Genomic DNA, 72,089 nt, shown 5'->3' with positions numbered 1-72,089 from the left:
GGGCTGAACGTCTTCCAGAGGCGAGGGACTGAAACACCAAGTCGCCTCTGGACGCACGGCACGCTTTCGTTCAAATCTGGACTAAAATGAAAAACTCCTGACTGACTGAATAATGCTGACCAGGTCTGCATTTCATCACTACTCATTTCAATTTTCTTCATCTTATTTTGTGCGTTTTATCAAGACTTTTACGGACTACGAAAAAAGCACCGTCCTCCACCAAAAAACGACTCCGCAGGTCGTTTGTTCAAGCAGCTTATTACAGTGGTTCTCAACCCAGTCCTCAAGGAACCCCTATCCTGCAGATTTTCATTGTAACCCTGCATAGGCGGCCCTGCTTGTACTTACTCGACCAATCATCTCGCAGCACTTAATTATGCAAGGTGTGCAACGTCTGACAAAATTCCTTGCTGATTGGTTGAATAACTACAAACAGGTACCTATTCAGGGTTGCAAAGGAAATATGCAGGATAGGGGGGGTCCTTGAGGACTGGGTTGAGAAACACTGGCTTATTATGAGCTATAGTTATGTTTTAAAGTTCAGCGACCTCTAGCGGTGGTGTAAATAACGACAATCTGGCGTCTCGGGTGCCTCGTCATCGTATGACCTTTGACCTTCGTTACCAATCAAAATGCGGTGAGCCAAGAGATGGGGGAGTGCAGGAACTATTTATATATACGCGTGTAAACTGTTGGTTTCTTCACAACTCTTCCCAAGCTGTGTTTGCTTACTTTTACACCTTCACTTTGCATGAACAGCAATAGAGTCCCCACGTCCTCACACGAGTCCTTCCTAATTAGCAGCGTTGGAACAAACAATCTAAGTGGCCGTACGGGTAGAAGACTTGTTGGTTCACACGTTAACTCTCTCGGGGTGATTTGATCCTGAGCCACGATTTAATCTAAAAAAAACCCATTACTGCTGGCTGGAACGAGGCCAACACGATATCCTTTCAGTCCTCCTACACATGGAGTATAACGGGTTGTGGTTCTGAGAAATAGGGGAAACACCTACCCACTGTGGGTAACACCACTAAAGGGCCTGGTACTCTGCAGTAACGGAAGATGTCCCACACAGTCCTCGGGCTGATTAATAGTTTTGACATAACAACCGGTTTTAAACGCCGAAGTGTTTTCTGGAGGGAAGACAAGCTCAATAATATTCTGTTGGTGTAATGGACGGAGGGAAAACACAGCTTACCCTGTCGGTTACTGGATCCGTTACACTGAAACCTTAACGCAGTACAGTAAAGGTCGACCTCCTCCAGTCTTACTGTACTGACACTGTATTTGGATAAAAAGTCCTTTTACGCAATAGCCACATACTATATCTTAGGTTACTTCTTCTTCTTTCGGCTTGTCCCCTGTTTCTCGGGGGTCGCCACAGTGGATTTATAGTTTCCATCGGTACCCTGCGAGGGCACAGCACCAATGGCGGTCATTGTTAACCTGGGCCTCGACCAATCTGGTATGGTCTTGTCAAGGTGCATAATCTTCTTCTTCTCCTTTCGGCTTGTTCCCTGTTTCCCAGCGGTCGCCACAGCGGAATCGACAGTTTCCATCGGTACCCTGTGAGGGCACAACACCGATGGCGGTCTTGTCAAGCTGCATAATGACTTTGCAAAATTTTACATCGGATGCCCTTCCTGACACAACCACTAACCCTATGGACGGGAGCACATGTGAAGCGCTGGATGCCATCCCAGTATTCATGGACTTGCACCCATGCCTGTCACCTGTGTCTTATGTTACTAAAAGTAACTTAAAGCAACAATTCACAATATCGTCATTTAGTTTGAACTGTCCCTGACGCAGATGTGGCGGCACGGTGGCGCAGTTGCCTCACAGCAAGAAGGTCCTGGCTGTGTTTGAGCCGTGGGGTAGTCTTGGGGGTCGTCCCGGGTCGTCCTCTGTGTGGAGTTGGCATGTTCTCCCCGTGTCTGTGTGGGTTTCCTCCGGGTGCTCCGGTTTCCTCCCACAGTCCAAACACATGTAGGTCAGGTGGATCAGCCATACTAAATTGTCCCTAGGTATGAATGTGTGTGTGTGTGTGTGTGTGTGTATGTCAGGCCCGTGATGGTCTGGCGGCCTGTCCGGGGTGTCTCTCTGCCCGCCGCCCAATGACTGCTGGGATAGGCTCCACCCCACCCCACCCCACCCCCGCGAACCTGAGAACAGGATAAGCAGTTCAGATAATGGATGGATGGATGGATGATGTAGATGTTGGTAAGGTGATTTGCAGCCATGCCCGAGCTGCAGATCAGCTATAACCAATTCTACCACAGGGGGCGCTGTGTGGCTGAAATGGCTCTAGTTGATACACGAGGGCCAAAGATGTTACAAAGAAAACTGAGCCTTTTCTCATCCCTCGATGTCATATATTGACAATGTGGACAAAGCATTGGTACGTTATACAAAATATACCCTTTGACGTGTGTATAAGATGCAGCCAATTAACCACCACCAAACATGTATGTACTTAACATCAGGAGCTATCGGGGCGGGGGGGGGGGGGTGGCATGTGCTTCTACATAAACAAAGGTGGGTGTACGGATGTCACAGTGTTGAAGAAACCATGCAGCCCTCACTTAGAGGCCTTCTTCATTGACTGTAAACCGTTCTATTCACCGCAGGGGTTTTCTTCTATACCCCGCCCCAGGCCTGAGGTAAAGAGGCGTTAAAACACCTGGCTGATCAAATCACAAACATCCTCTTCTTCTTCTTTCAGCTTGTTCCCTGTTTCTCTGGGGTCGCCACAGTGGATTTTACCGTTTCCATCAGTACCCTGTGAGGGCACAGCACCAATGGCGGCCGTTGTTAACCTGGGCCTCGACCGATCCGGTTTGGAGCCTCGACCGATCCGGTAAAGTCTTGTCAATCCGCATAATGTTGTGACAAAACGTTACGTGGGCTGCCCTTCCTGACAAAACCACTAACCCTATGGACGGGGGCACAGGTAAAGTGCTGGATGCCGTCCCAGTTTTCGTAATATTCTAAGCTGGAGTACAGTGATATGAAACCTTTCTAGACACCACCCTTCTTTCACTCATTCACCGATGGCCTCCATTTATAAAGACTGAGCAGAGTATAATAAATTGCGTTGATCACCGAGTAGCCTTGATGAGTGCTAGCTGAATGAAACGGTGTCATGTTGAGTCAGTCGGTTATTGAACAACTATTTTATTTCCCCTCTAAAATCACCCCCATCATCGCTAAAAACATGAAATCCTTTCCAAACGGAGCAAATGAAGTTAGAAGCTGCATACATCTGGTGAATTTATGCAACTCCTGTTTTGTTTCAATATCGCAAAATAAAATAACTCAACACAATGTAGACCCCCCTCATATTATTCAGCCCTACATCAAACCAAGATTCAATGAGAGCGGGCAAAAACTATGTCTAGAATAAAATGCCCAGGATACACTTCAAACAATATTCAAAGTAAATGCAGAGAAAATACCAAAAGGGCAACCAGGACTGGAGGTGTGTGTCCAATGGCTCTTGGGCAATCAAATTACTTAATTATCCCTCAAAAATATCACTCAAATTATCAAATTACAAACATGATATTTTGTAATATCGTGAAAATATTTATAAATGAAATATTTACAAACATGAAGCGCAAATATCCAGACTCTCTTCTCATTATCCTTGGGGATTTTAATGGAGCAAAGCTCAGCCACAAACTGCCAAAATACAGACAGCCTGTTAAATGTCCCACCAGGCACAAAATCTCTCTGGATCATTGCTACACAATATTAAAGGACGCCTGTCACTCTGTCCCCCGTGCAGCCCTGGGCCTCTCTGATCACTGTCTGATTCATCTTATCCCAACCTACAGGCACAAACTAAAATCTGCAAATCTGTTAAAACTGTGAGGAAATGGACCAGTGAGTCAAAACTGGAGCTCCGGGTCTGCCCCGACTGCCCTGACTGGAGTGTTTTTGAGGCTGCATCTACAGACCTGGACGAACTTACTGACACTGTGACATCATACATCAGCTTGTGCGAGGACATGTGTCTTCCCACCAAAACCTTCTGTACCTTTAACAACAATGAGCCCTGGCTCACAGCGAAACTCGGGCAGCTTCGTCAGGCCAACGAGGAAGCCTACGGGAGTAGAGACAGGATCCGGTACAACAAAGCCAGAAATACACTCACAAAGGAGATCAGAGTGGTAAAAAGGTGCTACTCTGAAAAGTTGAGAAACAGGTTTTCTGCCAACGACCCATCATCAGTCTGGAGAGGTTTGAGAGACAGTACCAAATACAGCAGATCATCCCCCCCCCCACACACACTGCAGGGAACCATAAACTAGCAGATGACCGAAATGGGTTTTACTGCAGGTTTGAAAACCCAACTTTCACACCCCCTCACCCTCTCCAGCCACAACACACAACCACCTGCACTCCCTGCCAGCCACTCTCCCCTCCTCGCCGAACCCCCACCCACACTCAGGATCCGTGTTGAGGACGTGTGCCGGCTCTTCCAGAGACGGAAGACCAGGAAGGCACCAGGCCCAGATGGCGCGTCACCCTCCTGTCTTAAAGTCTGTGCTGACCAGCTGGAACCCATTTTCACACTGAACTTCAACAGATCCCTGGAGCTGTGTGAAGTCCCCCCCTGCTTCAAGAGCTCCACTATCATCCCGGTCCCCAAGAAACTCCATATCACAGGAGATAAACTGACTTGTTGTACCTTTAAAGGAACATAGAAACATGTCGTTGTGCAGAGAGGTCTCATGGGGAGAAGGGTGAGTTACACCACATGAAGTACACAACTGACTGACTGACTGACTGACTGTTGAGTGTATGAATGGGAAAAGAAATACTGAAGTCGCCACCCGTTCCCTCTCCAAACCACAAAGAATGTCCGAACCCTCGTCCTGAGGGGTTCCCCGTTCACGCTGTACCAGGTACGGTTTGTAAAGGAGTTTGGTTTTTTTTCCATGTCTTGTGCTGTTGAAGTGGTGGAAATCGTGTCACTCTACGCTGCTGCACACTTGAGTTTCCCAACAGAGAGAGAACGACATGTCACGCCAACCTCGTGACCACATCATGTCATCTAACCACCGACCCCGCAGGATGTGGTCAGTGTGTGTGTGTGTGCGGGGGGGGGGGGGGTAAGGGGTAATTATCCTGTACTGGTGTAGTAACACTGGGCATTCCTCTTACTCAACAGTTAAAACGTCACATCTGCCTCACTGGAGATGTTCAACTGACATCCCGAGGAGGAGCAAGTCACAATGCAAGAGGGATTATATCGTTTCACCTCAGAGTGATGGTGTTATACTGTTTTATGTTTTCATAGCGTTGTTCATATTGATGTGTCACACACGGTCATTCACAATGTCCTCTTTATTCACTCACCATCACACCACAGCAGACTGCTTTAACCAACCCCCACAACAAAGATGAGTGTGTGTGTGTGTGTGTGTGTGTGTGTCAAGTCAAGTCAATTTTATTTGTACAGCCCAATATCACAAATTATAAATTTACCTCAGTGGGCTTTACGACAAAACAACACCCTGTCCTTAGACCAAGGCTGGATTAGTACTCCCAGGGACCCCTGGGCAGTGAAGCTCATAGCCCCCCACCCACACACACACCACGCCCTCTCCACGCCACCCACCGCAGCCATTGATCCCCACCTTAATGATTTTGAGCTTCCAGTCAAGCTGGCATATCAAATCCACCAGACCATAATCACATACCTATTGGTCAGAGGCTGAATAACCAGTCCACCTGAGCAGGTAGGCCAACCAAATACTGCCATTTCATGCACAAATCACAAGACATGGAAACAATGGATTAAATCATCCCAAGGCAGTGTATGACTCTAGACCAGTGTTTCTCAACCCAGTCCTCAAGGAACCCCTATCCTGCAGATTTTCTTTGCAATCCTGAACAGGTACCTGTTTGTAGTTATTCAACCATTCAGCAATGAATGCCTGAGTTTGCACACCTTGCATGATTAAGTGCTATGAGATGACTGGTTGAGTAAGTACAAGCAGGGCTACCTATGCAGGGTTACAATGAAAATCTGCAGCATAGGGGTTCCTTGAGGACTGGGTTGAGAAACACTGCTCTAGACCAGTGGTTCTCAACCTTTTTGGGGTCCTGGACCCCCTGCGTATTTTTGATCTACCCTGAGGACCCCTCCACCTGATCTTGGGGGAGGGGGGTTGCAATTTGTAGAAACAGTAGAAACTGCATTTTAAATTGCATTATAGCATTTATTCACTCTTTGGGGCAAAAATAAGAGCTTTCAGTTGTAACTTAGATATAGTTAACAAAACAGAATTCTTATTCAGTAACTTTCAGATATATGTAACAAAACAGAATATGTATTCAGTAACTTTCAGATATATGTAACAAAACAGAATATGTATTCAGTAACTTTCAGATATATGTAACAAAACAGAATATGTATTCAGTAACTTTCAGATATATGTAACAAAACAGAATATGTATTCAGTAACTTTCAGATATATGTAACAACAGAATTCTTATGCAGTAACTTTTAACAATGCAAACGGGAGCGAGATCTCTTATTAAAATACAATAAATTACACTTGTGAAACAGATGTAATTAGAGAAAAAAGTCCTGTTACCCTTTATAGTTTAGGTAGATAAAGGTCTCAGTCACATTTGAGTAAAATAATCCTATTTCTATAAATGTCATAGGATCTTTTTTTTAAAGATATTTTATTTTCACGGACCCCTTGCAATTACACCACGGACCACTAGGGGTCCGCGGACCCCCGGTTGAGAAACACTGCTCTAGACTATGACGATATTTGTGTTCACTGAAAACCACCCGAGCACACAGTACACCAGTTATAACTGATGCATAATAATGTGGCTGACTAGGAACAGACTCACAAGGCCGTCCTAGGGTCATCACACAGCACAGCTGAATGCAGGTTTCAAAATAGGCTAAACTTCACACAGAACTGCAGAAGCCAACATATTGCAGCGAACTCGGGGGACAGCCGGGAACTGCCGCAGCCGGGACGCGAATCCGGGTCTCCCGCACCGCAGGCGACTACGTTTACCAGTCTCAACCTCCCGCTAGCGGGACATCCTCCGCCCCCTGCGAATAGAGGCTAGTTCCCATCGACGCAGAGAACGGAAATGGGAGTAGAGAACGGTCAACTGAGCATGCGCGAAATGCCTCTACCACGCCTCCTAGGATACTAGGAAGACCCACCCCTACTCTGCGTCTGATTGGCTAACTTTAACCCTAACCCCGCCCTAACCCAAACCTACCCAAAAACGGAGGCGACGAGTACTTGCGCATGCTCAGTTGACCGTTCTCTGCATCGATGGGAATTGGCCTCTACCCACTGCGAATGAGCGGGAAGTAACGTCGCTTTTCACTGTTTGGTCATCCCCGTCTTTGTCCGTTTCGTCTCACGTTTTTTCGTCGTTTTCCCTATATTGTTGTACCCCTAGCGGAGGAAGTGTACGTTTGGAAGTTCTTCTTCGCTGACTTTTTCTTTGCAAACTCTGTGATCAAGTCCTCAAAACCCAGCTGTGCGTTGCTGCAACTGACGGTAGACGCTTCCAGGCTAACGTTACCGCTAGCTAGCGGGACAACCTCCGCCCACTGCGAATAGAGGCTAGCTCCCATCGATGCAGAGAACGGAAATGGGAGTAGAGAACGGTCAACTGAGCATGCGCGAAATGCCTCTACCATGCTTCCTAGGATACTAGGAAGACCCGCCCCTACTCTGCGTCTGATTGGCTAACTTTAACCCTAACCCTAACCTACCCAAACAACGGAGGCGACGAGTACTTGCGCATGCTCAGTTGACCGTTCTCTGCATCGATGGCCTCAAGTGCATTTTTTTTATTACATTATCAGGGTTATTCCATTATCGGGGCTTTATTACATTATCAGGCTCTGCACGCCTCACTGACAGAGGGTCAGGTAAAAATGAATTCCACTGTTTTTCACCTTGACGTGGCTTAAGAAAAACTGATCTTGGATCTGCGCAATGTGAGCCACCTGCTCCCTGTGTCCGTCAGCCAGTCTAGTATACAGCGTATTGCCGCTTGCTCACTAGTCACCACTTGCCACATCGCACCGATATAACCATCAATCATTATGAGACTTCATTATCTTGGAAACAACCTTTATTTCATTCTGACTGGATAATTATCAAGAGAACGGCTCAAGCTCTGTGCCATATATCTGTGGAGCCCGGCATAAAAAACAAACGCATACATTTTTTTCCTCCCATCGCGGGGGGCCCTTTTACACATAGGGCCCCCCCCCAGGTGGCCCCTAAGGCAGATCTGGCGTAGCCTTAGAGCCCCCTCATCGGATAAAGAACGACTCCCTAAAAAAAAACCCAAACCCTTTAACAGGGAGAAACACTAGGAGGACGCCTCAGGGAGGGCAGCAGAGGAGGAGCTCTCCCCCAAGACGGACGGTGTGCAGCGGATGTTGTGTTTGCACGATTTACACGACACAGCGCTGAATGAGGATAACACAATTATACTGGAATTACAGGATTTATGACGAATAAGATGAGGAGGGTGCCAAGCCGTGTCCAGGCGCCAGCGGAGCAGCCCAGGACCCGAGCCAGCGACCACCGTCGCCATGTTAGCGAAACAAATCTTATGTAATGCCTCATCTCCCTTTTCAGCTCACTCCCCCACTTCTCTGTTCGCCTCCTTTGTCTTTCAGTCTGTGTGTGTGTGTGTGTGTGTGTGTGTGTGTGTGTGTGTGTGTGTGTGTGTGTGTGTGTGTGTGTGTGTGTGTGTGTGTGTGTGTGTTGATGAAAACTGATCATATGATTCTGCAGGAGAAGCTAGACCAGATACAAAACCTAGACAGCACTCAAGGTTAACTGGCCATCACGTGTGTGTGCACACGCACAAACACACACACGCACGCACACACACACACACACACACACACACAAAGACTGAAAGACAAAGGAGGCGAACAGAGAAATGGGGGAGTGAGAGATGCGATATTATCATGATAGCTAAATAGATAAAAAGACAGGAATGAGAAAGACTTCTATCATAAAGAGATGGACAAGAGAAGACAAGACAAGACATGAGAAGAGAAGTGAAGATGAGATGAGATGAGATGAGAAGACGAGGTGAGAAGAGAAGACAAGACATGAGAGGAGATGAGAAGTGAAGAGAAGAGAAGAGAAGAGAAGACGAGATGAGAAGAGAAGAAGAGATGAGAAGAGAAGACGAGATGATAGGAAATGAGAAGAGAAGACATGAGAGGAGATGAGAAGTGAAGAGAAGACGAGAAGAGAAGACAAGACATGAGAGGAGATGAGAAGTGAAGAGAAGACGAGATGAGAAGAGAAGACGAGGTGAGAAGAGAAGACGAGATGATAGGAGATGAGAAGAGAAGACATGAGAGGAGATGAGAAGTGAAGAGAAGACAAGAAGAGAAGAGAAGACATGAGAGGAGATGAGAAGTGAAGAGAAGACGAGATGAGAAGAGAAGAAGAGAGGAGATGAGAAGTGAGGAGACGACGAGATGAGAAGAAGAGAAGAGAAGACGAGGTGAGAAGAGAAGACGAGGTGAGAAGAGAAGACAAGACATGAGAGGAGATGAGAAATGAAGAGAAGACGAGATGAGAAGAGAAGAGAAGACGAGGTGAGAAGAGAAGACAAGACATGAGGAGATGAGAAGTGAAGAGAAGATGAGATGAGAAGAAGAGATGAGAAGAGAAGACGAGATGAGAAGTGAAGAGAAGACATGAGAGGAGATGAGAAGTGAAGACAAGACATGAGAGGAGATGAGAAGTGAAGAGAAGACGAGATGAGAAGAAGAGATGAGAAGAGAAGACGAGATGAGAAGTGAAGAGAAGACATGAGAGGAGATGAGAAGTGAAGACAAGACATGAGAGGAGATGAGAAGTGAAGAGAAGACGAGATGAGAAGAGAAGAAGAGATGAGAAGAGAAGACGAGGTGAGAAGAGAAGAGAAGACAAGACATGAGAGGAGATGAGAAGTGAAGAGAAGACATGAGAGGAGATGAGAAGAGAAGAGGGATTTTTTTTTAAGAAGAATAAGTGCTGAAGATGTAAAATGGACCCTACCTCGTCTCCTCTCTGTGGAAGACAACAGGAGGAGAGAGGAAGAAGAGTTTTTAGGAACTGAAAAATTAAACATGAAATGGAAAAATACTGTTTGGAACCTGGGGCTCTAATCCTCTGCCGCCCCCTGCTGGAGACTCATAGATAGATAGATAGATGGATGGATGGATGGATGGATGGATGGATGGATGGATGGATGGATGGATGGATGGATGGATGGATAGATAGATAGATAGATAGATAGATAGATAGATAGATAGATAGATAGATAGATAGATAGATAGATAGATAGATAGATAGATAGATAGATAGATAGATAGATAGATAGATAGATAGATAGATAGATAGATAGATAGTCACTTTGGAAAAAATCGTCTGCTAAATGAAATTGTGAATTGTAAGTGTGCAGACACGGGGAGCTCGTGCTGTCCGTGGAGCAAGGCCTCCACAGGCAGACATGGCCTCCCAGAGACAGACCGCTGCCATCAGACACATATAGACTACCCACAGACGACCCACACCCCAACAGATTTAGAAAACAGGACTAAAAACTAAACACAAAAACTTCCATATCTGCTAGGTGAAAACAGCGGTGTGCAAACACAGCAGCAAAACTTGTGAGCTGTTGTGACCAGAGAAGGGCGGCCAAATGAATATAACCACCTGAAGACTGTCAATCACCTGTCAATCACCTGTCATTCATCTGTGTTTTCCTGCACTGACCATTTGCACTGTATCCGTCTCTGTACAGAGGCACACTGTTCATAAAAAACATCTCTCATCTCATCTCATCTCATCTCATCTCATCTCATCTCATCATCAACAAGGTAAGTAGGGCACTCCAGACGTCCCTCTCCCCAGCAATGCCCAGGATCCCCCAGGGGGATCCCCCAAGGCGTTCCCAGGCCAGAATGGACATATATAGCCCCCCTCCGGCAAGTTCTGGGTCTACCCCGGGGTCTCCTCCCCGTACGACATGCCTTGAAAACCTCCACAGGAAGGCACCCAGGAGGCATCCTAATCAGATGCCCGAACCACCTCAAATGGCTCCTTTCGACGTGAAGGAGCAGTGGCTCTACTCCGAGCTCCCACCGGATGTCCGAGCTCCTCACCCTATCTCTAAGGCTGAGCCCAGACACCCTACAGAGGAAACTCATTTCAGCCGCTTGTATCCACGATCTCACCCTTTCGGTCACTACCCAAAGCTCGTGACCATAGGTGAGGGTTGGAACGAAGACTGACTGGTAAATTGAGAGCTTTGCCTTCTGGCTCAGCTCCCTCTTCACCACAACGGTCCAGTACAACGCCCACATTACTGCTGATGCTGCACCAATCCACCTGTCAATCTCCCGCTCCATCCTACCCTCATTCGTGATCAAGACCCCGAGATACTTGAACTCCTTCACTTGGGGCAACAACTCATCCCCAACCTGGAGGGAGCAATCCACCATTTTCCGGTAGAGAATCGTGGCCTCAGACTTGGAGGTGCTGACTCTCATCCCGGCCATTACACGCTAAGAATGCTGTCAGTCAGTCATGGTGTGCTGGTTTTAATATCATCTACCTCAGTGAATGACCAGAGTTTGTGTGTAACTACATACCGGGTCATCCAAAGGAGTTGAATCAAGTGCAACTGGACTTGGTATATATCCGTGAAGACGTTTCGCCTCTCATCCAAGAGGCTTCATCAGTTCGTGCCTTTCTGACTAGACCAAGCTAGTCAGAAAGTACAGTAGACTGTACAGTAGATCCTGAATCCTCAGCTGTAAAGCCTAAATAAATAAATAAATAAATCGACCTTTCAGTCCTCAAATGGAGGTGAACAGTCTCGTCTTGGAAACATGACGAACACGACGAATATTCAAAACCATGCTGGACATATACTGCTCCACATGTAAGATTGTTGGGTTTTCTTTCTTTGTTTGTTTGTTTTTGTTTTGTTTTTGCAAATTCTATCTGAAAGGTTGAGATTTCCTCGCTCTCGAGGACTGGGCAGTTAAAGGTCATTACATATTATGGACAGCAGATGGCGCCAATTATCTGTATCTATACACGCGCAACACGTTTACTGCTCAACGGACGTGTTGAGACGTGATTATGGGATTTTTCCACCGAAAGGGTTAAATGGTGTTAGAAATACCACCAGGCTATAGTTTCATTTCATTTTTGTTTTATTTAGATATTTAATTCATTTCTTCATTCAAGTGATAATTCATTCAAAATGTTCTACTACTACTTCCGGCTGTTCCCGTTAGGGGGCGCCACAGCGGATCATCTGTTTCCACCTCTTCCTGTCCTCTGCATCTTCCTCTGTCACACCAGCCACCTGCATGTCCTCTCTCACCACATCCATAAACCTCCTCTTTGGCCTTCCTCTTCTCCTCTTCCCTGGCAGCTCCATATTCAGCATCCTTCTCCCAATATACCCAGCATCTCTCCTCCACACATGTCCAAACCATCTCAATCTTGCCTCTCTTACTTTGTCTCCAAACTGTCAAACCTGAGCGGTCCCTCTAATATACTCGTTCCTAATCCTGTCCTTCTTCGTTACTCCCAATTAAAATCTTAGCATCTTCAACTCTGCCACCTCCAGCTCCACCTCCTGTCTTTTCATCAGTGCCACTGTCTCCAAACCATACAACATAGCTGGTCTCACAACCATCTTGTAAACCTTCCCTTTAACTCTTGCTGGTACCCTTCTGTCACACATCACTCCTGACACTCGTCTCCACCCACTCCACCCTGCCTGCACTCTCTTCTTCACCTCTCTTCTGCACTCCCCGTTACTTTGAACAGTTGACCCCAAGTATTTAAACTCATCCACATTCGTCACCTCCACTCCTTGCATCCCCACCATTCCGCTGTCCTCCCTCTCATTCACGCATATGTATTCTGTCTTGCTCCTACTGACTTTCATTCCTCTTCTCTCCAGGCTCTCCTCAAACTGCACCCCACTTTCGGCAGAGATCACAATGTCATCCACAAACATCATAGTCCGCGGAGACTCCTGCCTGATCTCGCCCATCAACCTGTCCATCACCGCTGCGAACAAGACAAGGCTCAGAGCCGATCCTTGATGTAATCCCACCTCCACCTTGAACCCATCTGTCATTCCAACCGCACACTTCACCATTGTCACACTTCCCTAATACGTATCCTGCACCACTCCTACATGCTTCCTCATACAGTACCACACTTCCTCTCTCGGCACCCTGTCGTATGCTTTCTGTATATCCACAAAGACACAATGTAACTCTTTCTGGCCTTCTCTATACTTCTCAATCAACATTCTCAAAGCAAACATCACATCTATGGTGCTCTTTCATGGCATGAGACCATACTGCTGCTCGCTGATCATCACCGCTCCTCTTAACCTAGCTTCTATTACTCTTTCCCACATCTTCTTGCTGTGGCTGATCAATTTTATACCTCTGTAGTTGTTACAGTTCTGCACATCACCCTCGTTCTTGAAAATCGGTACCAGTAGGCTTCTCCTCCACTCCTCAGGCATCCTCTCACTTTCCAAGATTGTGTTAAACAATCTAGTTAAAAACTCCACTGCCATCTCTCCTAAACACCTCCATGCCTCCACAGGTATGTCGTCAGGACCAACTGCCTTTCCACTCTTCATCCTCTTCATAGCTGCCCTCACTTCCTCCTTGCTAATCCACTGAACTTCCTGATTCACTATCACCGCATCATCCAACCTTCTCTCTCTCTCATTTTCTTCATTCATCAGCCCCTCAAAGTACTCCTTCCACCCTCTCAACACACTCTCCTCACTTTTCTTCACATTTCAATTTCTATCCTTAATCGCCCTAACCTGCTGCACATCCTCTGCAGCTTGGTCCCTCTGTCTAGCCAATCGGTACAAGTCCTTTTCTCCTTCCTTAGTGTCTCTAACCTGTCATACAACTCACCATACACCCTTTACTTTGCCTTTGCCATCTCTCTCTTTGCTTTACGCTGCATCTCCTTGTACTCCTGTCTACTTTCTTCATCTCTCTGACTATCTTTGCCAACCTCTTCCTCTGTATACCTTGCAGTACTTCCTCATTCCACCACCGAGTCTCCTTGTCTTCCTTCTTCTGTCCTGATGACAGAACAAGTACCTTCCTAGCTGTCTCCCTCACTATTTCTGCAGTGGTTGCCCAGCCATCCGGCAACTCTTCACTACCACCCAGTGCCTGTCTTAACTCCCCCCTGAACTCCACACAAGTCCTCCTTCTTCAACTTCCACCATTTGATCCTTGCCTTGGCTTTCACTCTGTTCCTGTTCTTGGTCTCCAAAGTTATCCTACAGACCACCATCCGATGCTACCTAGCTACATTCTCCCCTGTCACCACCCTGCAGTCCCCAATGTCTTTCAGATCACGCCTCCTGCATAAGATATAGTCCAACTGTGTGCACTTTCCTCCACTCTTATATGTCAAATCAAATCAAATCAAATCAAATCAAATCAAATTTATTTGTATAGCCCAATATCACAAATTACAAATTTGCCTCAGTGGGCTTAACAGCAACACAACATCCTGTCCTTAGACCCTCTCATCGGATAAGGAACAACTCCCTAAAAAAACCCTTTAACAGGGAGAAAAAATAGGAAGAAAGCTCAGGGAGAGCAACAGAGGAGGGATCTCTCTCCCAAGACGGACAGCGTGCAATGGATGTTGTGTTCACGCCATTTACGTAATACAACATTGAAAGAGGATAACAGAATTATAATGGACATAACATTTATGAAGAACATGATGCACAGGATGCCAAGCAGTGTCCACATGCCAACGGAGCAGTCCAGGTCCCAGGCCACGCGACCAGCATCATCGTGTAAAAAAAAGAAAAACTTATGTGAGGAGAGGAAGGGCAGGCAGCATCCAAGTGACGACCACCATCACCACGGAGACCTGGGAGGAGAACCGACTGCACATGCACGCAAGAGACTCACATGACACCATTCAAACAAAGAAAAAGAGAACTAATTGTAAGCTAAGGCGAAAAGATGAGTTTTAAGTCTGGATTTAAAGGACTCAACAGACTCCGATTGTCTGATGGCAGCAGGCAGGTTATTCCACAACAATGGAGCCCGATAGGAAAAAGGCCCTGCTGCCACCAGCTGGCTTCTTTTTAACTTTGGGTCACACAGGAGCCCTGTATTTTGAGAACGAAGAGCTCGAGGTGGCATGTAAGGTTTAAGGAGATCAGACAGGTAGGATGGGGCAAGCCCATTTAGGATTTTATAAGTCAGCAGAAGCACCTTGTATTCTGATCTAACATGGATAGGAGGCCAATGAAGGGAGGCAAGAATTGGTGTAATATGGTCAAATTTCCTAGATTTAGTTAGGATTCTAGCAGCAGCAGCATTCTGAACCATCTGAAGACTTTTAGCACGAGAATGTGGCGGACCTGAAAACACAACATTCCAGTAATCAAGTCTGGATGAAACAAATGCATGTATTAGAGTCTCTGCATCAGCCATGGAGAGAAAAGACCGAATTTTAGTTATGTTACGTAAGTGAAAAAAGGCCGTCTTGGTGATTTCTTTAATGTCCTTATCAAAGGAAAGGCTGGGATCAAACGTAACACCAAGATTTTTGGCTGCCACACTTTGTGAAACCACAGAGTTGTCGATCGTTATCGTTACTTGATCAAATTGGTGTCTGTGTCTAGCAGGGCCAATGACCAGCATCTCAGTTTTATCTGAATTTAAAAGCAGAAGGTTAAGTGGCATCCAGTTTTTCACAGTAGCCAAGCAGGCCTCTAAGTTAGCGATTTGAGTATGATCATCACCCTGTGTCCCTCGCTCTTCTTGAAATACGTATTCACCACAGCCATTCCCATCCTTTTCATAAAACCCGCCACCATCTGTCTTTCCACATTTCTCTCCTTGACACCATACCTGCCCACCACCTCCTCATCACCTCCGTTTCCTTCACCAACATGCCCATCGAAGTCCGCCCCAATCACCGCCCTCTCCCCCTTGGGTACCCTCTCCACCACTTCATCAACCTCACTCCAGAATTCTTCTTTCTCCTCCGTCTCGCACCCAACTTGCGGAACAACTTCCAGAACAGCTTCAATGCTCCTTGTTATAGATTCTGCAAGTCTCAGAACTCTACGGGAGGGATGGGACGCCAGTCGTTCTGAAGGAGCTGGTCGTTGTTTGCAAGTGTTTGACAGACATTTTTAAAGTTCTGCGTCCTCCTTGAGCATCTTTTGGAAGTAAGCGTGTTTGCTTTCAAACCTCATGGTCCGCAACCTTATTAGAGGACCAAATGTGGGAATCAAAGAAGGATAGTGGATGCTTTGGTTTAAGCTCGTTAGCTGCAAAGAGTTGTGTGCTTGTATCCAGATAATCCTGAATCTGAATACTGAGGAAATTCAGATAAGTTTCCTCAGAATCAAGATAAGATCCTTCACTCTGTGTCAACGACTTCCTGTCGGCGCCTTCAAATTCTGCCAGAGATGAGAGATTTTGCATTGTTCCCTCCCTCTACAGACAGCATGCTTCTGCCGTGCATGGGGCATAAACTGTAGTTCTTTCTTGTTTTTGTCATCCAAAACTAAAACTCATCTGTGTGGATGTGCAGCAACATCACCGCCATTTAAATCCTTGTATAAAAGTCTGCGTTGACGCCATACCTGCCGTCACCTCGTCACCTGTTTCCTTCACCAACATGCCCGTTGAAGTCCTCTCCAATCACCACTCTCTCCTCCTTGGGTGCCCTCCCCACCACTTCATCCGACTCAGTCCAGAATTCCGTCTCTTCCATCTCACACCCAGCATGCAGGGCGTATGCGCCGATAACATTCATCAACACGCCTTTGATTTCCAGCTGCACGCTCTTGACATACTCCTCCTTCAGAATCCCCCCTCCCCCATTTCTCCTCCCATTCGCACCGTGGTAGAAGAGTTTGAACCCACCTCCGACGCTCCTGGCCTTACTCCCCTTCCACCTCCATCATATCATCCAGCTCTCTCCCTTTACCAGTCATAGTGCCAACATTCAAAGTACGGACTCTCACTTCCCCACCCCTACCCTTCCTCCTCTCCGACTGCCTCTGGACATGCCTTCTCCCTTGCCTTCTCCTTGCCCAGCTGTAGCATAGTTTCCACCGGCACCCTGCTGGCCAACAGTACCGGTGGCGGTCATTGGTAACCCGGGCCTCGACCGATCCAGTATGGAAATCTGATTTATAATCCGCATATTGGCACAGTGGTTAGCGTGGTCGCCTCACAGCAAGAAGGTCCTGGGTTCAAGCTCTGGGGTAGTCAAACCTTGGGGGGGTCGTCCTCTGTGTGGACTTTGCATGTTCTCCCCATGTCTACGTGGGTTTCCTCCGAGGCCTCTGGTTTCCTCCCACAGTCCAAAGACATGTAGGTCAGGTGAATCAGCCGTACTAAATTGTCCCTAGATACGAATGTGTGTGTGTGTGTGTGGGCCCTGTGATGGCCTGGCGGCCTGTCCAGGGTGTCTCCCCGCCTGCCGCCCAATGGCTGCTGGGATAGGCTCCACCATCCCCGCGACCCTGAGAGCAGGATAAGCCGTTCGGATAATGGCTGCATATTTGATTTGGCAAAGGGGTTTACGCCGGATGCCCTACCTGACGCAACCCTCTCCAGTTCTCCAGGCTTGGGAGCGGCACTAAGAATGCACTGGCTTGTGCATCCTCAGTGGCTGGTTTTTTTTTCCTTCATTCATTTCATTCATCTTTTTCTTCATTCAAAATGTGATTTCGATTTATTTATTTATTTTCATTTTCATTCAAATATCTTTATTTAAATTTTAATTTCGTGCCATAATTTCATATTCAATATTAAATTTCATGCCATAAGCAATCATCGGCTGTCAGTGACAACTGATGATTTTTTATGTATGGTCCAGTTCTGATGCTCACGTGCCCATTGTAGGCACCCTAGGTGGTGGACAGGGGTCATCATGGGAACTCTGACCGGTCTGCGGCTACACAGCCCCACACACAGCAAGCTGTGATGCACCGTGTGTTGTGACACCTGTCTGTCATAACCAGCATTCACCTTTTCAGCGGTTTGAGCCACAGTAGCTCTTCTGTGGGATCGGACCAGACGGGGCTAGCCTTCTCCCTCCCATGTGCATCGGTGAGCCTTGGGCGCCCTGTCGCCGGTTCACCGGTTGTCCTTCCTTAGACCACTTTTGGTAGGTACTGACCACTGCAAGACCTGCCGTTTTGGAGGTGCTCTGACCCGGTCGTCTAGCCGTCACAACTTGGCCCCTGTCAAAGTCGCTCACATCCTTACGGTTGCCCATCTTTCCTGCTTCCAACACGTCAACTTCAAGAACTGACTGTTCACTCGCTGCCTAATACATCCCACCCGTTGACAGGTGCCACTGTAACGAGATCCGTCCAACCAGAATCCGGACCGCTTACCCTGCTCTCAGGGTCGCGGGGATGCTGGAGCCTATCCCAGCAGTCAGCACAGGCCGACAGGCCGCCGCAGGGCCCCCAGCACATTCACATCCGGGGGACACCGTGGTAGGGGCCGATTCACCCGGCCTACACGTCTCTGGACTGTGGGAGGAAACCGGAGCCCCCGGAGGAACACGCAGACTCCACATAGAGGACGACCCGGGACGACCCCCCAAGGTTGGACTACCCCGGGGCTCGAACCCAGGACCTTCTTGCTGCACCACAGTGCTGCCATTGTAACGAGATAATCAGTGGTTTTAATGTTTTGGCTGATCAGCGTGCGTGTGTGCGTGCGCGTGTGCGCGTGTGTATAAAAGAACACCATAAACGTGTTTCCTGTCTTTTAATCTTGTTTCTATTTCTCATCTTATTTTACCAGCAGTGCCGCAGCGCTTTGTAACGGACGCGGCAGTGAGAGAAAGCGTGATTCCGGTTTCACCCGTTTTAAACACGAACCTGTGACATTCACCGCGCGTTACGTTGCCTTTCACTCTTCCTCCCCCTCCCCCCCTCCTCCGTGTTCCTCCTCCTCCCCCCCCCCTCCCCGTCGGCGGAAGCGGGATGTGATGTAAAGTCGCACCGAAGGGTTTTTTTCTTCCTCCTCGGAGTGTGCAGCTCTTCCTCCGATGCATTGTTGAAATCCTGCGAAAGACACATCGGGGCTTCGCGTCTTCTGGATTCTGTGATCTGGATCCGGTTGGGGACCGCAGACAGGTAAACACCGCGCGCGCGGGGCGCGTGCGTGTGCGTGTGTGTGTGTGTGTGTGTTAAGTCGCCGTTGTTGTTTTTAGAGAGAAACTGAAGTTTCGTGGAACAAAAAAAAAAGTTTCCCCTCATCGCTGTTCCCCCCCCCCTTCTTCGTCTTCTTCTTCTTCTTCTTCTTTTTCTTCTTTGTTGCGGAGGATCAGAACGTTCTCCGCCGGGACTCGTGTCAAAGCTGACGCTGCGTGACGGACGCGCGAGCGAGCGAGCCCGCGGGCCCGCGGGACCAGTGCGGTAGTTTTAATCAATAGTCAAACGGGCGAATCCGGCGGTTTCTGCGCGTCTTCCAGCGTCCCGGACGTGTTCGGGTCGTCGGCTCGGCGGACTCGGTTGGCTTTGTGGACTTCGACGGGAGTTTCTTCTCGTCCTCCGCCGGACCCTTGGCTCCGCATCAAGTCTCATGAGCGCTGCGTTATATAAGGTGGTAAATGCAATATCGTAACTTGTTGGGTTTGTCGGTGTGAGGGGGGGAGGGGGGGAGGAGATGGCGACCGCGCTAAATGAGGTTTAATGTCCAAACTTCAGCCGCGTCTTTCTCATCTGGACCAGCTCACAGAGCTGACGACAGGAAGGGAGTTTTAAAAGTAGTTGGGTTTTTTTGTTTGTTTTGTTTTTACAGTTACCAACATGTAGTTAAACCTTGCCAGAAGTTCTGGTTCTGGTTGACCAGAGGAACTGAACACCTGGAAGGGACCCTCATGGAGGACCGACTTGGAATCAGATTTACTGGCCCAAGTTTGTATTTGCAAGGAATTCGTCTTGTTTTGGCCCACATGGATCAATAGTGATCAGTACACAACAGGAGGGAGAGGCTGGTGGTGGGACAGGTTACCAGGGATGGGCGAGCTTACCCGGGAAGGGTCGGTGTGGCTGAAGGTTTTTGTTCCGACCAAGCAGTTAACATGATCCCTGAGGAACTTGACTAGGAGACACAGGGATCATGTTGATCCCTGAGGAACTTGACTAGGAGACACAGGTGTGTAGCTGCTTGGTTGGAACAAAAACCTTCACCCACGCCGGCCCTTCCCGGATAAGATTGCCCACCCCTGCAACCCCACTCCTGGGTGACCCCCCCTCACCTCCGGGGTTACGTATGGCAGAGGGATATGCAAATGAGACAAAATTGTGAACATGGCGACGACGGTGTCCAGATTTCCTTCACCAACGTCCCTTTAAAGTTTGCACTGAAGTGCCGTGCAGGACCACAGCTCAGGTCAGCCGATATTCCCTGTGAACCTGTAGGTTTACTGCCTAACCCAGGGGTGGGCGAGCTTACCCGGGAAGGGCCGGTGTGGGTGAAGGTTTTTGTTCCGACCAAGCAGTTACACACCTGTGTCTCCTAGTCAAGTTCCTCAGGAGACGCAGGGATCATGTTGATCCCTGAGGAACTTGACTAGGAGACACAGGGATCATGTTGATCCCTGTGTCTTCAGGGAACACTTTAAAGGGGCGTTGGTGAAGGAAATCAGGACACCGTCGTCGCCATGTTCACAATTTTGTCTCATTTGCATATCCCTCTGCCATACGTGACCCCGGAGGTGAGGGGGGTCACCCAGGAGTGGGGTTGCAGGGGTGGGCAATCTTATCCGGAAAGGGCCGGCGTGGGTGAAGGTTTTTGTTCCAACCAAGCAGTTACACACCTATGTCTCCTAGTCAAGTTCCTCAGGGATCAAGTGTGGAACTGCTTGGTTGGAACAAAAACCTTAACCCACACCGGCCCTTCCCGGGTAAGCTCGCCCACCCCTGGGTTAGGCAGTAAACCTTCAGGTTCACAGGGAATATTGGCTGACCTGAGCTGTGGTCCTGCACGGCACTTCAGGGAACACTTTAAAGGGACGTTGGTGAAGGAAATCGACACCGTCGTCGCCATGTTCACAATTTTGTGCCATTTGCATATCCCTCTGCCATAAGATTGCCCACCCCTGGGTGACCCCGGCGGTGAGGGGGGTCACCCAGGGGTGGGCAATCTTATCCGGAAAGGGCCGGCGTGGGAGTTACACACCTGGTCCCACTGATCCACCAGTAGGGGAACTTGATTAGGAGACATGGGTGTGTAACTGCTTGGTTGGAACAAAGACCCGCACCCACACCGGCCCTTTCTGCGCAAGATTGCCCACCCCTGGAGGCGGTTACGGAGTCTTTCTGGAAGGGCACCTGACATGTCAGGACCAACTAGACGACCCCCCCCCCCCGACTGCAAACCCACTTCCACCGTTTCTCTGAGAGAAGAGGTGAAGGAGAAAGATTGAAGAATTTAAAAAATAATACTTTTGTTTGGATGAGATTTCATTGAAAATGTGGGAGTGTGGATGTGATCCACAAAGAGGCAGTTGTAGGATTAGTTTTAGGACTGTGTGTTGGTGAGGATCTGGCAATATCACGATACAGGGGTTATGATTCAGTGTATCGCGATATATTGGGGTTCCATGGGCCTGTGCTCTTTGTGCTCGTGCTACTTCCTGTCTCAGTTTACGTTGTCGGGTCGGAGTGGAAGAGTCAGATGGCTGAAGATAGATGACGTCACTGGGGGTGACACGCAACACAACACGTTTGTCACGAACCTTTACACGTAAACAATTAAAAATTGCTACAGTGGTTTTGAGAATCGATACGGTATCGCGAAAGGTAATATCGCCATACTCGAGTGTGTTGATATTTTCTTAGCACCACCTACAGGTGAGATGAGGTGAGATAAGAAGGCGTTGGATAAATGAGATGCCATCGGTGGAGATAGGCTGGCTGGCTGGTGTGGTGGTTTGTGCAGGCAGCGGCTCGTGTCAGCAGATCTGTAAATAGCAGAGACCTGAATATGATCCCTGACACACAACTCAGGTTGGCTGAGACGTCAATACAAACAACACACACGCACACCCCCCTGCCGTGTGATAATGCTGCAAATCACAGCCAAACGAGGGCAGCGGTGCTGCACGGGGGTAATGAGCCAGATGTTGTTTGTTCTGGTTGGAAGTCGCTAAATGACAGATGAAGTGTTTTAGGTGAAGATCTTCTCTTTTTTCTTGCATTAGGAACTCAAACAGAAGTGAAACTTGGCACACCGTAGGGCTCAAACTCACAACGTAGTGCCGAAACAATCGGTTGATACATGGTTTGTCTGTCGACAGAAAATTAGCTGAAGATAATTTTGTCAGTTCCTGTTCCTGCGTTGTTCAGCTTCATATGTTCTGGGACACATCTGGGACCTCACAGAGGGAACGTCAGGGGTTCCTATGCAAAGCCGCAGCATCTGGAGACGTGTAGGAAAAGAATTTGGAAAATTGAATCCTAAAGCTTAGAAATTGCGGAAAATTATGGAAATATATTGTTGGGCAGGGTCAGTACACATTTTCGCGTGGTTTCAGGCCTTAAGTCATCTCAAATATTGCAATGTTTCATATCATGAAGAACAATTATCTCCGGAGTAACGCAGCGTGTTTAGTGTGGGCTGACTTTCAACATAGATGATACCGAACACCAAGCAAAACCCTCACATCTAGTGAGGAGATTTAAGATCTGGGAGAGGTGTTGAATTTTGAAAGACAGAATATGTCTGAGCTGCGGAAATAGGGCCCTGTGATGGCCTGGCGGCCTGTCCGGGGTGTCTCCCCGCCTGCCGCCCAGGGACTGCTGGGATAGGCTCCGGCATCCCCGCGACCCCGATTGGGATAAGCGGCTTGGATAATGGATGGATCATTTTGTTCCTGATGGTTAACAATTAAAATGACCACACATCAGCAGGAGAAGCTTTACAAATGATCAGGTTTGTTGGCTTCGGTCTGATTCACATCAGTCTTACAAAGCTGCTGAAGGTGTTTTTGGCCAGACAGTTTGCAGACGTGACTTTGGGCTCTGGGAACTTACGGTGGGCATATTATTAATCCATACCCGGATAGCATCCGGATGTGGGCCACTCCACTGATGGCCTTCTTCTGGCCCTGACAAAATGGATGCGAGCCTGACGCGGCACCACGTGTATCATAGCAAATATGCCAAATCAAATGTGGGCCTTTTTTGGCAAAGATGCGGTGCTCTCGGCAACATGTAAAAGCTCAGAAACGGCTTCTTTCCACAAGCTGTTGCCCACCTCAACCTGGCCACCCACTGAATGTCTGTAGGTATTTTTAAATATTTTGTACTCTTGCTCTTTTTTTTTTTTAACTTATTTCAGCTTTTGGTCTTCATGTGTGTATATCTTATACTGTGTTTGCTGTGTTTGTGTCTGTCTTGCGCTGTTTGGTGAAGCCACAGCCCTCATTTCATTTTTAAAATGGGGGTTTGCACATTGTTTTAATGACAATAAGTTGAGAGAAAAAAAACTGAATTGAATTGGATGTGACCCTTAAGTGGCCCGTGTGGTAAATGGTGACTATGACCTAAATATCACAACACAAATATGGGCCACCTTTGGCAAATATGTGGCACATGCAGCTTGGTTCTGACCCAGATCTGGCAAACAGGAGCCCAAGGGCCATCATCCACGCGGTATGTGGGCCGGACGAAAGTGTCGGTGTGGGACGGGTCCGGGCCACAGCCGTTTTGCTATCCGGGTAGTCACAGCCCCGAGGAAACCATGTTTTGCAAGTTTGGACGTGGGAATAAATGTTGTCATGCGTTCGTTGTTGGGACATGAACAGCTGTCAGCTTTAGACGAGGTGCCCGGTCGTACTGTATTTCTTAAATGACGTTGGGTCAGATGGGTGAACATCTTCTGTCATGGGTGTTTGCAGGTTGTTGAAGCAAAAATAGGATTTGATTGCAAAACCAAGTCACGTGATATTTTGCAGGTTGTGTGTCTGCCTTATAAACACTTGTTTAATTTGCTTGACCTGTATACGAGCCCAGCGAGGCTTGGATAGTTTCAATCCAGGGGGGGGGGGGCATCCGGGTAGCGTGGCGATCTATTTTGTTGCCTACCAACACGGGGATCGCCGGTTCGAGTCCCCGTGTTACCGCCGGCTTGGTCGGGCGTCCCTACAGACACAATTGGCCATGTCTGCGGGTGGGAAGCCAGATGTGGGTATGTGTCCTGGTCGCTGCACTAGCGCCTCCTCTGGTCGGTTGGGGCGACTGTTCCGGGGGAGGCTGGGGAGAATAGAGTGATCCTCCCACGCGCTACGTCCCCCCGGTGAAACTCCTCACTGTCAGGTGAAAAGAAGCGGCTGGTGACGCCACATGTATCGGAGGAGGCATGTGGTAGTCTGCAGCCCTCCCCGGTGTAACAGCCCAAGAGATACCCCCTGGCCAGACTATACCCGGGGTTAAAGTGGGCTAGCCTGTTTTATACCCCGGGTATATTATGGGCTAGGCCAGACTATACCTGGGTATAGTTTGGCAGGGAGGGGGGGGGCGGTAATCTGGCCTGCTACACCAGATCGGCAGAGGGGGTGGAGCAGCCGCCGGGACGGCTCAGAAGAGTGGGGTGATTGGCCGGATACAACTGGGGAGAAAGGGGGAGGGGGATGTGTCAGTCCAACTTAAGTCCAAAAGGGGAAGTCCTTGTTGTGTTATTTGAAATCTCAGCACATCAATTTAAATCTCTGTGTGTGTGTGTGTGTGTGTGTGTGTGTGTGTGTGTGTGTGTGTGTGTGTGTGTGTGTGTGTGTGTGTGTGTGTGTGTGTGCGCGCTCAGGCTTTGCATGCATGTGTCTGCATGTTGGAGAATACGTGCGTGTGCATGTACAATACTGACGTATGCGTGTGCGTGAACCTTCATATTGTTGTCACTGGATCTGTTGGTTTAATGAGGCACTCCCACGACATTCTTCAAAGGTGTGTGTGTGTGTGTGTGGCCTGTGGCTAGGCATTCCTCTTGCAGCAGTTTTCTGCTGCAGGTCTTTTATTCGGGTCTTGTATTCAGGGCAGGCAGGTGTGCAGGGAACAGGTAAGCGTCTCTCAGGCTGTGATCACATTGGGTGTGTTTTCGGCAGCGAGAGGCGTCTTTCTGTTATCACCTGAAGTTGAATAACATTTCAGCTCTGATCAGAAAAACGTCAGACGTCACCGCCCCGTTTTCTCTGCTGGCCAATCAGAGGAGCGAAAGGAATCAGGAATCAGAAACGCTTTCCCCCCAGCCCACAGCAGTGCAACACAAAGACAAAAACACATATCCAAACTACAATAAATTCAAGAACACATATACTAACTAACACATATATCTAAACTAACACATTTATCCAAAATAAGAAAAATAAAATAAAAAAAATCACTGTCCAAGGGAACGAACGCCAGCCAGGATGACTGTCGGAACTGCCGGTCTGCATGGGCCAGCAGTTAGCTTAGCCTGCCTCCGTGTTTCCTCTTCGGGTGCAGGGCTGTGGTGCCTGGGTCCACGGGACGGAGCAGACCAGGCTCCCCCAGCCGATCCGACGCCGGCTCTCCCAGCCAGACACCCTCAACATGACAACATCAAAAACACCACAGTCAACGCCAGATGAGGCCGCCGCCAGACCGCCCTTGGTGTAATCCGAACTGCCGGTCTGCATGTGCTAGCAATTAGCGTATCCTGCCCCGCGTCCGTGTCCTGTCAGACCGCCCTCGGTGTTACCTCCTCGGTCACAGCTCCAGGCAGCGCCGTGGTCCCTGGGCCCACAGGATACAGCAAACCAAGCTCTCCCAGCCGATACAGTGCCAGCTCTCCCAGCCATCAAACGAAGACAAAACTTTAAACGCAGACGTGGACAAAGACACTGCATGGATGGTACTGGGTGAGGCCACCGCAAACGTGAATTTGTGCCGCCATCTTCCCACACCAGTACTAAATGAGGCCTCTGCAAACATGAATTCGCGCTGCCATCTTCTCACACCGGAAGCGGAAAGGGCAGACCTTCTCACCTGAACTTCTCTCAACAAAGATGGAGGCGAAAGAGCTAAAGCTAGTGCTCTCCAGAAATTAATAGTAGTATTGGTGATAAAAAGAGATATGCTGACATAAATGATATACACAACTTCTACAACTTTATAAAGACTATTTATGGCCCTAGGAACTGCTCTATCACACCCTTAAAATCAGCAGACGAACTGACAGCCTTGAAAGACCAAAAGCAGATCCTGGCAAGGTGGGCTGAACATTTTGAAACCCTACTTAACCAGCACTCACCAACTGACCAATCCATAATGGAAGAGCTGCCGATTCATCCGCCCATCCCAGACCTTGACCGCTCGCCAAGTTTTCAAGAAGTACTTGTAGCCATCAACTCCCCCAAGAACAATAAGTCCCTTGGCAGTGATGGTATCTCAGCAGAACTCATAAAACAAGGAGGATACTTGCACACCAGAATGATCTGTCAGTACATCCTGCAGGTCTGGGGCCAGGAGAGTGTCCCTCAACAATGGAGGGATGCTGAAATTGTCATCCTGTACAAAAACAGGGGTGACAAGTCCATCTGTGGCAACAGTCATGGCATATCCCTCTAGCTGTGGCAGGCAAGGTCCTAGCAAAGGTCATGCTATGCAGGATGGTGAAGCACTTGAAAGAACATCTGCTACCAGAGTCACAGTGTGGTTTCAGGAAGAACAGGAGTATTGTGGATATGATTTTCACAGCAAGACAGCTACAAGAAAAGTGCTGCAAAAAACATCAGGACCTTTTCATGGCTTTTGTCGACCCCTCCAAAGCTTTTCACGTTGAATGGAGAGCAACTTGGGAAAATTCTGAGAAAGTTTGGCTGGCTGAGCAAATTTGTGAGCATTCTGTCACAGTTCCATGATGGGATGGTGGCAGGAATTGACACCCGTTAATGTCTGCACTGGAGTGAGGCAGGGGTGTGTGCTGGCACCGGTACTGTTCAACATTTTCCTCCTAAGTGTCACAAAGCTTTTTCATAAAGATCTGGAAGACTGTAGTGGGATGACAATAAACTTTAGGCTAGATGGAAACCTCTTCAACATTCGAAGGTTCCAGGCAACCACCAAGTTGTCAACATTGCAGGTCCTTGGGCTGTAGTACGCTGATGACTGCGCTCTTGTAGCTCACACACCAGAAGACCTGCAAACCATCCTTGCAGCAGTTGTGAATCCCTACAGCAGGCTGGGTATATCAGTCAACACCACCAAGATGGAGGTGTTATGCCAATGGAGATCCAGCTCCCCACCCCACTATGCTTGTCTACACTATAGAACACCAACCACTTTCAGTTGTTCCATCTTTCAAATACCTGGGCGGCATCCTATCTGAGGGCTGCAACACTGATCACAAAATTCACAAGAGAATCAAACGGGCCTCTGTAGCCTTTGGCAAACTTTGACAATGTAAGGTCTTCCAAAACAAACACCTCCACCTGCACACCAAAATTGAAGCTGCCTGAATCAAAACTCTCCTATACAGTTATGAAGCCTGGGTCACATACAGCTGCCACCGAAGGTTGCTGGAGTGGTTCCCCATAAGGTGTCTGCGGTGAATCATAGGGATCATGTGGCGTGACCGTGTTCCCCGTGCCGAGATTCTTGCTAGGACAAACTACAAGTGCATAGAAGCCAGCGGTCACTGAACACCAACTGCGCTGGCTTGGACATGTCATCAGGATGCCTCAAGAACGCCTGCCACGTCAAGTCCTGTATGGACAGCTTCATCTGGGCTGTCGGTCTACAGGGGGTCAGAAGAACCAATACAAAGACCAGCTAAAAACATTGCTGAAGAAGTGTTGTATCGACCCCTTGAGACTTGAGCAAGCTGCCATCAACCGTTCCAACTGGTGGGAGATCTGCTACAGAGGTATAGAACAGCTGGAAATGGAGAGGAATGTGAAGAAACTACAGAAAAGACTAAGGAGGCACACAACCATACCTGCTCCCACCAACTCAGACTTCATATGCCCAACATGCAATAAAACTTGTGTAGAATTCGTCTGCAGTCATCAAAGAACACACCATTAACGAGGAGGGATGTCATCATCGGACTCGATGGACTTCCAGCATGCAATCAGATAGCTTAGACAGCAAAACATCCCAGCTGGGAATTCGCAGGTCCAGATCCTGTTTTGAGATTATGACACTAATTCAACACACATTGCAGTTTTCCAAATATCAATAAATAATGACTATTGAGATTCAGTATTATGGGCTTTTAAGGCTCCATTCTCTCTTATCTGCAGTAAAATGTGAAATAGCAATAATCCAAAGAAAATATACAACAAAATGCATGTTCATTAAGCCCCATGTGTTAAAAAACCTTTAAACATGAGTGTGCTTCCCAGAGTAAAACTGTCAAACAATTCAAATTCAGACATTCACAGATGTGGAAGTCTTAACGTCAGACGGCTTCACAGCTTCTGTTCATTGTGTTTTACCACTGATTCAGTAGAAATGCCATGTTGACATCGCCATTTTGTGCTGAATGGACCCCTGCACCTCCCAAACTCTTATCTGACAGCAGTCAAGTGTCCTACTTGAGGATGAAACATCCGCGCAGCTCATTTGTCAGCTGGTCATCCGATCAGCCAGACCCATCACCTCCACATCTAACCATCCTATCAGGGAAATGCTCGGCCATCAAGGCTTTGTCCTGGTTTTAACAGATGACATCACATCACCCCAGTCCTGCCCACTGGCTCCCTGTCAGTTTCAGAATTGATCTTGAGATTTTACAGATCACTTGTAAAGCACAACTGGGCCTGGCCCCAAGCGGCATGTTGGAGATGTTGACCCCATATAGGTCCTCAGGTGGGGCCTTCTGTTCGTTCCCAAGTCGAGGCTTTAGTCTAAAGGTAACCCTGTTTTTACCCTCGGGGCCCCTCAGCTTTGGAATCGCCCGCCTCGCAGATCAGTGACTTCTTTCAAATCCCTTCTTTAAACTACTTTCATAGACTCACTTTTACATGATGTCGTCTTTTTATTGCTTTTATTCATTTAATTGTATTTCTGTTTACATTTTTATTGGGTTTTTTTTACTTCCTTTTCATTTGTTTTACCGTCTATCTTTCAACACCCTTCGTTTTCTCTCTACTGTGTTTTTGTGTTTTGTTTGTCCTCTTGTTTTAAGTTTATCTTGACTGTACCTTAACTTTGTCTTGTTTTTGTTTGGCCTCATGCTTGGCTCTCTGCCATTATACCGCTTTCTGAGTATTCTGCTTTTGCTGTGTCTGTCAAGCATTTTGTATACACTGTTTTTAAAGATGGGTGGCGCAGTGGTTAGCATGGTTGCCTCACAGCAAGAAGGTTCTGGGTTCGAGCCGAGCCCTGGAGTAGTCCAACCTGGGGGGGGGGGGTCGTCGTCCCGGTTCGTCCTCTGTGTTGGAGTTTGCATGTTCTCCCCGTGTCTGCGTGGGTTTCCTCCCACAGTCCAAAGACATGTAGGTCAGGTGAATCGGCCGTACTACATTGCCCCTAGGTACGAATATGTGTGTGTGTGTGTGTCGGCCCTGTGTGATGGCCTGGCGGCCTGTCCAGGGTGTCTCCCCGCCTGCCGCCTAATGACTGCCGGGCTAGGCTCCAGCATCCCCGCGGCCCTGAGAGCAGGATAAGCGGTTTGGATAATGGATGGATGAATCTTTACTGTTATTTATTATTTAGTATCAAGGTTCCAGCAGTCCAAGCTAGTCAAACTAGCGTGTCATCCAATCAAACAGCTAGCTAGTGACAGCTAGTAAGTCAGTCTCAACTAGCTGGTTAGCTTTGTCCCAGTTACACTGCTGACTGACTGTTGTTGTGCAGCGAGCTGGCATAACTAGCATAACTTGCATGCTGCGCTACGTTCAAATCCCTCATTCTGCTCTGTTCACTCACTGACCTCCTAACCTGTGTGTGTGTGTGTGTGTGTGTGTGTGTGTGTGTGTGTGTGTGTGTGTGTGTGTGTGTGTGTGTGTGTGTGTGTGTGTGTGTGTGTGTGTGTGTGTGTGTGTGTGAGGCATGCCGATTCCCGAGCTTGTAATTCCTGTGTGTGTATAACATTGACTTCGGGGGGGGGGGGGGCGAGAGAAAGAAGAGAGACAGAGAAGGGAGAAAGGGAGATAGATAGAGAGAAATGGGGGAGGGAGGGAGGGAGGGAGGGGAACCTGGGTTGCGTTGAATGTTTGGAATGTTGAGGCTTTTGGCTCATGTTTGGTCGATGAGAGAGAGAGAGAGAGAGAGAGAGAGAGAGAGAGAGAGGACAGATGACTATGCATCCTCTCTCTCACCCTCTCTCTCTCTCTCTCTCTCTCTCTCTCTCTCTCTAGATGTGTTTTTACAGGCATGTTCGTCTCGATCCTCCGACCAGCTGTCTGTTAAAATGCTAATTTTTCAGCAAGTTTTCCAACGGTTAATCTGTTATTAGACACTCACTCAATGGACTGTTGCTTCATCTCTCTCTCTCTCCCTCTCTCTCTCTCTCTCTCTCTCTCTCTCTCTCTCTCTCTCTCTCTCTCTCTCTCTCTCTCTCTCTCTGTCATGTGACCTTCCAATGGAGAAATGAGCCACAGTGTAGGAATCTGAGCAGGCCTCTGCAGGAGCCAGAACATTACATAAAGCAGTACACAAGAGAGCTCTCTCTCTCTTTCTCTGTCTCTCTCGCTCTCTCCCTCTCTCCCTCTCTCTCTCTCTCTCTCTCTCTCTCTCTCTCTCTGTCTCTCTCCCTCTCCCTCTGTCTTGCTCTCTCTCTCTGTCTCTGTCTCTGTCTCTCTCCCTCTGTCTTACTCTCTCTCTCTCTCTGTCTCTCTCTCTCTCCCTCTGTCTTGCTCTCTCTCTCTCTCTCTCTCTCTCTCTCTCTCTCTCTCTCTCTCTCTCTCTGTGTCTCTCTCTTTCTCTGTCTCTCTCGCTCTCTCCCTCTCTGTCTCTCTCTCCCTCTCCCTCTGTCTTGCTCTGTCTCTCTGTCTCTCTCTCTCTCTGTCTGTCTCTCTCTCTCTGTTTAAACATTTCTTTTCTCCGTTTCCTTCAGTTCTTCCTCTTGGCTCCTGTATGGGTCTTGTTATCTTGATGGAAGCCCTGTAAATTTTATTTTCATATTCTGTCTGTATGTAAATATTGCAAATAGGTGAGAAAAAAGTTTTAACGTGACTTTTATTTTTGTTTCACAAACATATTTTTTTGATATGCGTTCACATATATGCGGACCTATTGAGCTACATGCTAACGGCTAGCACCAAAACACACTGAGGGGAAAAAAGATGTTTAGTCAGGAAAGAGGCTGTCACTGTGCATGTTTGTGTGTGTTTGCTTATATTCGTCTTGCATAACAGCTTTGAGTGGGTGTGTGTTTGTGTCCAGCATTGATGAACTGCTGAGTTGAAAGGGAGCAAAACATTGTGTGATGATTCACGTACGCACACACACGCACACACAGAAACTTAAACACTTCCTTAACCGTTGCACAACTGTTGTCTTTCTACTGTATGCTGCGTTAGTACTGTACTGATTAGTTCTCCATGTGTGTACACTGCATCCAGTCCCACATATACTTCTAATAGTTTTCTACAGCCAAACAAGTATATTCTAAACACAAAGCCCTTGCAGCCTTTAACTCAACCGCCCAATGACTGCACCACTTGTGACTTCCATCAGTTGAAGACAATGAGCCAAATCTGTTTGTTCTTAGTGGTTCCTCTAGGGAGGAGCTGACGTATGGCAGTGTTTCACTAGCTATGCAATGTAGAACGGCACTGCAGTAAACCACACCCGATTCAGAAGGAAAGGAGGGGACATGAGGAAATCAACCAGCTGTGTGTGTGCGTGCGTGCATGCGTGTGTGTATGTGTTGTGCCTGGATGTGTGACTTGTTTGCATGCTGCAGTAAGTCAGGATTCAGAAAAGCGTCAGCAGTTATATCATGTCTAACTTACTTAATGTTCCCCTTATCCCATGTTCACTGGAGACAAAGAACTTCATTCTTTGTGGATTGTCACCTTTTTGTGGTGGAGAAGCTTGCGTAGTCCTGTGATCCCGAGAGCAATGCCGTCTGGAGCCATGCTGCTGGTAGAGTCACCCATGGTGGTAAGGTCAAGGGGGAGATCCCTGACACAGAGCAATCCAACCAAGACCTCAACAGTGGAACAGGCGGGGGATGATGGCTGACTTTAGGGAAGCATCATGACGGCTGGGAAGGTGGATGAAGGGTGCAGCAGAAATAGGCCCCCAGTTGCCACTGGATCCTGACCCAGATCTGTCAAGTACCGTGTGGTAGCTGTCTGTGCACCAGTCTCCCCATGTTAAACAAAGTCACGCACAGGCATTCTCCATAAAGGGAATCCACCCTAACATCCCGGATTAAGTCCTATGGCCAACGGCAAGTGGCGACGGGGAAGGACTGTGAGATCTGGGAGACCCTAGTCATGAGCCGGCACGTGAGGCAGTGGGTGCTAGATTCGGTCGCTAGGCTCTTGGAACGAGGTAGAAAGGAGCCCTTCGGAAGCTGCACCCACGACTGAGCAGCCCTCTTTAGGATCCACTCTGCTCACCCCACTCCACCCCGCGAAAGGGTAGAGAAGGTGCTCTAAAAATAGCGTCAAACCTCCTGACTGGATTACCATGTCCAGATGGATCACCACATGCGGTCAGAAACACAGAAATATGAACTTTGGAGCCTGGAATGTGCGCATGCTGCACACTGATGGATAGTGCAACCAGTGACAGACCAGAGAGGAGAACCGCAATCATCACTAAAGAACTGAAGAGATGCCGGATTGACATAGCTGCTCTTTCTGAAACCCAATAGGCAGATGAAGGACAACTGAAGGAGGAGAAGGGTGGCTACATTTTATTCCAGAAAGGAAAAGTTGCTGATGAGCCCAGAATCTATGGCGTTGGATTTGCCATCAGGAACCAGATCATCAGCCACCTATCTGAACTTCCTGTGGGGATCATTGAACGTCTCATGACCATCCATCTGGTGCTTGCCAACAACCACTTGGCAACAGCTGTGAGTCCATATGCCCTTACTTTAGACTCTGAAGAGGACGTAAAAAAGACCTTCGAAACAGCCCAGGCTTGGGTCCTGGGTTGTTCTGGTGCTGTCTGGACACTGCTTGGCATCCTCCTCATCATATTCTTCATATAATTCCATTATAATTCTGTTATCCTCTTTCAGTGTTGTATTCGGTAAATTGTGTAAACACAACATCCATCGCATGTTGTCCGTCTTGGGAGAGAGATCCCTCCTCTGATGCTCTCCCTGAGGTTTCTTCCTATTTTTTCTCCCTGTTAAAGGTTTTTTTTAAGGAGTCTCATCCATTGCACGTTGTCCGTCTTGGGAGAGAGATCCCTCCTCTGATGCTCTCCCTGAGGTTTCTCCCTATTTTTTCTCCGTGTTAAAGGTTTTTTTTTAAGGAGTCTTTCCTTATCCGATGCGAGGATCTAAGGACAGGCTGCATGAGTTGCTGTAGAGCCCCTTGAGGTAAATTTGTAATTTGTGACATTTGGCTATACAAATAATATTGACTTGAATTGACCTTCTACGACTGCTTAGACGAGACACTGTCAAGAACCCCCAAGGATGGGGGCAGCCAGGGGGTGTGGTGGTCTATTCCGTTGCCTACCAACATGGGGATTGGCATCTTGAATCCCCGTATTACTTCTGGCTTGGTCAGGCGTCCCTACAGAAACAATTGGCCGTGTCTGCTGGTGGGAAGCTGGATGTGGGTATGTGTCCTGGTCGCTGCACTAGCACCTCCTCTGGTCGGTCGGGGCGTCTGTTTGGGGGGGGGCCCTCCCACATACTACGTCCTGCTGGCGAAACTACTTACTGTCAGGTTAATAGAAGCGGCTGGCGACTCCCGATGTATCGGAGGAGGCATGTGGTAGTCTGTAGCCCTCCATGGATCGGCACAGGGGGTGGAGCAGCGATCGGGACGGCTCGGAAGAGTGGGGTAATTGGCTGGATACAATCGGGGAGGGGGGGGGGAATAAAAAAAAATCCCCAAGGATAAGATTATTCTCCTAGGAGACTTCAATACCAGGGTCAGCCGGGATCAACACCTCTGAAAGGGCACTATGGGAAAGGAAGGCATTGGGAACATCAACTCCAGTGGAGTTCTGCTTCTTAGCAAATGTGGTCAGTACGACCTCACCATCACTAACACTCTGTTTTGCCAGAATAACAAATTTAAGACATCTTGGAGACACCCCCACTGCGAGTGGCATTAGTGGCACCTCTTTGACTGTGTCATTGTACGAAACAGGGACTGCCATAACGTGAACATCACGAGGGCCATGGTTGATTCAGATGACTCCGGGACAGATCATCACCTCATCCGCTCCACGATGTCTGTCAAACTGAAGGGGAAGAGGAGGGTTCAAAGGAAGTAGATCCGGCCAAGACTGAACCTTTAAAGCCTGAATGAAACTGCCGCCCATCAGTGCCTTCAGGCCTCTCTTGGGGAAACCCTCCAACAGGAATATCCCGATGACATTGAGAAGCACTGGGCCTTGCTCAAATCCACCATCCTCGACTCCTGCAAACCTACCCTTGGGTACAAGTCCAGTAAACATCAGGACTGGTTTGATGAGAATGACACAAAGATAGAACAGCTCATCTTCAAGAAAAGGAAAGCCTTTTGTGCCTGGCAAAATGATGTAACCTGCAAGGCTAAAAGAGTGTCTCAGTCCAGAGCCAAGGCAGATGTCCAGAGATGGTTTAGGGAGCTTAAGAACTCTTGGTGGACAGAAAAGGCTCTGGAAATCCAGTGACTGGTAGACTTGGGCGACATCAGTAGCTTTTTCAGCACTACTAAGGCCGTTTATGGTCCAAGCCATCATAATTTAAACACCCTGCACTCAAAGGATGGGCATAAGCTGCTGAAGGACAATGAGTCCATTAATGCCTGATGGAAGGAACACTTCCAGGAACCCCTCAACCACAAAAGCACAGCTGAACCAGACATTGCCAGCCACATTCCCCAGAGTCCCATCAGAGAAGACATTGGGGAACCTCTCACCATGACAGAGGTTCAGGATGCCATCAGGAGCAACAAAGCCGCTGGTTCAGATCAGATCCCAATTGAGAGCTTAAAGGAAGGTGGACCAGAGCTCCTGTACCACGGCCACGCTCTCCTCCTCAAGGGCTGGGGGGAAAAGAACTTCCCTCAGAGCTCAGTGATGCTCTGAAAGTGGCCATATTCAAGGAAGGGGACAAGGTGGATTTTGGAGATGACAGGGGCATCTCATTCCTGTTAACAACAGGCAAAGTCCTCTCTTGTGTCCTCTCAAACTGACTGCTACCACTGGCTGTGGAAGTACTCCCAGAATCTCAGTATGGCTTCCGGTCATCCAGAGGTACAGCAGACATGATATTTACAGCACGCCAACTCCAGGAAAAATGCTGTTAACAAAGGCAGCCTTTGTACATGGCTTTCATAGACCTGACGAAGGCCTTTGATTTAGTAGACCACCAGGCTCTGTTGAGCATGCCATCAAGATATGGCTACCCTGACAAATACATCAGAGTATTGAGGCTTGTAAATGATGGCATGTCAGTCACAGTGCTCGGCAACAGCACCTGTGCTTCAGAGCCCTTCACTGTGGAAACGGGGGTCAAACCAGGGATGCATCACCGCACCCACCCTGTTTGCCATCTTTATTGGGGATCCCAATCCTATACACAACTGACAGGTGGTTCTTCGACCTTAATAGGTTCAAGGCCAAGAGCAAAGTCTGCAGCACCACCATCATTGAACTTCAGTATGCAGATGACAACACCATCGCAGTGCACACTGCAGAAGACCTCCAGGACATTCTGAATGCCTTTGACAAGGCACACAGAACCCTGGGTCTAGCATTAAACATCAAGAAGGCCCAAGTTCTATATCAATCTCCGTCTACCCAGCCCACCATAAAAGTTGATCACTTCCCCTACCTCAGCAGCCTTCTTTCCTCAAAAGCTGACAGCAACTCTGAGGTCAACCATCACCTGAGTTGTGCCAGTAGTGCTTATGCCAGACTCAGGAAAAGTCTTTGAAGACCGAAACCTAAAGGCCCAAACAAAATTCCTTGTCTACAGAGCTGTTGTTCTCCCCACCCTGCTGTATGGAGCAGGATCATTAACCACCTACAGCAGACACATGAGAGCCATTGAACAATACCACCAAAGATCCTTACAAAAGATCCTGAGGATCAGCTGGAAGGACAGACACACCAACATCAGCATTCTGGAAGAAGGTAACATGACTAGCATCACCACCACAATAGTGCAGCACCAAATCTGATGGACAGGCCATGCCATCGCATGTCCAACACACATCTCCCCAAACAGATCCTGTACTCCCAGCTGAAGGAAGGTCAGCGAGCTCCCAGCAGGCAAAAGAAATGCTTCAAGGACAATATAAAGACCAGTCTGAAGAAACTTAACATCACGTCGAGCAACTGGGTATACATTGCACTGGATAGGCGCTCCTGGAAGAAACCTGCGCAGGAAGGAGCTGCACGTCATGAAATGGAACTTCACTGTGCCGCAGAGGAAAAGCAACAGCACTGCAAGGTCAGAGAGAAAAAGGCTCAGCCACCGCCACCAATTTCCCCTGTCCACACCACACCTGAGTATGTGGATCACAGATCAGCCTCTACAGCCATTTGAAGACCCACAAGTAGACAACCCAGTGGAGAGTGACCACTGATGATGATGATGGTGGTGTGTGTGTGTGTGTGTGTGTGTGTGTGTGTGTGTGTGTGTGTGTGTTGTGCCTGGATGTGTGACTTGTGTTTGCATGCAGCAGTAAGTCTGGATTCAGGAAAGCATCTGCAGTTGCGTCATCTCTTACTGTAACTGACTTTATATCCCATATTCACTGGGGACAAAGAGCCTCATTTAATGTTACAATCCTGAAGATTTACATGGAAACAAATGTCCTTTTCTGGTACTTTCTGTCACTTAACACAATATCTACTGTAGTCATCCCCGGATTAACATAGTGTGGTTTCCTAGGGTGACCACACTTGAGGTTCCCCCCTCCTCCCACTTTACACATAAAAAAGGGACATTTATTAAAGGTATCAGTGTTTCCCATATAATTTTCTTAAGCAGCGGTGTTGTGCGCACTGTATGTTCATGAGCATGCGACGCTAGCCTGGATTCACGCGTGTCACAATAGCTTGAAATTTCAGCGTTTTTTCACGGGTTTGGGTGCACGTATTTGGTGGAGGGTTTGGGGGCCCCCCCCCCAAAAGATTTTTACAGTTTTAAAACAAAAAAGTATGCAATTTCACATCATTTTGGACCATTATTATTATCATTACCACCATATCTGTGTTCAGAAAGTTGGAAAAGCCAGAGCAGATAATAAGTAAACAACACCCGAAAAGCTTAAAGACAAAAGAAGTCCACTGGGGACCAACTACCTACTACCATTAGCAGTAAAAAAGCTGGGCGAAATCAGTTAGTTTTGATGCTCTCCCCATTGATTTTACATTCATTCGGCATAGGTGGCGCCCAAAACAGCTTGGGTGCTGCTCTTAAACATTTTAATGGCAGGGAAAACCCTGCTACCCCCCTTCCCTTTTATTAATTAACTGACACAGTCGGTGCGTTTACATGCACTGTGAAGTCGAGCTACGGTTGTAGCTCGATCAGGCCATGTAATTGGACTACTGTCCTTGTCCCAGTATACAAGAACCGGGGAAGAATCGATTTATTGACGGAAGTATGTCCAACTCCGGTACGGTAGGTGGCGATATGCCCCCTTTCAGCTGGTTGCTATTGGACCGCGGGAACAATGGATCATGCTCGGAACGCCTAGGCCAGTTCGGGGTCCATTGAAGCGTATACATGCCAGAGTAAATCCATCCCCAACCGCATCATCTAGGTGTGTTAGTCCGACTTTGAGAAATTCGATTCAGTACGATTTCAGTCAGACTAACACGTTTGCATGTATTTTAAAAGTCCAGTTTTAGTTGGACTAACGCAATAAATCAACCTTTTCTAACATCATGTGAACGTACTGACTGTGGCCTATACTGTACATTTACTGCTGGACTGATGACTTTCTGCTAGCCTTTTCCTTTCCTATGCTCGCATTCACGTCGCTTTTCTGCCGCTCACGCTCTCACAGGCACTACGCACACACGTGACGCACTGCCCTACTCCTTAATACAGAAAATATGGCACACATCTTAAAAGTCTAGGCGTTGTCTTGATCATGTGGTGCCCCCTGGCTCTCGCCCGATGCCATATATGGAGAATCCGGCCCAGACTGTAGCAGGATGTGATGTGGATGGTTGGTGTCTGGTAGGACCTGGCCAGGAAAAATGACAGGGTGCACAGTGTTTTCCATCTTCGTCATAGCAACCGGATGAGGAAGAAGAAGGCAGGTAGTGTTGAGTGTGAAGAAGAAGTGAAGTTGTTGTGTCTAACCAGCAGATATGACGGAGCAAGCTGGCAGAAGACCTTCGCCAACACATAGTACTACATCGATAAGTAAAAGGTGTTTTTCACTGATTCGTTTCCACCAGAGAATCCGAGTCACAGCATCAAGGACGCGGAGAACCAGGGCTCCTGATTCATTACACAAGTAGGTTTTTATAAGAAAACCATGTTCGTTCACAAAAAAAAAAAAGCCAAGCTGAGTAAGATGAAGGGCAAAAGCATTAGACAATGGAGAGAGACACCATGTCGTTGCTCCACAATGAAGCAGTGTCAGTGTACGGCAAAAAGGAATTGCTTTTCTGGTCTGGGGTCTCCGTATTTCAGAGGTATTGAATGACAAACTCCCGGGGTGGGTTATTATTTTTACTTTTTTATTTTTTTAGATAAAAATGAAAGGAACTTCACAGATAAAATTTGGTTTCCTTCTTTCAGGATTGTAATCCAGGTTTGCATGAAGGGCAGACTGAGCGTTAGCGGTTAGCTTCCGCTGATGCTAACGTGTCCGCTAGCTGGCCGGTCTCGCTGGAGTAGATTTAAACAATACGATGATGAATGACGATGATGATGAATGAGATGCTTGATTTATTTTGCTATTTATGGACATACGTCTGTCCGTCTGTCTGCCTGTCTGTCTGCCTGTCTGTCTGTCTGCCTGCCTGTCTGCCTGCCTGTCTGCCTGTCTGTCTGTCTGTCTGTCTGTCTGTCTGCCTGTCTGTCTGCCTGCCTGTCTGTCTGCCTGTCTGTCTGTCTGCCTGCCTGTCTGTCTGCCTGCCTGCCTGCCTGTCTGTCTGTCTGCCTGCCTGTCTGTCTGTCTGTCTGTCTGTCAAGGTGTAAGGCCTGTTTCCATGAGTTTTTTTTATCTGTTTATTGGGTTGTGCAAATTTTTTCAAATAATACAAACAAACAATCAAGCATATGCATCCCCTCCCTCCTGCCCCCCCCCCCTCCCTCCCGCCCTTCCATCCCCAGAGCAGAGATAAACAGGGAAAAAATGTAGTACTGGTGACAGTCATAACAAAGACAGAATTTCATGCAGTCACGCCGTTACAACAGGGCTCCTGCAGTCCATGCACGGACCCCTAGAGAAAAAGGAAAGGGGGGGGGGGACAACAACGCTGTGTGTGCATGTGTGTGCATGTATGCAGAATATTCTGTCTAACCTTCTGTGGCTTTAGCTGTCCCCATCCCCTGGAGCAACTGTTAAGGTCTTTACATCGTCCGGAAGAGGTGGCCGTGTTTTTTCAGTTTGTCACTGAACCTTTCAGGGTAATCAGGTACTGAACCTTTCAGGTAATCTTGCCTGACTTGATGTAGGACAACAAACACGTCTTCGGTCCGTCTACTGTGGGTAGCTGGCGACGCACGCTTCCATTTCGGCAGTGTTAGACGTCTAGCTAGAAGAGAGGTGAAAAACCCAACTCTATTGAGATGCAGGGAGGTGTGGGTCCCGGTACAGGGGGGATGCCAAACAGCGCTGTAAGAGGATCGGGGGGAACAACGTCCACACCGAATATCCACGTATCCTTCCACGAGTTGTTAATAGTGTGACAGTCGGGCAGGAAAGTTTGAAAATGGTTCAATACAATTATCATAAAAATCCTCCCTCACATTCTCTCTCTCTCTCTCTCTCTCACAGAGATGTAGTGTTTGTGTGTTGATGTGATTGGCAGACCATCATGCACCTCTTCCTGCTGCTGATACTCCATGTGACAGCAGCCAATGGACAGATAGACCCCGGTACACACACACACACACTGCACTCACATCCCTGAAGACCAACAGCATGAACAAAACCAACAGGAGTGTCTTACTTATGTAGATGTCTTTTTAAATAATGGTGTGTGTGTGTGTGTTTTTGTTTTTTTTTACGTAGCACACTGTCGCTATGCCCTTGGCATGGAAGATGGCCGAATACAAGATGATGACATCACAGCATCCAGCCAATGGTACGAGACCACAGGCCCACAGTACGCCAGGTCAGTACCAAACTACGCCATTAAAAAAACACAACACCCCCCTTTTCCACGACATGGTACCGGCTCGACTCGCTTCCGTGTCGTTTTCCATTACCGTAACAGTACCCCCCCTCACTGTAGCTGGTCGTCATAGCAATGCCTGGTTTTCCTATTTCAAAATGTACTTTTAAGATTCGACCGCTTCGGCATTTAAAAATGGCGGGCGATCTCTCATGTGCGCATTGAAGACGCGGTGACGCATTTCTCTGACCAATCAGAGGTCTGCGTTGATTTTGGTACCTGCTCCAGTTTTTTGTTTTTTTTTTAAACCCGACAAAGGTGGTACCAGAAAAGTGGTAACAGTTACCAAAGTGCCGGTACTTTCCAGTAATGGAAAACGAGAAAAGAGCGAGTCGAGCCAAGCCGGGACCATGATTACCATCATTCAGGTAAGCAAGAACCGTGGTAGTAGGAGTAGTAGTGCTATAGTTGGTGTGGTAGTTAAACAGTCTTTGTCTTGTGTGTGTGTGTTCAGGTTGAACCGGGAGGAGGGAGAAGGTGCCTGGTGTCCTGAAGGACAACTTGAGCCTTCGGACAACCAGTATCTACAGGTTAGCATCTCTTGTCCCCTCCGATATCCTCACACCACCCACTTCAGTTCATTTTAGTCCTCTTCTGGTGCCAGTTGAGTTAAGACTTCCGCGGTCCACGTGGGGCTATAGCGGTCCTGCTGTCTTGTAACGCCGTTGATTTCCTGTATTACTACCTTTTGCCACAAGAGGGGGGTTATTCTCAATCTGCTTCGTGTTTTGTGGCTGCAAACGCACACCGAGAAAAACTAAGAGGACCGGTCGATTATTTCAAAGATATTATTAAACTGAAGTTCACGAATGGAAACACATTGGCTGAAAATCATTTATTAGGCATTTATTTATTGATTTCACATCATTTCAGTTGCAAACATACCTCGGAACTGGGACATTTTCATTCATTCATTCGTTCATCTTCAGCCGCTTCTCCGGGGTCAGGTCATAGTGGTAGCAGGCTAAGTAGGGCACTCCAGATGTCCCTCTCCCCAGCAACGTCCTCCAGCTCCTCCTGGGGAACCCCAAGGCGTTCCCAGGCCAGATTGGACATGTAGTCCCTCCAGCGAGTTCTGGGTCTACCCCGGGATCTCCTCCCAGTTGGCCGTGCCTGGAAAACCTCCAAAGGAAGGCGCCCAGGAGGCATCCTAATCAGATGCCCGAACCACCTCAACTGGCTCCTTTCAACGCAAAGGAGCAGCGGCAATACTCCGAGCTCCCTCCGGGTGTCCGAGCTCCTCACCCTACCTCTAAGGCTGAGCCCAGACACCCTACGGAGGAAACTCATCTCAGCCGCTTGTATCCGCGATCTCACCCTTTCGGTCACTACCGATGAGTTGTTGCCTCAAGCGAAGGGACATTTTCAGCTGACAGATATGGAGTATGCAACATGTGGCCGGGCATCATCATACTGAAACATTAGTTTATGGTGGTGGATGAATGAGACAAAATGGACCTCAGGAGCTCATCTCGGTAACTCTCTGAATTCAAATTACCTTTAAAAATTGCACCCGTGCTCTTTGTCCCTATGATATGCCTGGTCATACCGAAACCCCTCCACCTCCATGGGCCAGTCTTTCAACAACCTTGGCATCAGTAAACTGCTCATCCTGATGGCACAATACACACCACCTTCCATCTACAGCTGAAACCGCGTTCACTGCCTAAGAGGATCCTTCCCCAGGCAACGGATGAAATGACATGAAATATATGAAATTTGTGCTATTGGAGACAGGCATGGGTGCAAGTCCATGAATACTGGGATGGCATCCGGCACTTTACCCGCGCCCCCGTCCATAGGGTTAGTGGTTGGTCAGGGAGGGCATCCGACGTAAAACTTTGCCAAATCGTTATGCGGATTGACAAGACCGCCGTCGGTGCTGTGCCCTCACCGGGTACCGACGGAAACTATCAAATCTGCTGTGGCGACCCCTAGGGAACAGGGAACAAGCTGACAGAAGAAGAACAAGACGTATGCGGATTGACAAGACCATACCGGATCGGTCGAGGCCTGGGTTAACAACGGCCGCCATTGGTACTGTGCCCTCACAGGGTACCGATGGAAACGGTAAAACCCGCTGTGGCGACCCCTGAGAAACGGGGAAGAAGCCGAAAGAAGAAGATATGAAGTTTGTATGAAGAATGTGACAGTTAAGCTCACAGAAGAAAAATCTGGGGTCGTTCACTTCAACTCGTGAATAATGGGAGTGAAAGCGAGTGTTGCGTTTACATTTTTGCTAAGTGTAGTTTGCGACTGTCTGGTTGCCTCCCAAGTGTTCTCCCAGTAAACAATCCTTAGAGGCCCGCTCAGTTTCAAACAGCTTGAAGATGTTTGCCATTATATTTAGAAACATCCCTGTCCACGTGAGACTAATCAAGACTGTAAAGTCATAATTTGATCAGAGCATCTCACGGCAGGACAGTGAGGACTCCTCTCCTCTTTTTCCTTTTTTTTTTTGGGGGATTTTTCTTCCCGGTTGTATCTGACCAATTACCCCACTCTTCCGAGCCGTCCCGGTCGCTGCTCCACCCCCTCTGCCGATCCGGGGAGGGCTGCAGACTACCACATGCCTCCTCCGATACACGTGGAGTCGCCAGCCGCTTCTTTTCACCCGACAGTGAGGAGTTTCACCAGGGGGACGTAGCACGTGGGAGGATCACGCTATTCCCCCCAGTCCCCCCCCCCAAACAGGCGCCCCGCCCAACCAGAAGAGCAGAAATTGTGCTCCTTTGGGACCCAATTTCTGTCCGTCTATACGTATCAATGAATGGATAAATACAATAAATGGGTTTGTGTTGTAGATATGTGTTAATGAATGGATAGATATAACGAATGTTTATACTATAGATAATTACTCGTGAATAGATAAAAATGAGTGATTTATGTTGAAGAGAGTATTGATAACTAGATAGGCATGATAAATGGGTGGTACTAGAAAAGATTTATATTGAAGACGGCTGTATCGACGACTAGATGTAATGAATAGATTTATATTGTAGATAGTTTATTAGTGAATAGATAAATGTCTCGGTGTGTCTCTCAGGTGGACTTGGGCCGGCTGACCTTCCTGACCGTGGTGGGGACTCAGGGTCGCTACGCCCGCCGCAACGGGAACGAGTTTGCCCGCGCCTACCGCCTCAACTACAGCCGAGACGGCGAGCTATGGCGGTCGTGGAGGAACAGACTGGGAAACAGGGTGAGTCCCTTCCATCTGCCTGGGGGGGGGCAACAGAGGCAGGAAAGCACTAAGCGGGGCAGAAAGAATGGTTGAAAAACGAGAGAGGAAATCTGTGACAGAGAGATAGAACGAAGGTTAGGAGAGATAAAGACGTCGCTGGAGGAAAGAATGACAGGAAGAGGAGAGAAAGAGAGATGACTAATGTTTGGGGGGGAGCGGTTGTTTGTGCTTTAGTGTAAACTGTTTCTGGTCATTCGTACTGATGTCACAGGACGTGATCTTAATGAGAACTTCCTGTTGGCTCTGGAAGGTCTCTGGTGGCTCCGTCAACACAATGAGAACACATTTTCACCGGGCACATTTACCCACGTGGCTTTGGTTTGACTTCCCACCTGGTGCAGCCACGGCTCTGTGGGTTTGTCGATTTAAAACGACATTGGACAGAACCGCTGAACCCGTCGGTGGTTTTTCCAAACTGTTAGTACAACTGAAGTGCGGAGCTCTTCGCTGTATCAGTTTGCAGGGCTTTACTGATGAAATTTGGAGGGTTTTAACTTTGATCTGGAATTTTCATCTGTGATTGACAATGACTGTGTTTACATGATGCTAGAAAAAGTCGATTTACTGTGTTAGTCCGACTAAAACTGGACTTTTGAATACATGTAAACGTGTTAATCCGACTGAAGCCGTACTAAGTCGAATTTCTCGAAGTCGGACTAACACACCTAGATAATGCGGTTGGGGATGGATTTACTCTGGCATGTATACGCTTCAGTCGGCCCAGAACTGGCCTAGGCGTTCTGCACATGATCCATAGTTCCCGCGGTGGTCTTTCACCCAATAGCAACCAGCTGAAAGGGGGCATATCGCCACCTACCGTATCGGGGACGGACATACTTCCGTCAATAAAGCGATTCTCCCGGTTCTTGTATACTGGGACAACGACAGTAGTCCAATTACATGGCCTAAGGGAGCTGTAACCGTAGCTCGACTTAACTGTGCGTGTAAAGGCGGTCACTGTTTCACATAGCGGACATGAAGACTTTACATTTCAGTAAACTAAGCTTTAAAACACCAGTTTTAGTGAGCCAGATGAGAAACAAGATGACAGTTTATCTGGCAGTAAAAACGGATTTTGTTGTCACGTAATCCCCCCTCCACTCCCCCCCCCCCTAATTGTAATTGGCCAATTACCCCACTCTTCTGAGCCGTCCCGGTGTCACTGCTCCACCCCCCCCCCTGCTGATCCGGGCAAAGCTGCAGACTACCGCATACCGATACATGTGGAGTCGCCAGCCGATTCTTTTCACCTGACAGGAGTTTCACCAGGGGGACATAGCGCATGGGAGGATCACACTATCCCCCCCCCCCCCGAACAGGCGCCCTGACCGATCAGAGGAGGCGCTAGTACATTGACCAGGACACATACCCACATCCGGATTCCCACCTGCAGACACGGCCAGTTGTGTCTGTAGGGACGCCTGACAAAGCCGGGGGTAACACGGGGATTCGAAGCGGCGATCTCCGTGTTGGTAGGCAACGGAATAGACCGCCAGACTACCCGGACACCTGTCATGTCTTTTCTAGTCCTGGGAAATATGGAAAACATTATCATGATAATCTAAGGGACTTTTACACATAATTGCTACTCCTAGTCGCCATCCTAAAACAAGCTCTCGTAGTCTCGGCGCCGGTTCTGAAGTTCAGTTCTGTGATGCTTTTAATTCATCATCCTTTAATCCCTCTATATCCCCTCTCAATCCAAATGCACTGTTAAATTCATTCAATGATCGGCGCCTATCCCTCCTCGATCAAATCACACCGTTTAAAACTAGGAAACAAAAATCCAAGCACCTTCCCTGGCTGAACCATCACACCTGTGGCGGAGCCAGAGCGGGGGGGGGGGTCATGGGGGCGGTCGCCCCAGGGCCCACAAGGTCGGGGGGGCCCCGTTTGGAGCTCTGTTGCCGAGTTTACGAGCGTCCGTGAACGCACCGGGTCTCGGGACTCCGACACATTCAGTGACACACTCGTAAAGTCGGCTAATGATAAAAAATACAGTGCAGTACGGGGCCCCTATACATGGATATTAACGGCCCCTATAAAGGCTATAGCCTTTTTTTACGACTATTCATGAACGCATCGGAGCTGTGATCCAGCTGTGATTGCTCCGCCCCCTTTGTGCTGAGACCCACGCTCTGCCCCTGCATCACGCCCGTGCCCTTAGAAGACTGTAGGAAGGTCAACAAGTCCGAATTAGCACATAACACCCTTAAAAACCAAATGTTAATTTACCAGAAGGCGGTTAAGGGTGCGAGATCAGCGTACTTCTCTGAATTGGTATCTAGAAATAACCATAATCCTAAAGTTCCCTTTAGGGTGATTGATTGTTATTAATGGTCCCTTCACTTCTTTGTTTGAACCTGATGTTGCGCCGTCTGAAAAATGTCTCGCTCATTTTGTAAATAAGGTGGAGAATATCAGGTCCCAAATCCAGCCTGGCTCTTGCATTCGTTCTATTCCCCGTGTTAAGATGACGTCTGTCTCCGTCTTATGATGACAGCGTTTACATGCACAGTTAAGTCGAGCTGCGGTTATGGCTCCACTAGGCCATGTAATTGGACTACTGTTGTCCCAGTGTACAAGAACTGGGGGAGAATCGATTTATTGACGGAAGTATATGTCCGACCCCGGTACGGTAGGTGGCGATATGCCCCCTTTCACCTGGTTGCTATTGGACCTTCTTCCGGTTGACCTAATAATAGTAATAATAGATCAATCTTATAGAGCGCTTTTCTAACACTCAAAGTCGCTTTACCGTATCGGGGTGAAACAAGACAACAGATAAACATAGCACAAACACACAGGGGTGGATGGGAAGGGGGGGGGCTACGAGAGGGAGAAGCGGCAGCCATACACGACGCCAGCAGTACTCTCCCACTTTAAACAGACACAGAAGGGCAAGAAAAACAGAAAAATAACACCCCTGTAGATGCTGATTTTCTGTAGGGGTTTACTCCCGTGGCCTATTCCTCCCCCGAGTCGTCCACTAGGCAGTGGCACTATTTAACCCACCGCTGGGGGCTGTGACCTATTGCGTCCCATACCAAACAAGCGACAAACATTATTAGAACCCGTGTCCACGCCACGCTCTACGGCTTGGGACAAAGGTCGGCGCCCTAGCAGCGCCTCCGATATGTCGGCGTGTGGGCATGAAACTGGATCGTGGCCACTTGTTTGGTTGTTTTTCTTTGTGTTGTAGTTGGCCTGTTTGAGGCGCTTCCACCAACACGGATTGGCTCGGGGGTCCATCCATGTACTTCAGGATAGCCGACTCCTTCAGCTGACACGACACAACGTTTGTCTCCTCGTCTGTCCAGAAACGTGTGGTTCTCGCTCTAGCGCTCGCCATGTTGACGCTGTTGATCATAGGCGGAAGGGACGGGGGGGGGGACACGACCCCGCCATCCTGGGAAAAATATGATATACCCCCCCCCCACAATATAGCTCTATAAACATAACTGTGATTTCAATAATAATACACAATGAAAGAACTGGGCTGATTATAGACACTTAATAGTACATATTTAAGTTTCAAAAGATCGCGATCCCCCGCCCTTTACATCACAATGGTTTGATCCACTGCCACCACCCCCCACCCCCCCAGTATTACAGTGCGTGTGGGAAATCTGACCGCCTTTCTTTGGTGGCTAACATTAACCTCCGGTCCAGTAAGTAGGTCAAACAAATGATATGCTAGACATTTCTTTACTTCTACCACTCAATAAAACACATTTATAAATGTGACCAGTCTTCATTTTCGCTGCATTAAAGTTACGGGTCACTCTTTACGTTAGCTAGTGGCTAACCGATCTTTGCTAGCTAACTCAGCTAAGTTACAGTAGCATCAACCAGCGTTTGTGGCTGTTTGAATCGGAGAGAAACTAGCAATACAGTTATGGTTCCTCAGTATACATTTAACATATTACAACGTGGGCTATGTGCTGCAGCGCTACTTTTGGTGTCCCCCTCAGGAATTGCGCTTGAGAACATTTCATGTGATGCGATTGTCCCCTCCAAAGTTGGTATCAGATTTTCGCCCCTGCTGTTGACACTACGCTGTTCGACTTCCGGGTGAAAGACCGCCGCGGAGCTGTGGGTCCTGTGCAGAACGCCGAGGCCAGCTCGGGGCCGGTTGTAAACGTTGTGTCCGGATGATCTGACTCAGCCTTCTTCGATACCTCCCAGATGTTCCACACCTCATTTCGGGAGATGTTTTTAGGAGTGCGTGTTTCACACCTTCCTGATGCGTTTTCTCCCCAGGTGGTGGAGGCCAATAACAATGCCTACACCTCCATTATTAAAGACCTCCACCCACCGATCATCACGCGCTACGTACGCCTCATCCCGGTCACCAAACTGTCCACCACTGTCTGCATGAGGGTGGAGCTCTACGGCTGTCCATGGGAGGGTAGGACACACACACACACACACACACATACATATTCTTTTGCTAATATGAGAAGTAGATTTTTTTTGACTGTCAGTGGAAAGGTCATAAGGAGGTCAAAGGTCAGAGCTCCCATGACTCAAAATGAAGACCGATTAGAGTGAGAAGAGGGTGTAAACGTATGTGTGTGTGTGTGTGTGTGTGAGAGAGAGAGAAATGAGAGGGAGGGAGTTGTTTTTGGGTCTGCTGATAAAGGGATTGTTGATTCAGCATTTGTTTTACTTCTCAGAAATGTTTGTTGATGAAAACCCCTCTCGTCCTTTTCTTCTCTCCTTGTCCGTCTCTCGTTTTGTTTTGCCTGTCTCAAACAGTAAATCTCTTTCTCCACTATTATCACAAATTACAAACTCTCTCTGTCTCTTTCTCCCTCCCTCCTCCCTCCCTCCTCCTCTCTCTCTCTCTCTCTCTCTCTCTCTCTCTCTCTCTCTCTCTCTCTCTCTCTCTCTCTCTCTCTCTCTCTCTCTCTCTCTCTCTCTCTCTCTCTCTCTCTCTCTCTCTCTCTCTCTCTCTCTCTCTCTCTCTCTCTCTCTCTCTCTCTCTCTCCCTCTCCCTCTCCCTCTCCCTCTCCCTCTTTCAGATGGTCTGATATCTTACAGTGCTCCAGAGGGGCAGGTCATGATGCCTCCAGGATTTCCCACAGCCAGCCTCAACGACTCCACCTACGACGGCGTGCACGAGCGGAGGCGGGTCCCACACACACACACCCCGACATATTTAGAGGCGCACATCATAGCATTCAGGGGTGTCTGTTGGGTACTAACTAGAGGTATTCATGTGTAACTGTGCTACTCAGCCATGTAAAACACACAGGCATGCACAAATCATGCACACTGGTAGTGATAACCAGAAAAACAGCATCAAAATGTCCCCAGTTCTCCCAGTGCCATTTTGAGTCTTTTCCCCACACACCTCCTGCTCTGACTGACGGCTGTCTCTTCCAATAGGAGGCTGTCTGGTGGGCTTGGCCAGCTGACAGATGGTGTGATTGGCCAGGATGACTTCCTGTTGACACGTCAGTACCACGTATGGCCAGGCTATGACTACCTTGGCTGGAGGAACGACTCACTGGGAACTCTGGAATACGTGGAGCTGGAGTTTGTCTTTGATAGACCAAGGAACTTCACTTCTCTGAAGGCAAGGATGTGATTGTGATGATGATGATAATGGTGGGATAATGTATAGAGAATGTATGAAGGTGGTGGGGTGCAGACCTATAATGCAATTTGTTTCACCTTTCCAGTTTATTTGTCAAATGTGAAAGCAAGGGAATAAGCTGAAAGAAGAAGATGAGAGCAAGTTTACACTCGGTCTCATAATGACTGCGTTTACATACACAGTTGAGTCAAGCTACGGTTATAGCTCGATTAGGCCACATAATTGGACGACTGCTGTTGTCCCAGTATACAAGAAGTGGGAGAGAATCGATTTATTGACGGAAGCAGGTCCGACCCCGGTACAGTAGGTGGCAATATGCTCCCTTTTAGCTGGTTGCTATTGGACCTTCTTCCAGTTGACCTATTGCGTCACTTACCAAACCAGTGACAAACAAGTTAGCAAGCGGGTTCCATGTCGAGCGGGGAAAACGTGGACGACTTTACAACGCTTTACTTTTGGTACAAATGAGATGCACGCTATCCCTGGTTCTTACGGTGACGTCTGAAGGATGACGACAACGCCGTATGCTCTGGAGTCTTCCGACCACGCGACTTCTGCTATGCTCCACTTTGTGCCCCCTTTGCTACCACGGGCTTCTCGTAGATGTTGGATGCGGGTCAGGGAGCAAAGACTCCTTTAGCTGACACCACATAAAGTTTGTCTCCTAGGCTTTCCGGAAATACGTGGTTCTCGCTCTAGCACTCGCCATGTTGATGCTGCGCTGTTTTTCTTCACGACGACTGACGTGAGTGCTACAAGGCGGCGGTCCCTGAGGCGGGTTACCTTGGCTTGCTTGGTAACTGGGATGATGGTGGCCTTTTTGGAGCATGTGGGGACTACAGACTGTTCGGGGGTTGTCCAACCTTGGGGGTCATCCCAGTACTCTGTGTGGCGTTTGCATGTTCTCCCCGTGTCTGCGGTGGGGCTTTCTCCGGGTGCTCCAGTTTCCCCTACCATCAGAAAGACCATGCATGTTAGGGTCAATGCTCTTGTCTGTGCCCCTGACCGAGGCGTGGCGAGACGAACTGGGGGTTGGTCCCCGGGCGCTGCACGGCAGCTGCCCACTGCTCCTAGCTACACAGCTAGGATGGGTTAAATGCAGAGCGTGTTTTCCCTGCGGGATCATTAAAGTATATCAAAATCAAAAAAAAAATATATAGGAATCTAAGCTATTGGTGTGGAGTCGGCAAAATGGCAGCCGTACTATTTGGCGCCATCTCGGTCTTTGGATACAGGATGGATTTCTGGTAAATGTAGTTATTACTGGTTAGCTTATAGTCAATAATGTGACTGTACATTTATTACTATTACAGTTATTATGGTAAGTTTACAGTTATTACTGATTAGTGTATGATTTCTGGTTAGTGCAGTTATTACTGGTTGATTTACAGGTATTACCGTGAGTGTACACTTATTACTGTGTACAGTTACTACTGTGTACAGTTACTACTGGTAAGTTACTGGTTAGTTTGTCGGAGTTACAGGTTGATGTACAGTCATCCCTGTTTAGTGCTACGTGTTTGCCTTGGTTATTTACCAGCCCCTTTCATAAAACACTGAAGGGGTCTGATCAGGACAGGGAGGGGAGTAAGAGGAGAAGAGGAGAACTGGTGTTTTCTTGAAAGACAGGCGGGAAGCCAGCAAAAAGAGGAGAAAGCATGAAGTCCATCTAGAATAACCTGACACTGAACCAACACGCTCTCGTCCCCTCGCTCTGCAGGTTCACTGCAACAACATGTTCTCCAAAGGCGTTAAGATCTTCTCCTCGGTCTCCTGTTGGTTCAAGCCCCGCCTCATCGCGGGCTGGGAGGCGGAGCCGGTGGACTTCAGCACGGTGCTGGACGACAGGAACCGAGCCGGTGGACTTCAGCACGGTGCTGGACGACAGGAACCCCCAGTGCGCGGTACGTCACCGTGCCGTTGAACCGCCGCACCGCCAAAGCCCTGCGTTGCCGCTTCCGCTTCGCCGACGTCTGGATGATGTTCAGCGAGATCTCCTTTCAGTCCGGTATGGACACACACGCGCGCACACACACACATACATATGTAGACAACTCGCCCAAATCACATCTATGGCGTGTGAAAAGTGCCAAAAACCTCGCCACATCAACCTTCTTACCGACCGCCTATCAAAACAACTTGTATACTGCATGTGATGTCATCGACTTCATAAACCAACCGCAGCCGTCCATGAGCAGATTTCTTGGAAAGCAAATACCAGTCACAATTTTGTGAAATATAGACTATTTGTTAAAGGTTAGGCGGCACGGTGGTGCAGTGGTTAGCACAGTTGCCTCACAGCAAGAAGGTTCTGGGTTCCAGCCCCAGGCTAGTCCAACCTTGGAGGTCTTCCTGGGTCATTCTGGTTTCCTCCGGGTCATCCCAGGTTTCCTCCGGGTGCTCCGGTTTCCTCCCACACTCCAAAGACATGTACGTCAGGTGAATCAGTTGTACTGAATTGCCCCTAGGTGTAAATGTGTGTGTGTGTGTGTGTTGGCCCTGTGTGATGGCCCGGCAGCCTGTCCAGGGTGTCTCCCCGCCTGCCGCCCAATGACTGCTGGGATAGGCTCCAGCATCCCCGCGACCCTGAGAGCAGGATAAGCGGTTTGGATAATGGATGGATGGGTGTATGGATGGATGGATGGGTGTATGGATGGATGGATGGATGGGTGTATGGATGGATGGATGGATGGATGGATGGGTGTATGGATGGATGGGTGTATGGATGTTAAAGGTTAAAACTGATTGGAAATGAATTGTTCCATTCCCTCAGATTTTGTTTATACTGAGCCTGTGGAAGGGAAGTGGTCCCTGGAATAGGCAGAAACCCCAGGGGGGACACAACCCCCTCAACCTGAGAAAAATATGACACCCCCCCCCCCATTAAGTCACTGTAAGCATAATTATATATTTCTTTTTTTGGGGAGGGGGGATTTTTTTCTCCCTTTTTCTCCCCAATTGTATCTGGCCAATTACACCACTATTCCGAGCCGTTAGTGCTAGTGCAGCGACCAGGACACGTACCCACATCCGGCTTCCCACCTGCAGACACGGCCAATTGTGTCTGTAGGGACGCCCGACCAAGCCGGAGGTAACGCGGGGATTCGAACCGGCGATCCTCGTATTGGCAGGCAACGGAATAGACCGCTGTGCTACCCGGACGCCCCGGTTTTTGACACTTTTAACACGCCGTACACATCCACTCACAATTACTCATATACACACACATGCATACATGCACATATATATACACATCCACAGAAACACGTTTTCATGCAGAAACGCACAAAAACTCACAAGACTATGTTTTGTCACCAAAGACATTCCTTGTTTCTCCCTCTCTCTCTCCCCCCCCTCTCTCTCTCTCTCGCTCTCTCACTCTCACCCCCTCTACTCATGTGCCAATTTGTCCCCCAGAGGACACCATCCTACCAACCCAGATGACCCCGGTGGGGACCTCCCCCTGGTCCAATGAGCACAGCACCGTGGCAGCCACGGACAACACTAGTATGACCTTTCACCTTTTCCCTCTCACCTTTCTTTGGGGGGCAGCAGGGTGGAGACCCTCCTTCACCTGGAGGGTTGGAGTTTAAATTCCTTAACAAGTGTCTGAAAAAAGATGGATCTCTATCTGCTCCAGTGAATTCCAACACAGAGGAATTTTTCATTATCAGAGCTTTGGGCGACATTTTAAGTTATACATTTTTTTTAAAGTTCACCGTCTTTGGAGTGAAGAATGTTTTGTGTTTTTCAATTATCCTTCCTCAAAATAGTTGCTTAATATTGAAACCGTCTTCTAACCCTGACCCACCACAGCAGCTAACCCCTCACCCAGTGACCAGCCAGATGACGGGAACACCCCCATTCTGATTGGCTGCCTGGTGACCATTATCCTGCTGTTGGTTGTCATCATCTTCCTCATCCTCTGGTGCCAGTATGTCTGCAAGGTGCTGGAGAAGGTAAGAGACCGACCCGGATAGCTAGCCTGTAGCTTGCCTCAATGTCGGACTGAAATTGAAACACTTTATATTTTCTAGCATCAGTTATTACTTCAGTTTTGTACTGTCTCTTTTGGGGAAATATATGAGCACAGAAAGTCGAATTTGGTTTTGCTGTTTTTAGAGCTCTCCCTAGTTCATCTTGTCTCAGCTGATTTTTTTTTTTCCCCTGATACTGATGTCATAAGACAATCATGTACATGTAGCCAATCAGATCAAATCAGAAACACATGAAGCCCCGCACACCCAATATTAATGAGGGCTAGACCGCTCCCTCAATTGCCTCGAGATAGTTGAGAGCAGTTATGCATAAAGGTATAAAAAAAACACATTAATAGTCATATAAAATTGTTGCTGAATGTCTTATTATGCCACATTCAAGGTTTTTAGACGCGAATAGTTAAATCTGGTTACACTGTTTTATTTCATTAGTTGTTTCCACTGACCCCCCCCCCCGTCCTTTTACCCTCATGCGACACGGTAAGCTAAATAGATCTTGAGCTTCAACAGGTATTTCAAGTTTAATTACTCTTTCTCCCCCCTCCTGTAGGCCCCTCGTCGAATCCTGGAGGAGGAAGTGACTGTCCGTCTGTCTTCTTGCAGCGACACCATCATACTCCAGACCCCCCCTGTGCCCCCGCGCTCTGGCCCCGCCCCCACAGGTGCTGATACACTCGCACAGACTTCCTGGTTCCTCAGTAGACTGCACTCTTCTAGTTCATTCATTCATTCATTGGCTCATTCTCTAGGCTCGGCCCACACTGACCCTCACTATGAGAGAGTGTTCCTTTTGGATCCGCAGTACCAGAATCCGGCCGTGCTCCGGAACAAACTACCAGAACTCTCACAGAGCGCTGAGGCCTCGGGTAAATATACTCTTTGTCTTTTCTGTTATAATCTATTACAGTGCATCCCTCCTGTTAATACTCTTCTATGACAGTACAATCACCCCTGTTGTACTTCTATTACAGTACATCACTGCTGTTGTACTCTATTACAATACATCCCTCCTGTTATACTGTCTTACAGTACATCACCCCTGTTGTACTTCTATACAGTACATCACCCCCTGTTATACTCTATTACAATACATCACTCCTGTTATACTGTCTTACAGTACATCACCCCTGTTGTACTGTCTTACAGTACATCCCCCCTGTTATACTCTATTACAGTACATCACCCCTGTTATACTCTATTACAATACATCACCCCTGTTATACTCTATTACAGTACATCACCCCTGTTGTACTTCTATTACAGTACATCACCCCTGTTATACTCTATTACAATACATCCCTCCTGTTATACTGTCTTACAGTACATCACCCCTGTTGTACTTCTATTACAGTACATCACCCCTGTTATACTCTATTACAATACAGCCCTCCTGTTATACTGTTTTACAGTACATCACTGCTGTTATACTCTATTACAATACAGCCCTCCTGTTATACTGTTTTACAGTACATCACTGCTGTTATACTCTATTACAATACAGCCCTCCTGTTATACTGTCTTACAGTACATCACTGCTGTTGTACTCTATTACAGTACATCACCCCTGTTGTACTCTAATACAATACATCATTCCTGTTATACTGTCTTACAGTACATCACTGCTGTTATACTCTATTACAATACATCCCTCCTGTTATACTGTTTTACAGTACATCACTGCTGTTATACTCTATTACAATACAGCCCTCCTGTTATACTGTCTTACAGTACATCACCCCTGTTGTACTTCTATTACAGTACATCACTGCTGTTGTACTCTATTACAATACATCCCTCCTGTTATACTGTCTTACAGTACATCACCCCTGTTGTACTTCTATTACAGTACATCACCCCTGTTATACTCTATTACAATACATCACTCCTGTTATACTGTCTTACAGTACATCACCCCTGTTGTACTGTCTTACAGTACATCACCCCTGTTATACTCTATTACAGTACATCACCCCTGTTATACTCTATTACAATACATCACCCCTGTTATACTCGATTACAGTACATCACCCCTGTTGTACTTCTATTACAGTACATCACCCCTGTTATACTCTATTACAATACATCCCTCCTGTTATACTGTCTTACAGTACATCACCCCTGTTGTACTTCTATTACAGTACATCACCCCTGTTATACTCTATTACAATACAGCCCTCCTGTTATACTGTTTTACAGTACATCACTGCTGTATACTCTATTACAATACAGCCCTCCTGTTATACTGTTTTACAGTACATCACTGCTGTTATACTCTATTACAATACAGCCCTCCTGTTATACTGTCTTACAGTACATCACTGCTGTTGTACTCTATTACAGTACATCACCCCTGTTGTACTCTAATACAATACATCATTCCTGTTATACTGTCTTACAGTACATCACTGCTGTTATACTCTATTACAATACATCCCTCCTGTTATACTGTTTTACAGTACATCACTGCTGTTATACTCTATTACAATACAGCCCTCCTGTTATACTGTCTTACAGTACATCACTGCTGTTATACTCTATTACAGTACATCACCCCTGTTGTACTCTAATACAATACATCCCTCCTGTTACACTGTCTTACAGTACATCACTGCTGTTGTACTCTATTACAGTACATCACTGCTGTTGTACTGTTACAGTACATCACTGCTGTTGTACACTGTTACAGTACATCACTGCTGTTATACTCTTAATTATTATTAACTATCCATGATATAGTATAATATTTATATTCATTAACTCTATTAGCCTGTTATGGAACACTAAAGTAACTGCAGCATCTACACATGTAATGTGTCTGCTTTAACAAACTCCATCACCATCAACTACAGAGTCCATTATAAACGGTAAAATGGTAAATGTACTGCATTAATATAGCGCTTTTCTAATCTACCAACCACTCAAGGTGCTTTCCAGTGTTCATATTCACCCTTGGCGGCACGTTGGTGCAGTGGTTAGTGCAGTCAACTCACAGCAAGACGGTCCTGGGTTCGAGCCCCCGGGGTAGTCCAACCTTGGGGGTCGCCCCGGGTCGTCCTCTGTGTGGAGTTTGCATGTTCTCCCCGTGTCTGTGTGGGTTTCCTCCGGGGGCTCCAGTTTCCTCCCACAGTCCAAAGACATGTAGGTCAGGGGAATCGGCTGTACTAAATTGTCCCTAGGTATGAATGTGTGTGTGTGTGTGTGTGTGTGTGTGTGTATGATGGCCTGACAGCCTGTCCAGGGTGTCTCCCCGCCTGCCGCCCAATGACTGCTGGGATAGGCTCCAGCATCCCCACGACCCTGAGAGCAGGATAAGCAGTTCGGATAATGGATGGATGGGTGGATATTCACCCTTCACACACACACACACACACACACATTCATACACTGATGGCGGAGACTGCCATGCAAGGCACCAACCTGCTCTTCAGCAGAAGTTAGGGGTTCAGCGCTCAAGGTTAGGGGTTCGTGCTCATGGACACTTCGACATGCTGTCTGGATGAGCCGGGGATCGGACCAGCGACTACTGATTGCTAGTCGAGCCTCTCTACCTCCTGAGCCATGCCGCCCCAATAAGCTCCCAATTAAGTAATGAATTAATTTTTATTTACGAAGCACATCTGATACACAAAAGTGCGAAAGATCATGTGAAAGGAAAGGTGTGGGGGGCAAACAACATCCTTGCACAGGGAATAAGAAAGGTTGTGTGTGCAGAAGGTGAAGATGAGCCCTGGTTATGTTTGTTTGTACATGAGGGTGTGAAGGCACACTAGGGAGGAGGGGTAAAGGAGCGGGGTTGTGAATCACCAAAATGTAGGACCAAGCACAGAGGCTCCATCTTATTCCAGTCAGTCCCACTCAGCCGCCATCAGACCGGCTGCATCAGGCCATTTAACGGGGATTTTTGAAGGCCGTCCTGTCCAGAAAACAACAGGTCCCGTCCGACATTTCATCCGAGTCAAACTGAATGACCCATTTAGCTGAAGGCATGTGAGAATAATATTATCTCAGAACGTGAACTTTCAGTAAAACAACAAATGTCCCTGTATTTGGGAAGCGGGTCTATACTCGAAAACCACATTTTCTACCGCTCATGTCTGCCCCCTACTGGATGGTTGAAAAGCTGCTGCTCTTCTCATTTGTGCTGCTGCAGTCAGCCATTTACCACTCTGCTCCGTCCCCTACGTTGATGTGATTTTACTTTTCTGTACATAATCTCTCCTTGAACTAGTAAAGATGTAGAATACGATGCTACGTCTCTCCCCCCGAATACAAATGAAGGTGTTTGTGTTGTAGCAGCATGAAGTACCAGTTCTAGTGAAGTTCTGTGGAGTTTCGCAGAGTAGAGAAAATTTTTTAAAAAAAACTCCCAGGAAGTTTAAAAAGACTTTTTGAAGGCCTTGTTTTCGATTTTCCTCACAACTGACAGTCCCCGAATAAGATACTGACCAGCAGAGGTTCGAGGTGGAAACGAGTTCTGTCGTTCTCTCTTTTCGATTTCTTCTTCTTCTTCTTCTTCTTCTTCTTCTTCTTCTTCTTCTTCTTCTTCTTCTTCTTCTTCTTCTTCTTCTTTTCTTCTTCTTCTTCTTCTTCTTCTTCTTCTTCTTCTTCTTCTTCTTCTTCTTCTTCTTCTTCTTCTTCTTCTTCTTCTTCTTCTTCTTCTTCTTCTTCTTCTTCTTCTTCTTCTTCTTCTTCTTCTTCTTCTTCTTCTTCTTCTTCTTCTTCTTCTTCTTCTTCTTCTTCTTCTTCTTCTTCTTCTTCTTCTTCTTCTTCTTCTTCTTCTTTCTTTCTTTCAGCTTATTCCCTGTTTCCCAGGGGTCACCACAGCTATTTCTCTCCTGTTTGTCCTAAATAATTTCTATTTCATTTTACTACATTTACTTCATTTTTCTGCTTCTCCTTCGAGAGAGGCTGAAAAGCTCTCCTTCCTCTTGTTCTCTGTTGCTTAACCGGTAACACCGCAGACATGAGCCATCTTGTACAAGTAGAACTGTCTTGATGCCGCATGCTCAATAATCCGGGTAAGAAAACCAAAGAAAGTTGAATCAGTTCATCTGGACAACGTTTATTGGCAGATATGTTTCATCTCTCATCTAATGCCCCTTTCCCACTGCACGGTACTGCCTCAGCTCGACCCTGTTCGGCTCTACTCGCTTTACTTTTTGGGATTTCGTTTTCCACTGCAGACAGTATCCCCTCACGGCGAAGCCCCGCTGGTCATTTGTGGGCATGTTGACTAGTTTTGTTTTTTTGGGTTTTTTTTTTTTGTTTTTTTTTTTTAAGATTTTATATTTAAATATACATATATTTATATTTTATTTATGTATTTATAGTGGTATTTTCATGTCACCTTTTAGTATCGGCTCAGCTCACTTGGAACCTTGACGGAGGCGGTACCAAGAAAAGTACCCGGTACCAGGTACCATCCCTACCTTTTGCCCAATGGAAAACCAAAAAAAAAAAGCGAGTAGAGTTGAGTTGAGCGGGTACCATGCAGTGGAAAAGGGGCATAAGTGACCTCTTCGGTCTCAGCTGACAGCAGGTATCCCACCCTTATAAATAATGCCGTGGCATAACGACCCTAGCCAACGACCAGTTTCATATGCAAATATGGGTGTGACCATTAACTAGAGTTTCATTGGCCATGTGTATTATTCACTGAGGGTTGGGGAATGGTTGCAATCACAGCTTTGTAAGATGGTGATGTACTCTTAGCCCCCCCCCCACCCCCCACTCCCTTGGTTCAGTGATGGTCGTTCCCTCTTAACATACAGTACGTTTACACGATGTTAGTAAAAGTCAATTTATTGTGTTAGTCCGCCTAAAACTGGTCGAGGCGCCCTGCGCATGATCCATAGTTCCTGTGGTCCAATAGCAACCGGCTGAAAGGGGGCATATCGCCACCTGCCTTACCGGGGTTGGACATACTTCCGTCAGTAAATCGATTCTCCCCCGTTTCTTGTATACTGGGACAATGACAGTAGTCCAGTTACATGGCTTAATGGAGCTGTAACCGTAGCTCGACTCAACTGTGCATGTAGACACGGTCGTAGATGGCCTCTTTGACTCCCCTTTCAAACCATCATTCCTCCCCATCGAGGAATAGGGAGAATACGATTGATAGGGAGGAACGATGGTTTGAACAGGGCGTCAAAGAGGCCATCCATGTTCAGAGGAAACGACCATCCCTGAACCGGGGGGGGGGGGGGACTAAGAGTACATCTGTCACCATCTTACAATGCTGTGACTGCGACGATTCCCCAACCCTCTGTGAATAGTACACATGATCAGTGGTCACACCCGTATTTGCATATGAACTGGTCGTTGGTTTTGGTCGTTAGGCACTGTATTGTACTGTATTGTTTATAAGGGATGAGTTGTTGTCTCAAGTGAAGGAGTTCAAGCATCTTGGGGTCTTGCTCACGAGTGAGGGTAGGATGGAGCGGGAGATTGATAGGTGGATTGGTGCAGCATCAGCAGTAATCTAGACGTACTGGGCCGTTGTGGTGAAGAGGGAGCTGAGCTGGAAGGCGAAGCTTCGTTCCAACCCTCACCTATGGTCATGAGCTTTGGGTAGTGACCGAAAGGGTGAGATCGTGGATACAAGCGGCTGAAACGAGTTTCCTCCGTAGGGTGTCTGGGCTCAGCCTTAGAGATAGGGTGAGGAGCTCGCACATCCGGAGGGAGCTCGGAATAGAGCCGCTGCTCCTTCACATCGAAAAAAGCCAGTTGAGGTGGTTCGGGCACCTGATCAGGATGCCTCCTGGGCGCCTTCCTTTGGAGAACTCGCTGGAAGGACTACATGTCAAATCTGGCCTGGGAACGTCTTGGGATCCCCCAGGAGGAGCCGGCAGGGCGTTGCTGGGGAGAGGGACGTCTGGAGTGCCCTACTTAGCTTGCTGCCACCACGACCCCACCCCGGAGAAGCGGCTGAAGATGAATTAATAAACGTTTATAAAGGTGGGGATACCTGTAGTCAGTTGAGGCTGAAATGAGCGATGAAACGTATCTGTCAGTAAACGTTGAGTCCAGATGAACTGATTCCCCTTCTTGGGTTGTACAAGTAAGAGCTCCTGGTGTTGTCTGGTCTGTTTCACACTAGTCATAATGTCTGATGGCTTATTCAACAGTCTTTCTCTCTTTCACCTCCCAGGACCCTCTGTCTTTCCCGTCTCTGTCCAACCTCTTTTTTTCCCTTCTTTACCTCTCCTTCCCTCCCTCCTCCAGCTCTCCTCCTGGGTAACCCCCTTTATGACCTCCTCCTGTTGGCTTCCTGTCACATGACCTCCGGCTGGCTGCGTGGTAAGAGCTGAAATGTGTAACCCCGGTGTTCAGGGTTGTGAGTCATTGAACAGATTTTAGACCGGGTGCAGAGGAAGTCATCGCACAATTCACTGCAACACTACCGCGCCCTCCTCCACCTCTGAACGGAAAACAGTTTAGGAAAATTGAAAAACAATGAACATACCAACAACCCGTTGTTTTGGGAATGCAGAGTGGTTAACTGACTCCCACTTCGGTCTTAAAGGGGCACCAGGTAACTGGTGGTATTTCGGCGGTGTCTTTTCCACCTATTTGTTCCATCTGTCCCAAGACAACCAAGGGGCAGTTTTCTCTTTCTTTCCTTTCCTTTATGGCGTAGCAACATGATATGAACCTTTTCTTAGTCTTCTCAAAGAAGAAGAGGAAATGTGTTCACAGACCAGGTAAAGTAGACCGTCTGTACTTATATGTGTGTGCCATGATGCAATCTCTAGATGTGCCCAGGAGGTTTGGTGACAAAGGCGTGCAGAGAACAAGAATTCTAGAGAACCGATCTCGACTGGGGCGGCTCGGTGGTGTAGCGGTTAGCGCCGTCGCCTCACAGCAAGAAGGTCCTGGGTTCGAGCCCCGGGGTAGTCCAACCTTGGGGGGTCGTCCCGGGTCGTCCGCTGTGTGGAGTTTGCATGTTCTCCCCGTGTCTGTGTGGGTTTCCTCCGGGGGCTCCGGTTTCCTCCCACAGTCCAAAGACATGTAGGTCAGGTGGATCAGCCGTACTAAAGTATCCCTAGGTATGAATGTGTGTGTGTGGACCCTGTGTGATGGCCTGGTGGTCTGTCCAGGGTGTCTCCCGCCTGCCGCCCAATGACTGCTGGGATAGGCTCCAGCATCCCTGCGACCCTCAGAGCAGGATAAGCGGTTTGGATAACGGATGGATGGATGGATGGATGTTTAGTTCAGTTGTAGAGGCTTTAATGTGGACTTTAATGTGGACTTTAATGTGGACTTTAATGTGGACTATGTGGTTAAAAACTCCGCCGTCCAGCTTTAAATGGTCTTTTTAACCGGACGTTGTCTTTAAAGAATATAAGAATCTCACAGGTTCCTCCGTAAACCAGCTGCTGAGACACAGCTGGAATCAAGGTGGTATCTGATGGAGGATTATTATGAATATACACACTCACCTGTTCAGACATGTCTGTCCTCTAAAGGTTTGGACAGAGTTACTGATCCACTCTAACAAAGTCCAGACATGGTCTACATAGAGCCTTCAAGAGCGATCAGATCATTTATTTTACAGTTTAATTAGAATTTAATTAATTCTGCCCATCTTTTTGTTTTTTTGACCTGACCGTTGGTGTTTTTTGTTGTTGTTGTTTTTTTTGGGGGGGGGTTTGTTGTATTGTGTGAGGCGCTTTGTGTTACTTTTTTTGTATGAAAAGTGCTACACAAATGAAGTCTGATTAATTGACTGATTTTATCTCTTCACCTCCTGTTCGACACACACACGCAGCATGCGGAGGAGGCTACGCCGAGCCGGACGTCACCCAGTGCACCCCCCACCAGTGTTTCCATAGCAACGCACCCCATTACGCCGAGACGGACATCGTGCGGTTGCAGGGCGTCACCGGTAGCAACATGTACGCCGTGCCCGCCCTCACCGTCGACTCCCTCACCAGGAAGGACATCTCCGCTGCTGAGTTCCCACGGCAACGGCTGGTGTTCCGCGAGAAGCTGGGGGAGGGGCAGTTCGGAGAGGTGAGGAGTGGTGAGGCGGAGCTTATGGAGGAAGAGGGTGGAGGGGAGGACCTTGCCCAATTAGAAAAGGAAGCAGTAATGATGTGTGTGTGTGTGTGTGTGTGTGTGTGTGTGTGTGTGTGTGTGTCTGTGTGTGTCTGTGTGTGTCTGTGTGTGCTCTCTGCATGCTGGGAGTCGGGGTGTGAGTGGGTGTGTCTGGTGAGAGCGACCTACTGGTACTAAGTTGGATTTGTTTATTCATTTTCGTTGTAGTTTTTTTGTGTCTTTAATGTTTTCAGATTGGGTTTGTTTATTGTTTGTGAGCTACTTTTGCTGTGCTTTGTTTTTTTTTGTTGTCGTTTTTTTATTGGTGTGAGAGGGATGGCGCCCTCGGAGATGCTTTCCCTCTCTATCTGACGTGGAGTGCGGGTTCAGCCCGATCCATATGTTCCAGCAGAGGTGGGTCCCAGGGCTGTGGGAGACCGTGTGGGACATGCCAACCTGTCCTCTGCCTCTAGAGGGAGCAGCGGTGGGATTATTTTCCTGAAAGGGCCGTGTTTTGTGGCTGAGTTAATAGCGAGCGGCGTCTCTCTGAGCGGCGTCTATCTGCAGGTTTCGCCGCTTGCCGTGCCTTCCAGCCGAGTCACTGTCTCCGATGTTCCCCCGCTCATTCCCGGTGAGGTATTGGAATGGGAGCTACAGCGCTCCAGCAAGCTGGTGAGCAGCTTTAGGACTATAGGGTTCGGCTATAAGAGGGATAATCTGAAACATGTCCAGCCCCTCAGGAGACAGGACGGGTGTTCAGGTATCTGAATTATCCATCACAGATGCTGGCGGTTTCCTTCAGAGTGGAACATGGGGGGGGGGGGGGGAGACATTACAGGGTGTATGGCAGCACAGGCAGCATGAAATGCCTTGAGTATGGGGATGTGGAGCACAAGCGGCTCACTTGTCCTGACAGGCTGGCTGAGGGGCGCCTCGAAATGGGGTCAGGGCTGGCCGAGGAGCGCACTTATCACCGGTGCACCACCGGATGAGGAGTCAGCGGATGCCGCTTCTCCGCTGGCGGGCACCTCCCACCAACTGAGCCTGAGGCAGGAGAGGGATACGGCGGGCGGACAGACAGACAGACAGGCAGGCAGGCAGGGGAACAGTGAGCTGATTCAGGCAGTGGGAATGTAATCGGTGACAGCTTGGCTGTCCCGAGTTTCACCACAGAAGAAAGGAAATGAGCAGAGGAAGCACCGGCAGCGGGGAAGAGCCTGCAGCTGAACCCGACCAAAGTCAGGTTGGTGGTGCAAAGGTGAGAGGAGGAGATCGGTGTGTTCTGGAGAGTGTTGCTGGGGATGTCCTATGTCTGGACAGCGATACTCTTCAGCTGTTGAGCCCCTTCTGAATAGACTGGGATCCAGGCTATCAGGACTTGTGTTACCAGGGTTGCCTCAGCACCCCATCAGCTTGTGCTGATGACATTACTGTGTTTGTCAGAAACCAAATAGATGCAAGGTCCCTGAGTAGTAGTTACGATATGTATGAAAGGGCAACTTCAGCAAACGTGAAGTGGGAAAAAGTGAAGCTGGGCAGTGGGCAGACAAGGAAAGACCGAAGCTACCAGGAAACCTCAGATGGGGAAGGCATGGCATGACAATTTTCGGTGTTTTTCTGGGAACAGAGGAGTTTCAGAGGATGAACTGGGAGGGTGCTATGGAGAGAGTGTGTGCCAGATTATCGAAATGGAAATGGCTGCTACCTCAGCTTTCCTACAGGGGAAGGGTCCTGGTTGTCAATAACTTGGTTACTTCGACCCTTTGGTACAAACTGATAGTCTTACCTCCATCAAGGGGCCTGATTGAAGGAATTCAGAGGGCAGTTCTGGATTTCTTCTGGTCAGGGCAGCACATTGATACTGTGCCTGCCGGTACAGGAGGGGTGACAGGGCCTGGTAGATACTGAATCACGGATCACAGCCTTCAGGCTGCAAACAGCTCAGAGGCGGCTTTACAGCATTCGCCTGTCATGGACCGATACTGCTGTTCGCTGCTGAGGAGGGCTGGATGCTTAGGATACGACAAACCCTTGTCCCTGCTTCAGCCCCAGTCCGTGGATTTAACTGGTCCGACACCTTTTTACCAGTCTGTCTTACAGGCGTGGCAGGTTTTATCATACCATGGGAAAGCTGTGATGACAAACTGGCCAAATAACCTATTTGGAAAACAAGGAACAAAACCGTGTGAGGGGGGAGGGGGGTCAGAATACGTGGTTCTGATGCTGACTGGGCTGCTGGTAGCTCGGCTCAGGGTGGAGTTTGAGTTTTCCAGACTGACACGAAGACGGAAGTTTTTGTGAGCACTTGGGGTGTGCAGGAAGTGCTGTGTTCAGCTCTTTTGATTCTGAATATTTGAGATTTTTTTTCTTTAGTATTTCTGTTTTGGGTTTTTGAATGAATTTGTGCTGTTATAATTTTCAATAAGAGAAAAACTGGTGTAAATGGAACCAGATGCAAATAAAGGTCTGTTTTAAAATTAAAAAAAAAAAAAAAAACCTCTCTCGCCCTCTCTCTCACCCTGTCCCTGCAGGTCCATCTGTGTGAGGCCGAGGGTCTCCCAGAATTCCTTGGGGAGGGCTCCCCCCTCCCTGACAGAGATGGCCGACCTGTGCTGGTCGCTGTCAAACAACTGAGGGCCGACGCCACCAGCCAAGCCAGGTGTGTGTGTGTGTGTGTGTGTGTGGTGAACGGGTGAGTGTGTGTGTCTGTGTATTTGTGTTCAGTGTGTGTGTGTGTGTGGGGGGGGGGATTTTGTGTGACTGATTGTACACTGCGGAGGAATTTTGTCTTTGTAGAGTCATTTACTATCAATAAATGAACCATTCACTGTAAAATTGAGTTGTAAACATGTAGATCGCTCCTAAACATGTAGGAATGCCTTAATCTTCATCCTGTCCTACTTCCTCTCCTCCTCTGTATCCCTTTGTCCTCCGTCAGAAACGACTTTCTGAAAGAGATAAAGATCATGTCTCGACTGAACGACGCCAACATCATCCGGCTGCTGTGCGTGTGTGTGTCGTCTGATCCGCTGTGCATGGTCACCGAGTACATGGAGAACGGTGACCTCAACATGTTCCTGTCCCAGAGGGAGATAGAGAGCACGCTAACACATGCTAATAACATACCATCCGTCAGGTGAATACACTGTACACACTAACACATGCTAATAATGTACCATCCGTTTGGTGAATACACCGTACACACTAACACATGCTAATAACATACCATCCGTCAGGTGAATACACTGTACACACTAACACATGCTAATAATGAACCATCCGTCAGGTGAATACACCGTACATGCTAACACATGCTGATAACACACCATCCATCAGGTGAATACACTGTACACGCTCACTCATGCTAATAACACACCGTCCATCAGTTGAATGCACTGTACATGCTAACTCATGCTAATAACATACCATCTGTCAGGTGAATGCACTGTACATGCTAACTCATGCTAATAACATACCATCCGTCAGGTGAATGCACTGTACATGCTAACTCATGCTAATAACATACCATATGTCAGGTGACTACACCGTACACGCTAACTCATGCTAATAACATAACATCCGTCAGGTGAATACCCTACATGCTAACACATGCTAATAGCATACCATCCGTCAGGTGAATACATTGTACATGCAAATACAGACTGGTAACATACGTCATATGAATTTACCACGCACGCTAATAACTTAACATACCATCTGTCATGTGACTATAATGTATCCACCAACACATAACATTAAATCCATAAGGTGAATATATTTCACCCAGAGCAAATTAAGTTTCAGCCTGACATACATACATACATACGTGATAATACATTATACATGCATGATACATTTTCACTGTTAACAAAGTGTAGGGCGTGCACATCTGAAAAACTCTTACAGGTGCTGGATCAAAAATCAAACTTAAAAGCAAGACTCGGACAAAAGATCCGTACACTTCGTCAGGCATTGTCAAATCACTTTGTCAAAAATCAGTGCCAGACGAAGGTCTCTGTTAGAGCCAAACATTTTCAATTAAAATCGCTGGGAGCCGTTAGCACGGTGTGCGTATCTTTTGTCTGATTCTTACGTTTTCAACGCACACCTACGTCTTCCCGCCCTAAGTAGGGAGCATGCTAACACAAGCTAATAACATACCATCTGTAGCTTGAATATACTGTCCGGGGCCAGCCCTATGTATCCTCCTGAATTGATGCAGTTAGTTATGTTTAACTTTGGTTAGTTAGGTTAGGGTGAGGCTGAGGGAACATACACATAACACTCGAATAACACACATCATACAGGTGAATACCAGGGACTCTGATACAACACGTGCACAGCCTGGTACACACTGTGTATACATGAATATTTCTGTTTTAGTTTCAGTCATTTTCCTGTTCCTCTCTTAAACTGTGCTGGTATGTCAGTTGTTGGCAAGTGATAATTGGTATTCACTCTCTTTCTCTGTCTGTCTGTATGTCTCTCTCCAGTCTGTCAGACCTGCTCCACATGTCTGTCCAGATCTCCTCTGGGATGCGGTACCTGGCATCTCTGAACTTTGTGCATCGTGACCTGGCCACCAGGAACTGTCTGCTGGACCGTCGCCTCACCATCAAGATTGCCGACTTCGGGATGAGCCGGAACCTTTACAGCAGCGACTACTACCGGATCCAGGGCCGTGCCGTCCTGCCCATCCGCTGGATGTCCTGGGAGAGCATCCTGCTGGTGAGAGAGAGAGAGAGAGAGAGGTGTTGCCTCAAGTGAAGGAGTTCAAGTATCTCGGGGTCTTGTTCACGAGTGAGGGTAGGATGGAGCAGGAGATTGACAGGCGGATTGGTGCAGCATCAGCAGTAATGTGGACGTTGTACTGGACCATTGTGGTGAAGAGGGAGCTGAGCCGGAAGGCAAAGCTCTCAGTTTACCAGTCAATCTTCGTTCCAACCCTCCCCTATGGTCATGAGCTTTGGGTAGTGACCGAAAGGGTGAGATCATGGATACAAGCGGCTGAAATGAGTTTCCTCCATAGGGTGTCCGGGCTCAGCCTTAGAGATAGGGTGAGGAGCTCGGACATCCGGAGGGAGCTCGGAGTAGAGCCGCTGCTCCTTCACGTCGAAAGGAGCCAGTTGAGGTGGTTCGGGCATCTGATTAGGATGCCTCCTGGGTGCCTTCCTTTGGAGGTTTTCTGGGCATGTCCAGCTTGGAGGAGACCCCGGGGTAGACCCAGAACTCGCTGGAAGGACTACATGTCCAGTCTGGCCTGGGAACACCTTGGGATCCCCCAGGAGGCGATGGAGGGCGTTGCTGGGGAGAGGGGCGTCTGGAGTGTCCTACTTAGCTTGCTGCCACCGTGACCCGACCCCGGAGAAGTGGCTGATGAGGAGATGAGACGAGAGGATAACGGTCTATACAAATAAAATAGACTTGACTTCAGCAGACCTGGCAAAATGAATAAACCAGTCTTATATCTGACATTAAAATTGTTTGTGAGAAAAATGGATGGTTAGTTCAGTAGTTGAGGTTTACCAACAGTTTTAGAACCTCTCCAGAGAAGATGTACGTATGAGGGGAGACGGTTATAGATCTTGCTAGCAGGATTTTCCTGCCGGCGTTGGTTGTTGACCGGGTTTTATCTGTACATTAGTGTCGTCAGAGTTTGTTTTTCCAGTGGCATTTGATATTGGAGCTGCCTCATATAGTATTGTGTGTGTGTGTGTGTCTGTGTGTGTGTGTCTTAGGGTAAGTTCACCACGGCCAGTGACGTGTGGGCGTTTGGCGTGACCCTCTGGGAGATCTTCACTCTGTGTAAGGAGCAGCCGTACAGTCTGCTGTCAGACGAACAGGTCATAGAGAACACTGGCGAGTTCTTCAGGAACCAGGGCAGACAGGTGAGCCCACACAAGCGAACCCACAGCGGACGGCTAAACTCCGATTAGGGACGTGGCGAGAAGGCACGAGGGTGGGGTAGCTGTTCCATCTGCGTGCCAAACATTCTTAATGTCAGTTATTTGTAAAATGTAAAAGTCGTCATTTGTCGCGTTGTGACAGCGGACAACCAGACCAACAAATAGACGTTTAAAGGTCCCATGAAACAGCATCTAGAGCACGGCGGGTTTCCACGATTTGATGTATTTCTGAGTGAAACAGAATGGTTGGGTGGGAGTTAGTGAGGGGGGGGGGCGGATTGATTTGATTGACAGTCAGTCATGGCCGAGTATTTCAATAAGAATGAAGACGTCGATATGCTATTGGCTAATATCAGTTTGGCGGTAAAGGATCACTAGTCTTTCAATATCATTACCATTCATTCATTCATTGAGCATTTTCGTGTAAATACAAGAATATATAACTAAAGAAATGTTGTCAGGGAGAAAACACAAAAATTATAAACACAAAAATAAAAGCAAAATATTTTCTAATTCTAGAACAGTGTTAAATAGAAGTAAATTAAGTGCAGATAAAACCAGTCACGAGAATGAAAATGTATTTTTTATTCCATGGGATTTGTAAAGTTCTTTGACTTAAAGCCAGAAAATACATTTCTAGAAACAGAAATCGTCAATATGTTTACATCATGAAGCCAACAGGTCTCAACCATACAGTGGTTGCAAATATGAAATTACATTTTTAAGAAATCTGTTGGCCAAAATTCATACAGATCTCTCGCATATTAGCTTTAGTCATGACATAATATAATTCAACTCACGTCTCAATGCTAAATGTCTCGCTTACACTGCTGATAGAGGAGCATAAATAACTTAAACACAGTCAGACTAGTTAAATGATTATCTTTGTATTCTGTCAGGGCATCTATATCTGCTTAGCCCCGCCTACAGGTCTGTCTCCCCCTTAGCTCCGCCTACAGGTCTGTCTCCCCCTTAGCTCCTCCCACATGTCTATCCCCCTTAGGTCTGCCTACAGGTCTATCTCCCCTTTAGCCCCGCCTACAGGTCTGTCTCCCCCTTAGCTCTGCTTACAGGTTTAGCGCCCCCTTAGCTCCGCCTACAGGTCTATCTCCCCCTTAGCTCCGCCCACATGTCTATCACCCCCTTAGGTCTGCCTACAGGTCTATCTCCCCTTTAGCTCCGCCTACAGGTCTGTCTCTCCCGTAGCTCCACCTACAGGTCTATCCACCTTAGCTCCGCCTACATGTCCATCTCCCCCTTAGCTCCGCCTACAGGTCTATCTCTCCTTTGGCTCTGCCTACAGGTCTAGCTCACCCTTAGCTCCGCCTACAGGTCCATCTCCCCTTAGCTCCGCCTACAGGTCTGTCTCCCCCTTAGCTCCTCCCACATGTCTATCCACCTTAGCTCCGCCTACAGGTCTGTCTCCCCCGTGGCTCCACCTACGGGTCTATCTCTCCTTTAGCTCCGCCTACAGGTCCATCTCCCCCGTAGCTCCACCTACAGGTCTATCTCCCCTTTATCTCCACCTACAGGTCTAGCTCACCCTTAGCTCCGCCTACAGGTCCATCTCCCCCGTAGCTCCACCTACAGGTCTATCTCCCCTTTATCTCCACCTACAGGTCTAGCTCACCCTTAGCTCCGCCTACAGGTCCATCTCCCCTTAGCTCCGCCTACAGGTCTAGCTCTCCTTTGGCTCCGCCTACAGGTGTGTCCCCATCTTAGCGCCACCTCCTCATGTCCTAGAGGAGCAGGTTGGAAATTTGTCTGGTTTTACTAGTTCTTGTGTTTTTCATGTGTGTGTCTCTCTCTCTGTCTCTCCCTCTCTCTCTCACCCACCCAGATCTTCCTGTATGCACCTCCCCTCTGCCCCCCCTCTCTCTTCGAGCTGATGATGCGTTGTTGGAGCCGTGACATCGCCGACCGGCCCACCTTTGAGGGGTTGTACCGAGCCCTGAGGCCCCACGTCAACCAATGAGCTGTGGCTGTGGGAATGTACCAGCGGGGCATTTTATTCGGGGGGGGGGGGGGAGGAGGAGGAGTGGTATTCAATCTCTGGATTGGTGTAAATGACAGACTGACTGATAGACAGACAGACAGGCAGACGGAGGAATGGTGTTAAACTAGGGAGTCGTTCTCGGAGGGAGGACGAGGAGATGGACAGAGCTGCGAGAAAGCGGGGAGAGAGAGTCGTTTTGTTCCTTCAACGAGAGCGGCAGGTCTTCTTTTTTCGGAGAGGCGGACACGACGTCCGGTCAGCGTTTTCGAAAATCACGCCGCCCGTTTCTCCTCTCTCGAGATTTCATTGACACTTCGAACCCTCTTCCCCCCCCTCTTTCTGTTCGAACCTTTTCCCCCCGGGCTCTGCCAAACGACGTCTCCGACGGACGCCGTCTTCCTCTGAGACCTCCGCGTCTTTCAGCTCCTCTTCGTCTTGATGGTCCTCGTGGTCTTTCCCTGCCCGAAGGTTTCCTCCACTTCCTCCGCTTCCTGTTCGGCGTCGGAGGACGCCAGCAGCTGTCCTGTCCCTGTGGTTTTTACTTTCATTGTAAAGCACTGTGTTTGTCCGTGTCTCAGTTATTCATGTTCCTATTTTAACCCACACTGGAGAAAGGAAGGAAGGGGCGAGGGTCAACTTGTATTGTAGGTTTTTTGTTTTTTAAACTTTAATTCTGTTTTATTGTTATTTTTCCTGGTTTGTAATATTTTATGTTCATGGTCCATGTTTTTTAGAGATAGGAATGTTGTACAGCTTCGTTTGACAGCGCGGTGCCGAGAGCCCTGCGTGGTGGACAGACTAATGGACAGACTAATGGACAGACTGGTGGACAGACTGATGGACAGACTGGCATCCGGTCGGCGGTTTGAGCTGTGGGTAGTTTGGTTAAGAATCACTGTTTGTGGTATGTTGTATTCAAATGATAAAAAAAAGAGAATATTTCAACCAAAAGAGAGAGACGATTGTCTTCAAAACAGTTGGACAGACACCGTTACGGTCCATTTGTAGAATTCACTTTGTAAGTTGAATTGTTGGTCATTTGGAGAAGACCGTTGCCATTAACATCCTCTGTTTGATGCCTTGACTCAAAGTGCCCAAAGACACCCGGGGAACCGATTCAGGGTCGACGGAGCTGCAGCGCCGTCACAAAGTGGAAAAGCGTCCCTTTTCCTACTGCCGACGATATGACGAGACTTGACGGGCTTTGAATTTTCTTTTTAAAGGGACAGTTCGCCCCCCCAAAAATGAAGAATCTTTGATTACCTGGTTGCCCTCCTGTCAGGAGAACCCTGGATTAGACTTCCATACAACACCGGAGGAGTAAGCGAACAACATGCCGGAGCAGCTTTCTTTCTTCCGTCCGTCCATCCGTCCGTTATCCGAACCGCTTGTCCCGCTCTCGGGGGTGGCGGGGATGCTGGAGCCTATCCCAGCAGTCATTGGGCAGCAGACGGGGAGACACCCTGGACAGGTTGCCAGGCCATCACACAGGGCCCACACACACACACTCATACCTAGGGACAATTCAGTATGGCCGAGTCACCTGACCTACATGTGTTTGGACTGTGGGAGGAAAAGGGGGGCACCCGGAGGAAACCCACCCAGACACGGGGAGAACATGCAAACTCCACACAGAGGACGACCCGGGACGACCCCCCCAAAGGTTAGACAACCCCAGGGCTCGAACCCAGGACCTTCTTGCGGTGAGGCGACCGCACTAACC

The 72,089-nt window shown here is 48.1% G+C and overlaps 1 protein-coding gene across 1 annotated transcript; it reads left to right on the top strand.

Annotated features, from left to right (window-relative positions):
• The first annotated feature begins 19,102 nt into the window (after positions 1-19,102).
• On the top strand, positions 19,103-71,799 carry ddr2l (discoidin domain receptor family, member 2, like). Its single transcript, XM_056280544.1, has 21 exons — positions 19,103-19,242; positions 38,537-38,690; positions 40,182-40,282; positions 40,419-40,521; positions 41,036-41,111; positions 43,628-43,780; positions 48,086-48,233; positions 48,850-48,955; positions 49,217-49,406; positions 51,148-51,280; positions 51,322-51,435; positions 52,845-52,934; positions 53,244-53,386; positions 53,976-54,087; positions 54,175-54,291; positions 62,196-62,440; positions 64,996-65,123; positions 65,403-65,600; positions 66,958-67,192; positions 68,203-68,352; positions 70,211-71,799. Exons 3-21 carry the CDS (start codon positions 40,222-40,224, stop codon positions 70,343-70,345), a joined length of 2,637 nt encoding a protein of 878 aa, XP_056136519.1. The 5' UTR covers positions 19,103-19,242; positions 38,537-38,690; positions 40,182-40,221; the 3' UTR covers positions 70,346-71,799.
• Positions 71,800-72,089: the final 290 nt, after the last annotated feature.

The sequence above is a fragment of the Lampris incognitus genome, chromosome 1, assembly GCF_029633865.1.
Source record: "Lampris incognitus isolate fLamInc1 chromosome 1, fLamInc1.hap2, whole genome shotgun sequence".
Lineage (NCBI taxonomy): Eukaryota > Metazoa > Chordata > Actinopteri > Lampriformes > Lampridae > Lampris > Lampris incognitus.
The sequence above is the reverse complement of the archived record's forward strand: the minus strand, read 5'-3'. Positions and strand labels throughout refer to the sequence as shown.

Bases quoted from the DNA above. Each gene is read 5' to 3' on its own strand.
- ddr2l (XM_056280544.1), top strand. From the start codon at position 40,222: ATGCACCTCTTCCTGCTGCTGATACTCCATGTGACAGCAGCCAATGGA. The intron at 41,112-43,627 runs GTTAGCATCTCT...TGTGTCTCTCAG, and splicing joins CGGACAACCAGTATCTACAG to GTGGACTTGGGCCGGCTGAC. The intron at 52,935-53,243 runs GTATGACCTTTC...GACCCACCACAG, and splicing joins GGCAGCCACGGACAACACTA to CAGCTAACCCCTCACCCAGT.